The sequence below is a fragment of the Ursus maritimus genome, unplaced genomic scaffold (assembly GCF_017311325.1).
Source record: "Ursus maritimus isolate PB19 unplaced genomic scaffold, ASM1731132v1 scaffold_30, whole genome shotgun sequence".
NCBI classification, from domain to species: domain Eukaryota; kingdom Metazoa; phylum Chordata; class Mammalia; order Carnivora; family Ursidae; genus Ursus; species Ursus maritimus.
Genome location: NW_024425564.1, coordinates 21,913,012 through 21,978,122, shown reverse-complemented (window position 1 = coordinate 21,978,122; position 65,111 = coordinate 21,913,012). Strand labels below are relative to the sequence as shown.

General features: G+C 42.2%; 3 protein-coding genes across 5 annotated transcripts; 1 reads left to right on the top strand and 2 right to left on the bottom strand.

The window, feature by feature from the left end:
* Window positions 1-2,632: 2,632 nt before the first annotated feature.
* Window positions 2,633-10,396, bottom strand: LOC103664923 (transmembrane protein 14C). 3 transcript variants are annotated; one of them, XM_008692819.2, is made up of 6 exons: window positions 10,244-10,396; window positions 9,148-9,217; window positions 8,759-8,835; window positions 7,613-7,714; window positions 4,039-4,126; window positions 2,633-3,125 (listed from the first exon to the last, which is right to left on the bottom strand). In XM_008692819.2, the coding sequence occupies exons 2-6, from the start codon at window positions 9,168-9,170 to the stop codon at window positions 3,071-3,073; spliced, it is 345 nt and encodes a 114-aa protein (XP_008691041.1). In that variant the 5' UTR covers window positions 9,171-9,217; window positions 10,244-10,396; the 3' UTR covers window positions 2,633-3,070. The 3 variants fall into 3 exon arrangements, with proteins under 3 accessions (XP_008691041.1, XP_008691042.1, XP_040500974.1); XM_008692820.2 differs by having other exon boundaries at window positions 9,148-9,231; window positions 10,244-10,382; XM_040645040.1 differs by having other exon boundaries at window positions 10,249-10,372.
* Window positions 10,397-20,100: 9,704 nt separating this feature from the next.
* Window positions 20,101-33,559, bottom strand: PAK1IP1 (PAK1 interacting protein 1). Its single transcript, XM_008692821.2, has 10 exons — window positions 33,403-33,559; window positions 31,096-31,261; window positions 28,255-28,375; window positions 28,105-28,179; window positions 27,521-27,573; window positions 26,768-26,913; window positions 26,578-26,675; window positions 22,440-22,539; window positions 20,737-20,860; window positions 20,101-20,590 (listed from the first exon to the last, which is right to left on the bottom strand). Exons 1-10 carry the CDS (start codon window positions 33,487-33,489, stop codon window positions 20,391-20,393), a joined length of 1,170 nt encoding a protein of 389 aa, XP_008691043.1. The 5' UTR covers window positions 33,490-33,559; the 3' UTR covers window positions 20,101-20,390.
* A 5,612-nt stretch (window positions 33,560-39,171) lies between these two features.
* On the top strand, window positions 39,172-48,974 carry CUNH6orf52 (chromosome unknown C6orf52 homolog). The gene is made up of 7 exons (XM_008693046.1): window positions 39,172-39,273; window positions 39,597-39,684; window positions 40,323-40,405; window positions 41,817-41,902; window positions 42,154-42,191; window positions 43,264-43,309; window positions 48,654-48,974. The coding sequence occupies exons 1-7, from the start codon at window positions 39,203-39,205 to the stop codon at window positions 48,809-48,811; spliced, it is 570 nt and encodes a 189-aa protein (XP_008691268.1). The 5' UTR covers window positions 39,172-39,202; the 3' UTR covers window positions 48,812-48,974.
* Window positions 48,975-65,111: the final 16,137 nt, after the last annotated feature.

Genomic DNA, 65,111 nt, shown 5'->3' with positions numbered 1-65,111 from the left:
AAGAATTATATTGTTAAAATGTCCTTACTACCCAAAGCATCTTAGAGGTTCAATGCGATCCCCATCAAAATAAATGCATTTTTCACAGAACTCAAAGAATCCCAAAATAAGACCCCAAACAGCCAAAGCAATCTTGAGAATGAAGAACAAAGCTAGCAATCTTGAAAAAGAACAACAAAGCTGGAGGTATGCTCCCTGATTTCAAACTATACCACAAAGCTACAGTAACCCAAACAGTCTGGTACTAGCACAAAAACAAATACATAAATCAACGGAATAGAGGGCCCAGAAACAAACATGCATACATCATCAATCCATGACAAACGAGGCAAGAACAGACAATGGGTAAAGGATAGTCTCTTCAAAAAATTGTGCTGGGAAAACTGGATAGCTACACGCGAAAGGATAAAACTGGACTACTATCTTATACTATATACAAAAATAAGTTCAAGATAGATTAAAGATGAACATAAGACCTGAAATCATAAAACTCCTAGAAGAAAACCTAGGCAGTAAGCTCTTGGACATCAGTCTTAGCAATATTTTTTAGACCAGTTTCCTATTCAAGAGCAACAAAAGCTAACATAATAAATGGGATTACATCAAACAAAAAGCTTTTGCACAGAGAAGGAAACCAACAAAATGAAAAGGCAATCTAAAGATGGAGGAAGATATTTGCAGCAAATCATATAACTGATTAACACATTAATATCTAAAACATACAAAAAAACCTACACAACTTAGTAACAACAAATAATCTGATTAAAAGACAGGCAGAACTTGAACAGACATTTTTCCAAAGACATACAGATGACCAACGCACATGAAAAGATGCTCAATGTCAATAATCAGGGCAATGCAAATCAAAATCAAAATGAAATATCATATCAGTCAGCATGGCTAGTATCAAAAAGAAAAAAATAACAAGTGTTCGCAAGGATGTAGAAAAAGAGAACTCTTGAGCACTGTTGGTCAGAATGTAAATCGGTGCAGTCACTATGAAAAACAGTATGGTGTTTCTTCAAAAAATTAAAAATAGAACTACCATACAATCCTGCAATTCCACTTCTGGGTACTTACACAAAAAACCCCAATCTAAAGAGATATATGTACCCCTATGTTCACTGCACCATTATTTATAATAGCTAAGATATGGAAGCAACCTAAGCATCAAGACGAGCACAGAAAGGCCAGCTTAGAACCCCAAATGCATCTAATCAATTAACATACGACACGTATTGCTTTTTTGTTTAATCTTTTTCTGTGCCTCTGCTCTCATAGTTCATATGACTGAAACACCTGGGGAACAAGAAGTCAGAACTAATGTTCACTTTTACCTGGCCATCACATAACAGTGTTTTGGGAAAAAAACATAAAGGTTAGGTCTGTGGACAAAGATAATACACAGACTGCTCTTCACTGCTCAAGAGAACACCCAGGCCACCTGTGGCATTCTGACCTTTGTAACACTAACTATATAGCCAGTTGTTTTTCTCCAAACACATTTCCATAAAAATCAGTTTTTAAAATATCAAAAAGATAATACAATGTTCTGTCTACTTGATTTTCTTTGTCCATTTTCCTCTAGACTGTACAGGACTAATGTTTGAGAAGTTCACAATAATCTGATTCACCAGGGCATGAAGTCATCCCACATACCAATAAGCTATTTGTAAATGGATCTGTCCTTATAATTTAAACAACAAATTTGGTACATGATAAAAGGCAACTACTGGCTATATGAGGAACTGGAATATTTTTAATTTAGTCAAGTATTTGCAAGTATGTGACATCAAGCACCAACCCTTTCCCATCTAGGAGTAGTTTTTATTATTAATAGTGCGTGCAAGAAAAAGATCTGAAGTCCCAGTAGACCAAAAGTTTAATGAGTCATTGCTGTGACGAGGCTATTCAAAAATCTGATTTGATCCCAGTTGTATTAACAGAACTGCATGGTCTAGGATACACTACCCTGGTCACACCCAACTTGTGCAGAGGTCTGGGTATTATGGTTTAAGAATGGGCCCTGGCAGATTACATGTCAAAACCACATCACATAATAAAACAGGGATGGGAAAACCAGGACTCCTTTCAAAGAGTTTAAGAAAACATATAAACGTGATTAATAAGTGCCTGAATTGTACTATAAATCCAACCGATACCAGTTAGGGAGGAGGTAAGTAGCAAATATCCCTTTTCTTTTGAAATGGGAGAAAACTAAAGTAAGGAATACCAGAATGAGTTAATGCTCAGTGCTGAAAACAAAAGAAAGTGAGGTGGAAATGTGTCAGTGTCCAGTTAATGTGTGTAGAGACCAAACCCAGTAATTCAAGTTTCAGACAGGTCTTTAGTTTCACATTTTTAGATTAGCTAGTTAGCCACATTTTTTTTTTTTTTTTTTTGGTTACACAGTCCTAATCTTAGAAATCCTCACTAAAGGATCATTTCTAGGACAAGCGTCAATGCAATGTATAATCTCAAATCACAAGTAACTTTCCGTGGTCCTTACTGAAAATAGGTAATTACTAAATAAAATATTAACAGAACACTTTCACATTCCTATAGCTTCAAGCTATACACATCTCATTCTACGTTCTAGACAACTCTGGCAACGAAGACACCATAGAAAATATTACTTACGGTAAACTTTATTTTCATTGATATTTCATTTGACATAATCTCAACGTAGGTCTGTGCTCTAGGATGAGCCAAAGAACAGCAATCCTAAAGCTCTTGTTCTGAGTAGGGCATGGGGTTTTGAGGCCCCCAGTGTTGATACCTAACATTTTACCCCTTGAGACATTACCCAGAGATACAGAAAGAGGCGACAGCATCATGTATAAGAATCAAACTGTATGAGAACATACAAGAAGCAGCTCTTGGGTTACATACCACCCACCTCTTTAAGGTTGTAATGATAATGACTGATTTCTTCTGGAAAATTCAATGTTATTTTTGTTCTGTTAAGTAAAATGTCAGAATATGTGAAAATGCTGCACTTGTTTCTCTTAATACACTAAAAATAGTGGAAGTTTTTAAATTCTTCATGAGTCCAAGCGGGACATGACTACTACTGATGGGGTCTATTCAACACACTAATTCCAAGTTTGGCGACCATCAGCAAACTGTTCAAAAGAAACACATAAACAAAAAATATCAGGTAAAGGACAGAACAGGCACTCGACTATTTTTTCAAGAAACTAAAACTGCAGGTCCTTCACAACTACATGGTGAGGAAACGCCAAGGCAGAGCAGGCACAGGTGAACCTCCATTCCTGGAAGTACCAAAGAAATAACATGCCGAGGGGCAGTTTTGCACGCCACTTGCCTTAAAACTGTACATGTGAATCCGGAGTTCCCAATCTAACAGCCAATAATTCAAAGAGATGAGTAAACTGAAGGCTGGGAAGACCAAGGTCTCTCCAGGGTCACAGAGCTAGTTAATGGTACATTAACAGCCTCCTAGTTCACTGCTCTTGACCTTGGTCTACACGGACTATAAAGCATTATGCTTGACAGCATCATAACTAGGATCAAAGTCAGGTAAGGGATCTTCCTCCAGATGTTTAAAAATTCTGTCCTCAGAGTATCTGTATTATAATTAAGGAATATATTTTTTGTTTAAATAATCTGGTTTGAGTTTTATAACCAAAGGTAATTAGACAGCAGGATTTAATCAAAATTCCCTTTTAGGAAAATGTTCAATGATAAAGGATGCCCAGACAACTCAGAAATATGGAACTCATGCTGAAAGTCGCAGAAAGAGCTGCAGTCATGGCTTTGCATGAAGCTCCTTCCGCTGGAGGCAGGAGCCGGGATGGACCAGATCACAAATGTGAGAGCAAAATCATGAATGCACTTCATTTTGGTGTTAAATCAACTACTGTTTCTGCAGCCTTTCCTATTTGTGTGTAAATTACATCACTTCAGTGATGTCCACCATCAGGCATGTAAAGTAAAATTTTGAATGTACAAAGTCTTAGGGGGCATGAAACTAAACTCCATACTGGTGAAGAACAGCGAGAGAAAAGAAAATACCTGGCACCAGCAATTAAGCCCGCAGGCATAAATTTTCCAGAGTGGTAGAATCTCATTCCCATAATGCCAGCTAAGGTTCCAGATGTAGCTGATGGGAAAGAGAAAAAGAACCAAAGATCATTATATCTTATATGCAGGAGAACCAAAGTCCCACCCCTCTTTCAGGGGCCAGACCCCATCTCATACTATCACCTCCTTCCCCAGGGCTACCCTTGTTCTGTGGGGGTAAGAACAAGTATTGGAACGTACGGCCCTCACTGTATTGAGGGCCAAACGACCTTCCCGGCCTCACCTCCTACCAAAGCCATAGCTTCCTCCCAATTTGCTGCAGGTCTTTTTTTCCTATTCCTTACTGATGTATTTACACTGTAGGCTCTTCTATTCAACATCTGTTAAAATACCTATTATGTGCCATGCACTGCACTAGGGGCTGGAGGACAAAACTATCATTAAAAAAGGTCTTTAGGGGCGCCTGGGTGGCTCAGTCATTAAGCGTCTGCCTTAGGCTCAGGGCGTGATCCCGGAGTCCTGGGATTGAGCCCCACATCAGGATCCTCTGCTGGGAGCCTGCTTCTTCCTCTCCCACTCCCCCTGCTTGTGTTCCCTCTCTCGGCTGTCTCTCTCTCTGTCAAATAAATAAATAAAATCTTAAAAAAAAATAAAAATAATAAAAAAATAAAAAAGGTCTTTAAACAGGGGTGCCTGGGTGGCTCAGGGTCAAGATCCCAGAGTCCTGGGATCAAGCCCTGCATTGGGCTCCCTGCTCAGCGGAGTCTGCTTCTCCCTCTGACCCTCATCCCACTCATGCTTTCTCTCACTCTCAAATAAATAAGTCTTAATTTAAAAAAAAAAAAAAAAAGGTCTGTAAACAGCAGATCCAGCCTATTCTGGAAAATCGGGAAAGGATTTGCTGAGGAAGTGAAGATCAAGCCAAGATCTAAAAAGTAGGTGTGAATGAGCTAAAGGGGGAAGAAAGCACATTCCATGCAGAGGGAATAATACACCCAGGGCCTTGTGGTGAGAGGGAACTGAAGGCTAAAATATGGCTAATGAGGAAAAGGGGCCATACCACAGAGCCTTGACAGCCATACTAGGGATTGTGTTCTTCATCCTCAGAGCAATAAGAAGCCATTAAAAGACATCAGACAGAAGAATACATGAGCAGAATAGAACCGTTGAAACAAAATTCTAGCTGTTCCATGGAGAACAAAATGGAGCGAAACCAGAGCATGTAGGGATACCGAGAAACTTGCTCAGGAATGCAGGAAAAATACAGGGATACCTGGGAAGAGAACAGTGGCCATGGAGATACAGGAGGCAATCTAGGATATGTGCTGGAGGTAGTGTCAATAGGACTTACTGGTGAATGAGATATAAAGATGGAGGGGAGGAGAGCAAGACCCAAATGGATGGAGAACACCAGAAGACCAGTGTATGTGAGGACAAGAGGTCAGGTTTGGGCAGATGCCTTGAGACAACTAATAAAAGATTTCAAGCACGCAACTGTATATGTAAGAGTAAAGCTTGGAGAAGAAATCCGTTTGTGAATCAATGACCTGTTTCAATGGTAATTTAAGGCCTGCGCTCCAATGAGCCAAGCAAGAGGGTATAAAGAATAAAGAAAGAGCCAGGTCTTGAAGCGCCTGGGTGACTCAGTCAGCTAAGCAGCCAACTCTTGATTTCAGCTCAGGTCATGATCTCAGGGTCGTGAGATTGAGCCCCATATCAAGTTTCATGCTCGGCGGGGAGTCTGCTTGGGATTCTCTCCCTCTCCTGCCCTCCTGCCCTTCCCCCTGCTCACTCGAGCTCTTTAATAAATAAGTCTTTAAAAAAAAAAAAAAACAGGTCTTAAGAACTTCAACATTTAATGGCCAAAAAGGAAGATGGGTCAACAAAAGAGAACAAGAAAATAAAAAGGAAAACAAAAGAGTGGAAAATGGATTGGTCCGCTATGCTGAGAAAGCTAACAGGCCACTAGAATGAGGATTAAAAAATGTACATTGCAAGGGTGCCTGGGTGATTCAGTCGGTTAAGCATCCAACTCTTGATTTCGACTCAGGTCATGATCTCAGGGTCCTGGGATTGAGCCCTGAGTCAGGCTCCTCTGTGCTCAGCAGGAAGTCTGCTTGAGACTCTCTCTCCCTCTGCCCCACCCCGTTTGTGCACGCACTGGCGCTCGTGTATGTGTGTGTGCACTTTCTCTCACAGATAAACACAGATCTTCAAAAAAAAAACGAACACTGGATTCTGAAAAATCCAGGTCACTGGCACAATCAGGGAAAGCTATTTCCATGGACAAAGGAGACAAGTACAGAGACTGATGTGGTCGAGAATGTGAAGGGGAGGAAATAAAAACAAGCAGTATAACAGATTGTTTTAGAGAAGTTTCTGAAGGGGGAAGAAGGGCAACAACTGGAGAAGGAAGTGGGGTCACGAGAGGTCCTGTTTTCTTTACTGGGTGAGAGAGGACACATGTGAACACGAGCAGGAGGGATCCATCTACAGGGTGGAATCCAAGTAAGAGATGGCATCTTTGGCAGTGTAACACTCCAGAAGGTCAGGGAGCAGAGACTCAAAGCCTGGGTGGAGGGACAGGCCTTGGAGAGGAGAGAAACAGCACAGCAGAAGGCATGGACGCTGAAGCCCCTCGTGATGAATGCTGCTCTTCTTTAAGTAGGCAATGAACTCATTTGCTGAGAGTGGAGGAATGGAATCAGAAATGGGAAAAAAGAAGTCTGAAAGTCATTCAGGAGCTTGAGTGCGGGAGCTGAGAGGCAGAGCTGAGAGCTGGGCCCCTCCTCCTTCTGCAGCACACCCCATATCAGCCATTGCTGACCTCGCCTGCCTAGCCCATGGCAACTCGTGCAAACTGCTCTGTTAACATGCTTGTTCTCCCCACCACACTTACAATAACCAGAACTATAGGTTTTCCGACTCTGCAGATTTGTGGAGACAGTGAGATGGCCACACTCCTAGTGCAGCGTCTGATACACAGGTGGAGCTCAATAAAAATGCACCCAAAGCCACCCTGATAAGTAGTAATCTTCCCTTCTCAGCACTCCTCACTGTCTGTGCAGCTCACAGGGCACTTCAGCAGCCCCGCAGACTCACGTTTCACGTTAGTCAAGGTAAAGGTTCCTTGAGGCCAAGGCCTATGCCGTACATTTAGCTTAATGCTAAAGGGCTAATAAATGATTTCCAAATGTGAAAAATGCAATAGTGATGCAAACCTAAGCCTGACATGTGATCCTCTGGGAATGCTCAAGCATAGAGTCTTCAGTGGGCAATCAAAATGATTAAGAGACATGTAACTGCCTTGCACAAGTTTATTATTAATTTCATTGGCTAAATCTAAATTCATGAGGCATGAAAACCCTTCCATATTCTGTACACAGAAAATAAACAGACACCAGTACAACTCCCCCACCCCCAATTTTAAAAATTCCCTAGCACTTAGCAGAAGTAATAAAACGGTCTTCATGTGAAGAACCTGTCACATTCCACCAACCCAAAGCCTCTTGGTAAAGTATTCTGGATACATAATTGTATGGGGGAAACAGTGACGCTGACATACCTAGAAACACCCAAATGTTCCTCGGATCCTGAGACAGCTGATAAGCACCTAGGCCTGCTAAACTACCAAAAAGCAGCCCAGCAGCCAGTGACGGGACACTACCTGTAGGGAAGCAAACAGAGTTCTACATTATAATGTCAGACGCTCATTTCATTAACAGAAGTCACAAGATTTCCTCCCCCTACAGAGGAAAACCTCAGAGAGAATTTCTCTCAACACAGCTCATAACCAAGGAGCCCTCAAGCAGGAAAATGTTTTGGGGAATTTGCTACTTTACAGAGAAGACAGGGTAATATCACAGTAATCCTCTCTTTTTTAATAGACAGACACATCCATCTAGGGCAAAAAGAAGGGCTCCTAACCAGGCCTACCTTTCAAAGGCTGGAAGTGTCCCCAGGCAGGACCTCAGGCAAATCCCCAAAGGAGAGGGAAACAGGAGCAGTGAGTTTAAAATAAAAACAAAAACAAAAAACTGGAGAATAGGGGCGCCTGGGTAGCGCAGTCGTTAAAGCGTCTGCCTTCGGCTCAGGGCGTGATCCTGGCGTACCGGGATCGAGTCCCACATCAGGCTCCTCCGCTATGAGCCTGCTTCTTCCTCTCCCACTCCCTCTGCTGTGTTCCCTCTCTCGCTGGCTGTCTCTCTGTCACATAAATAAATAAAATCTAAAAAAAAAAAAAAAACAAAAAAAAAAACTGGAGAATAAAAATTCTGGTGTGTGTGTGTCGGGGTGGGGATGCAGGCTAGAAGGAGGTAGAAACAGCACCTTTACTGACAGACCTGTCTGAAGAGGGGACTTCAAAAAATGAGAATGTAAAGACAAGAGGTTTCTTCCTATTTAGCACAGAGATACTCTGGGGTCAAGCTAATGTGTGGTAGTCAAAGATAACAGCGACCTACTACCACCCCTGCCCAGCAGCTTTAGATAAAAAAGCCAGGAACAAGTGAATAGACAAGAAGCCTGCCTTAAGTCAACCAGATAATGGAAAAGCAAGTGCAGGAGCAGCTATGGGACTGACAATAACCCTGCACTCAAGCTAGTGGGTTTAAACAAGTCAAACAAGACTGCACTTTGGGGACCCTGGGGACTCACTCTTTACCAGCAACAATGTGAAAATCTTAGGAGGTTAAGTCGCTACAAGCCATACCTGCTTTTGCATAGCCAATGATCCCACCAGAAGCAACCAATGCTGCATAGCCAAAGCCAATCCAATGTAAAGGCACTCTGAAAAGGAAAGAGTAAGAAATCAGCGCCAACCATGGCTAAAAAATAAAAAAACAATCACAGGATGGGACTAAAACGTCATCATCCAGAACAGTCCTATCACTGTACAAATGAACATAAATCCCAGAGGTTAGATGACGTGCCCTAGTCAGTGAAAGAGCCGGGACTCAAACCCAGGTCCCTGGCCTACATGTCCATCCTCCCATACCCTATGCTGCCCAACAGTCTATTCCTATGGCCCTTTTCAGATAAGAAAAGAAGCTTTGGTTTTGAGAAGTTGCTGGCTATTCCTCTCCCATTCACTGTACTTACAGTGGGCCAGAGTCCTTTTGCATTGTTCTTTTTCACTGTGACCAGACACAAGAGTACACCAGGCCGGCACCTGTGAAGGAAGGGCTGAATGAGAGGTGGTTAACTGCATGGCTCTCTAGCAGTCAGAAGGAAGTGGACCCAAGTTCCAGCTCCACCCCTTACTTGCTAAGAAGTAACGAGCAAGCTACCAACCTGTCCTAGCCTCAGCTTCCCTCACTGTACCATGAGGATAAGAATGGTACAAATTTCCTAGGGCTCCTGTGAGCATTAAATGGGGTAATAAGTAAAAAGTGTTTAGCACGTAGTAAATGCTGAGAAGATACTAACCGTTTTGGTAATAACTTCCATTCTAACACAGGCCTACAGGAAACTGAACGCAATTCACTGATCAGGTCTGTACAGGTAATGAGTTTACCTTTATGTCAGCTAACCAACTTATTACTAAATCAGAAACTAAATATCCCCTTAATTTGACTATTTAATTGCCCCTTTCTGCCCTTGCTCAAAGAATTCAATTACAGTAATAGTCAATACCTTGCAAAACTTTGGCTATTTACTTTTGCATCAAATCATTGATCTTTAGACTAAGATCGGTGAGGGGGTAAAATACTGGAAAGCCCAAGTCATAATTAACGTAGGACACTTCGCTCTTTGCGAAGTAGGGTGTAACTCCTATTTTCTTAAAGAAATGCATTTGGTATCCAATAAGGTTTAGCTTGAAAGCAATTCATACCCGTTTTGTTTTAAATTTTTAATTGTCGGGCAGCGGGGTGCTTGGAATTGTGCCAGTCATTATTTCCAAGTAGCACCGAGTTACTGAGACTTTCAAGGAGCTGGAGCAATAAAATCCCCAGGAAACTGATCACCACTACGCTACATCTGTAAGCATTTGTCTCAAGAGCTCAGGGATCCTGCAAGATTCACAATCTATTTTAAGGTCTATTTTAAGGAAAGCACAAAAATGCGCGACTAGAAAGGCACTATGACGCAGCTTAACGCTCCTGACTGGATCTGGGGGAAGAAGAGTGGGCGGCAGCAAAGCCTCTTATGTAATCCCCAAAAGTAAAAAAGGTATAGAATAATAATTCCCAAGTACCGAACCGCTTTGCCGTAGGTCTGCACGGGTCGACAAGAGCACACAAGCCGTAAGGCGGACAGACGAAGTCCCGCCGGAAACGTCGTCGCACGCACTGCGTCCCGAGGACAAGGCGGAACGTGGGGCGGGGCGGAGCCTGCTGCCGGGCTTGAGGGGTGGAGTCGCGCCGTGCGCATGCGTCGCGGGGACTGGAAAGGCATGGGCGGGGTTTGAGGGGAGGAGTCACAGCGTGCGCATGCGTCCCGGAGGCGGGGCGCATGGGGCGGGGCATGGGGCGGGGCATGGGGCGGGGCATGGGGCGGGGCATGGGGCGGGGCATGGGGCGGGGCATGGGGCGGGGCATGGGGCGGGGCATGGGGCGGGGCATGGGGCGGGGAATCGCCCTGAGCCCCGTGAGGCCGTATGCAGCCGGTCCCACAGGGCTGTCCAGCTTTGAACGTCGGCTCTCCAAAAGCCTGCCAGAAACCCAGAATTTAAGTCGGGCCTTGCAAGAGGCATCGAGAGCACGGATCCCAGAGAAGAGCATCTGAGGATGGATTCTGAAAGACCCTATTAATGGAGGGATTTGTGGTTCACCTGGTGTAAACCAGAGGCATGCCATCTGGGAGGATTGTCACTCTAGCCCAGATCACGTTTTTTGCCTACAATGGTAACAACCACTTTCTTACTGCAGAGATGGTGGCCGCAAGCCAGGGTGTTTACTTTAGGGTGTTCACTTGAGCAGCATCTTAAAGGAGGAGAGAGGGTAAGTTAAATATAATTTCCTACAACCTCTCTGTCCCCCAGTGTCCACAAAATATTATCCCCATTCCCACTACAGATCTGCTTTTCTTCCTTGCGTTTCTTGCAGGACCACTCAGTTGCTGTACACCAAAATTTGTGTTTATCCTTGATGTCTCTCTCTCCTTAACCTCCTATAAGAATCAACATAGATAAATCTTATAAATACAATCTTGACTGAAAGAAGGAAATTGCAGTTCACACATACCCCCAAAGAAAAACTTTCCAGTTGCAGCAGTTCCTGCCTTTGAGATAACAAAACTGAATCTTGTGTTTACCATAACTGATTGTAACCAGGGAAAGCAGATAACAACCAAGAAGAATTTGAGTAATTCCAGTATGCCAGACCCTCACTGAATTACAGGAAGACGTTAAACAACCAACAATGGCACTTAAATCCAGCTCGGAATGGCTGTAGGGATGCGTTCCTCCCTATGCAGGGGTAAACTTAAACCTTAGTTACAACCACTGTGATCTTACCCCTGTCCTTTAGACAAAGAAATTGAACCACAGAGAATTAAGTAAATTTCCTACAATCCTAGTCCTTGCTGGAGCTGTTATTTGAAGTAAGGTCTGTCTTTCAAAACCTACATCCTTAACTTCACATTACGTTGCCTCTGTGTCATTCCTCAACCAAAACACACAGCATTTCTGTGTGTGCAGTTCCACAGTTTATCGTAAAGTAAGTTGGTCTCTGCTCTGTTTCAGTTACAGAGTAAATCAAATCAATGATTTGCATTCAGTAATGTTTCTAGTTGGCATTAACATATTTTAGGAAATAGCTCAGCTCTAAACTAGGAGCCCACTGAATTAATTACTGGAACCCTGAACCACAAATGTGTCAATGGAGTGTGACCAAGATTGTATAAGGGACAAGTTTTTAGTCTCTGGCACTGGGGTTTATCAGTAGGTTGTTTTGTTTTGTTTTTTTTTTTTCTAAAGATTTTATTTATTCGACAGAGAGAGAGACAGACAGTGAGAGGGAACACAAGGAGGGGGAGTGGGAGAGGAAGAAGCAGGCTCCCAGCGGAAGAGCCTGACGTGGGGCTCAATCCCAGAACGTTAGGATCACGCCCTGAGCTGAAGGCAGACGCTTAACGACTGAGCCACCCAGGCGCCCCGTTTGTTTGAGTTTTTGTTTGTTTCACAGAGGCCTAGAGTCAGGATTATGTTTGGTAGACACAAATGTATTCACACAAATAACCAGAGCGGTAAAGACCATCTGCCACAACAGATTGTGGAAAAGGAATTGTGCTTCAATTTCAGCATTATTCTATCATTTTTGGAACCTTGTGTATGTGACTTAACACATTAAGAAACCCCCAAACAAAAATGTCGAAAACAAATTCCTGGTTGCAGTGTTTCACCTAATGTCTATTGAGTATCCACAATACAATTTCTAGGTCTTTAGGATAGATTTTATAGCTTTGAAGAGCAGCTTCATCCATTCAAAAAACCTTTCGCCAAGTTCCATTAATAAATTTCTCCAGCTTAATTAATAAATGAGATTATGAAAAAATACTGCCTGTGTTCTCAACCAAACCTATCTACCACATGCTTCTGGGACCTCATATGTTAGAGCCATAATAGTAGCAGAAAAAACATGAAGTTTACTAATTATATGCCAGACACTATATGAAGTGCTTTACATAGATGCACTCATTTCATCTTCATACTAACCCTATGCACTAGAGACTATTATTATCTCTTGCTTTTACACACAGAGGAAATTAAAAGAGAAAGAGGTTATCTAACTGGGAGAAGGCCACACAGTTCATACACGACGGAGCTGCCCTAACTCCTTTAGTCTGTTCTCAATACAGTAACCAGAACACTCCTGTAACAAGTGAATGTTGTCATTCCTATGCTCAAAACTCTCCAGCGGCCCCCTTTCTCAGGCAACAGCCTGTAAAGTCCTACACATCTACCTCCCAGCCCTCAGCTCACTTTCATCTCCCCTTTGTTCATGCTGCTTTAGCCTCCTTGTTCCCACCTCTGAGCACCTGCACCTGCTGCTTCATCTGCCCAGAACTTCCCAGATAATCTCCCAGGTCACTACCTTGTCTCCTTTATGTCTTTATTCAAAGTCACCTTCTCAGTGAGGCCTTCCTGGATCATCTTGTTTAATATTGCAACGCATAGAGGCGCCTGGGTAGCTCAGTCAGTTAAGTCAAACCTTGGCTTAGGTTGTGATCTCAGGGTCCTGGGATGGAGCCCCAAGTCGGGCTCTGTGCTGAATGCAGAGTGTTCTTTTCCCTCTCCTTCTGCCCCTCCCCCTGCTCGTGCTGTCTCTCTCAAATAAATAAAATCTTCTAAAGTAAAATAAGATTGCAACACATGTGTACTTCCCACCACAGCTTTTTTTCTCCCTGGCACTTACCTGCATATTGAGTGCTGTATAACTTACTAATTGTAAAATCAACTCCCCACCCTGGCATGTAAGTTCCTAGAGAATGAGGGTGTTTATGCAGCACTTAGAATAGTGCTTGGCATGCAGTGGATTCTCAATAAGCACGTGTTGAATGAGCAGATGTGCAGTGAGAGTACAGGCTGGTCTGCAGAAAGAAGGATGAAGACAGCATGCAGAGAGGAGACGAGAGGGAGAGAGTGCCCTGACCACAACCGGTCCCTTTCTGAGCTCTGGTTCTCCTCCTACCCCAGCTTCTGTCAGACGCACCTGTGTCTGTTACAAATCCATCCCCATGCCGTCTGTTGAAGTTTGGAATAGCCAGAGTTGCTTTTTGTTTCTTGCAGTTTGAAGTCTCTCTTAGCTGAGATAGCACCCCATTTCTTCTGGCAAAAATGCCTTTTTATCTTTGTCTAAAAACTCAATCTCATTTTTTATTAAAGTCATCGGTCAAGCTGCCCCTGACTATCCTAGGCCATTACATGTGTTCTGTGAAAGGGAGGTGTATGCTAAACGACCACCAAAGGCCAAAGGAGTCATAAAACCAAAGAGGAAGGCTGACAAGTCTAGCTTGGCTTATTATTAGGCGGAGTGTTTTTTTGGCTGCCACAATACAAGTAGACTTGCGTGTGTCTCCTATCTCCTGCACAGATCAAGGATGTTATACCCTGAGGGTATACTTAAGGAAAGAATGGAGGGACCCGTGCTCAAGAAGGTTTCGGATCACAGAACTTCAGTCATCATGGCGGATTTGTCCAAGATAGAATTAGTGTGGTTCATGAAACCCGTCATTATTTACCAAAACTTTTGTCCTTTGGGGATCCTGTCCTTTTGTCCTTAGGGATCACACTTTTCCTTTCAGCCCCCAGATTCTAAGGTAGTGCCTGGCACATGGTGAACACTGAATACATGGCTACTGAATAACCAAAGAGGGGGGGTATCTAGGTAACATGGCACAGTCTAAATTAGGAAAGAATGAATTTGTGATGAGAATCTGCTCAGACACAAGTATCAAAGTAGATAATTCAACATTTGGACGGTGAAGACTATATGCAGACTATACATTTCTACGTGGAAAAAAGAAACAACATGAACATGAATTCCCCCAAATAAATTATATAGTTTTATATGACCTGTTGTCAATGTAATGGCTTCCAAGGATACTACCAGGTAAGTTCTGCCAGAGGTCACCGAGCAGAGAAGCTCTTAGACTAACCTAAAATGCTTGAATCACATGGTTTATTAAATCAATTTATAACATGAGGAGAGAGGTGGTTCAAGATGGTGGCATAGGAAGACTGCACTCACCTTGTCCCATGGACACACTGAATCTACACCTATACATAGAGAATTACTTCTGAAGAACAAATGTTGATTGAACAGCTTCTGCACAACAAACAGACCACATACAGAGAGTAGAAGAGACAAAGAGTGGTAACAATGGGACCCCACCATCAAAGCAACAATCTACAGCAGGGATTAATGACACTGAGGAACCCACATGTGGATTTCCTCATCCTTGGGGCACAGCAAAAAAATCCAGCAGTTTGGGCCCTTGGGTGGCTCAGTTGGTTTTGTCTGCCTTCAGCTCAACTCATGATCCCAGGGTCCCGGGATCGAGCCCCACATCAGGCTCCCCACTCTCTCCCTCTTCCTCTGCCCTTCCCCCACTTCTTGTACTTGCACTCTGTCCCACACTCTCTAATAAATAAAAATCTTAAAAAAAAAAACAGCAGTTTAAAGGCAACTAAATTATTAAGTAAAGGAAATCCATTTATTAACCCTAGAGTGTCTACCAAATAGTGAGAACTACTGGAACTCTCTGGGGTTGAAGGTGCCAGTGAGAGCCATGGTTTACATTTCCCCTCCACCTGGATAGCATGGAAGGGAGTGGGGGCCAGGTACTCTAGCTGGCCTGCTTGGGCTGCTCCAATGAGTCCTGGACTCCTAACACACCAACTCCAGCTGTCCACCAAGGTGGCCCCAGCACAGTGTGCTCTGGGACCCCACAGACCTGCACCTGACTCAGCATTTCACCAGAAATGACCTGATACCTCATGCACTGGGACACTCCCAACCAGCACCTGCTCCAACTCAGCCATCCCACCAGGGGTGTCAAGGCACAGAACATCCCAGGATTCCCAACCCTTGCCGGCTCCAGCTCCGGCCATCCAGCCACAGCAACCCCAGCACAGAACACTTTGGGATCCTCTGTTGCATACTGTTCCAGGTCCGGCAATCCTGCCAGTGCAATCTGCAATCACTACAGCTCCAACTGTCCTGCCAGGGTAGCAGTGACACAGAGTACCCCAGGATTCGCTGGCCTGCCACCTGCTCCAGCTGGCCAGCCAAAGCCACCAGGCACAGGCAGCCTACAGAGGGGACATTGCTACACACATAGCCATTCCTTCAGGACCAAGACAAGTAGTTTTGCCTAATTCATAGAAAGAAACACAGAAAGTCAAACAAAATGAGAACACAGAAGAAAATGTTCCAATAAAAGAAGATAAACCCCCAAGGGGAAAACCCTCATGAAATAGAGATAATTTACCTAATAAAGAGTTCAAAGTAATGGTCATAAAGATGCTCACCAAACTTGGGAGAAGAGTAGAAGAACACAGTGAGAACTTCAACAGAGTTAGAAAATATAGGAAAGAACCAAAGAGAAGTCACAGAACTGAAGGTTACAATAACAGAACTGAAAAATACACTATAGGGAATCAACAGCAGACTAAAAGATACAGAACAGAAATCTTTAAGACAGAATAGTGGAAATCACTACTCTGAATCAGAACTGCAAAAAGAAAAGAATTTTTAAAAATGAGAATAAGCGACCTCTGGGACAACATCACATGTACTAACATTCACATTATAGCGGTCCCAGAAAAAGGACAGAAAGGGGTAGAAACTTATTTGAAGAAATAATGGTTAAAAATTTCCCTAACACTTGGGGAACTGACACCAAGGTACAGGAATCCCAGAGAGTCCCAAACAAGATGAACCCAAAGAGATCCATGACAGGATATATTATAATTAAAATGGCAAAATGCTAAAGAGAAAATCTTAAAAGCAGCAAGAGAAAAACAAAGTCACATACAAAGAAAACCCGTAAGGCTATCAGCTAAGTTCTCAGCAGAAACTTTGCAGGCCAGAAGAATGTGGCATGATATATTCAAAGTGCTAAAAGGACAAAAAACAAACAAAAACAAAAACAAAAAAACCCTACAACCAAGAATACTCTATCCGGCAAATTATCATTCAGAATTGAAGGAGAGACAAAGAGCTTCCCAGACAAGCAAAAGCTAAAGGAGTTCATCACCACTAAACCAGCATTGCAAGAAATGTTAAAGGGTCTTCTTTAAGTGGAAAAGCAATGGTCATAACTAGAAATAAGAAAATACGTGGGTGAAAAAAGCCTCAGTGATAAAGGCAAATATACTGTAAAGGCAGTAAATCAGCCACTTAAAAAATAAGAAGGTTAAAAGAAAAAATAGTAAAATCAACTATAACCACAAGAGTTAAGGGATACACACACAAAATAAAAAGATGTAAAATAAGGCATCAAAAACATAAAACGGGGCTGAGGGGAGTACAAATGTTGTTACAATGTGTTAGAACTTAAGTGACTATCAGCTTAAAAAATGTGTGTGTGTGTGTGTGTGTGTGTGTGTGCTCGTGAATATATAGGAACCTCATAGTAACCACAAAACAAAATCCTATGACAAACAAAAAACAGAGAAGGAATCCAAGGATAACACTAAAGAAAACCATCAAACCACAAAAGCAACAAAATAACAAAGGAACAGAGAACGCAAAAAAAAAAAAAAAAAAAAAAAAAAAAAAAAGCACAAAACAGTTAACAAAATGGCACTCATATCAATATTTACTTTCATTAGTTACTTTAAATGTAAATGGTCTGAATGCTAAATACTGAAGCAGAACAGAACTGGAGAACTGATGCTATCCAACTTCAAGACTTCCTTTGCCACTGTAATCAAGACACTATAGTATTGGCAAAATACAAAACAAAAAACACACCCAAAACAGATCACTGGAACAGAATAGAGAGCCCAGAAACAGACCACCATCTAGACTCTTAAACAGCACATTAGGGATGCTGACCCTCCATATAGTTAAAAATCGGAGTATTAACTTTTGACTCCCCTCAAAGTTAGCTAAAAGTCTACTACTGATCAGAAGCCTTACTGATAACACAGTTGATCGACACATATTTTGTATATGTTATATACTGTCTTCCTACAATGAGCTAGCAAAAATGTTCAGAGAATCATAAGAGAAAAAACATTTACAATACTGTACTGTATTTATCAAAAAAATCTGTACGTGGACCCATACAGTTCAAACCCATGTCGTCCAAGGGTCAAATGTACAATCAACTGATCTTTGACAAAGGAACAGAGGCAATAAAACAAAGACAGTCTCTTCAACAAATGGTGCTGGAACAACTGAACAGCCACACGCAAAAAAAAAAAAAAAAAAAAAATATCTGGACACGGACCTAACACCTATCACAAAAATTAACTCCGGATGGATCACAGACCCAAATGTAAAATGCAAAACAAAAAACTGCTACAAAGAAACCTAAGAGAAAACTTAGATGACATTTGGATATAACAAAGCCTTTTAAGATACATCAACACATGACCCATGAAAGAAATAATTGATAAGCTAGACTTCATTAAAATTTAAAACTTCTGCAAAAGATATTATCAAGAGAATGAGAAGACAAGCCAGAGACAGGGAAAAAAATATTTGCAAAAGACATCTGACAAAGGACTGCTATCAAAAATACTCAAACAGTAAGAAAACAATTTTATGGCCAAATACCTTGACACCTTACCCAAGATATACAGATGGCACATAAGCATATGGAAAGATGCTCCACATATGTCCTCAGCGAGATGCAAATTAAAATGGGATACTGCTACACACAAGATTAGCCAAAATCCAGAACGCTGACAACACCTAGTGCTGGGCGACGGTGTGGAGCAACAGGGACACTCAGACATGGATGGTAGGAATGAAAAATTGTACAGCCACTTTGGATGACAGTGTGGTAGTTTCTTACAAAAGTACACATACTCTTACCGTACAGCCCATCAATCACACTACTTCGTATTTACCCAAAGGAGTTGAAAACATGTCCATCCAAAAACCTACACATGGATGTTTACAGCAACTTCCTAATTGCCAAAACTGGGAGGCAACCAGGATGTCCTCCAGTAGGTGAAGGGTAAACTGTGGTACATACAGACAATGGAATGCTATTGAGCATTAAAAAGAAATGAGCCATCAAGCCATGAAAAGACATAGAAAAAACTTAATGCAGATTACCAAGTGAAAGAAGTCAATCTGATGATATACACAACTAATGAATCATCGAGCCTTACATCGAAAACCGGGGATGTACTGTATGGTGACTAACATAATATAATAAAAAATCATTATAAAAAAAAAAAAAGAAGTCAATCTGAAAAGGCTACAATACTCTGATTCTAACTACATGACATTCTGGAAAAGGCAAAACTATGGAGGCAATAAAAAGATCAGTGATTATGGGAAGACCGGTAGGGTAGAGACAAATAGGCAGAACACAAGAGTCGTTTTGGGGCAGTGGAAATACTCTGTGGATTATACTAATATGTTCATTATACATTTGTCCCCTACAATGTACAACACCAAGAGTGATCCCTAAGGTAAATTATCAACTTTGGGTGATTATGATACACCTATGCAGGTTCATCCTTGGTAAAAAGGGTACCATTCTTAGGAGTGACATTGATCATAGGGGAGGCTGTGCATGTGTAGAGGCAGGGGGTATATGGGATATCTCTGCATTCCTCTCAATTTTGTTATAAACCTCAAACTGCTCTACACAGTATTAAAACAAAAACATAACAAAAACCCAAAACCATGATCATCTTTGCTTGTAGGCCTGAAGTTAACGAAGAGGTGGACTGACATGTCGGGACACAGAATTTGGCTCATTTCCTAGATGAGTTCCTTCCTGTGAAGGGAGTGGCAATTCCAGTATCCAAATGTTAGAGATCTCATTGTGCCTGAACAGGAGGGATTCCCTGTTGGCCTCAGGTATTTCTGGTCAGCTAATTCAAATCTACGAATCCTCTATTAATGTGTCTTTTCAAAATGCCCAGGAATCTACTGAGGAATAAAATAAGAGATGACAAGATTATAATCAACAGGCTGAATTTAAGACTATCTTTGTTAGATTAACTGAGTTTTTTTCTTGGCCTGAAACAGATGAAAAAAACCCTGAAAACGTAATTTTCTGACCCTTCACTTATCTTGTCATCCACAGCTAGGAAGCAGAATAGTTTAACAAGGTTTGGTAATCTAATAACTTTCTATGCACACAGCCCTAAGTTTAAGCATATGCTTTATACATACATGTATTATGTGTCCATGATTTTTAAGTGTGTCTTAATATGCCCATTGGTATGAGAATCTTTTTATACCTTTGTTATCAAAATGAAAAATCCTGCATTGAAATTACTAGAACCATTTGAAGAAGCCAAAGTAAGGCAATTTTATCATACTTTCCCCATTTAGGAGGAAAACCTGAAAAACAACTCTCACCCATCTCTGGTAAAGAATGTGTTCAAAACTGTGTGCACCTTAAACTACAACATTTTGAAAAGATCTTTATTTGCTTTATACAATGGTAAAAATTAATATATTACACATTAACATAGCATATATCACCATGATATATAATTAATAAAATGTTGCCTACCAAAAATAGTTTTACCACTGTTAAAAAAAAATAAACACATAAGTGTTTTTTTTTAAGCTGTACATTTTCTCCAAAAGAAGAAATTTCTAGCTTTTACTCAGGGGGCGGAAAAGGGTACATCTGAAGAGAATGATTCCATCTAAGAAGTTTTTCTTGTAGGAAAAATGTGTGACTCATTGTGTCATTCATATTTTCTTTTTTCTCTTCTTTTTTTCCAACATTTCTACCATCTTCCTCTTCTTGGTTGACACTGGGGTACGTCCTTTCATTGGCTTCTTACTGTCACCAGTTAAATTACATTTCCTTGAGTTAGGTAAGGACTGCCTTTCTTCTTCCTGCACATCACCAGCTTCCTTCTTGTTGACTTTGGACTGTTCTTTCCTAACTAAAACACAAGACAGCACATTTAAAGACCACTTTTCCCCCTCTTGAAATAAACAAGGCTGACAATAAAGTGAAGTTATCTGAATCTCCTCCACTTCAACAATTCAAGAGCTAACACATCTTTTTAAAATGATGACTTTCACTTACCAGGAGAAGGCTCTGCAGCCGAAGGCAGGCTTTCTTGTGTGTCTGTCACTCTGTCTAGCCACACTCCAAGACATGTCAGCCTGGCATTAGTTTTTACTTCACAGAGTAAAGATGGGGGAACTCTCTAAAACAGAAGAAAAATGCATGATAACATAGAGGAATTTTAAATAATTTCTTTTTCCTTAATCAAGTGAACTTATTATTTTTTTAAGATTTTATTTTTTTAAGTAATCTCCATACCCACCGTGGGGCTCGAACTTACTTACAACCCCGAGATCAAGAGTTACATACTTTTCTGACTGAGCCAGTCGGAATTTTAAGTTTCTAATTTAAAAGTTGGGGCGCCTGGGTGGCTCAGTCCTTAAGCGTCTGCCTTCAGCTCAGGGCGTGATCCTGGCGTTCTGGGATTGAGCCCCACATCAGGCTCCTCCGCTGGGAGCCTGCTTCTTCCTCTCCCACTCCCCCTGCTTGTGTTCCCTCTCTCGCTGGGTGTCTCTCTCTCTCAAATAAATAAATAAAATCTTTAAAATAAATAAATAAATAAATAAAAACAAAAAGTTATGTTATTTTCTTGAGACTAAAACATGCTGTTTAGAAGAATCCATTATCTTTTTTTAAAGGATTTTATTTATTTATTTATTTGACAGAGAGAGCACGTGCACACAAGCAGGTGAAGGGTCAGGGAGAGGGAGAAGGAGGAGGAGGCCCCATGTGGAGCAGGGAGTCCGATGTGGGGCCCAGTCCCAGGACCCCGGGATCATGACCTGAGCTGAAGGCAGACGCTTAACCAACTGAGCCACCCAGGTGCCCTGAAGAAATCTATTATCTTGACTCACGTTTGGTTTCACTATGTCCTTCACAGAGCATGTTTCTGAATATTCAGAAACTAAATTCATTAAGGAAAAGGACCATGTCTTGTTCATTTCTATGTTTTAACAGAGAACCTTGCACAGACACTCAACAAACCACATTCACAGAATGTGTTTGTAAGACAATCAAGAATAATAAACCAGGGGCGCCTGGGTGGCGCAGTTGTTAAGCGTCTGCCTTCAGCTTGGGGAGTGATCCTGGCGTTATGGAATCGAGCCCCATATCAGGCTCCTCCGCTATGAGCCTGCTTCTTCCTCTCCCACTCCCCCTGCCTGTGTTCCCTCTCTTGCTGGCTGTCTCTCTCTCTGTCAAATAAATAAAATAAAAATCTAAAAAAAAAAAAAAAAAAAAAAAAAAAAAAAAAAAACAGAAAAAAAAAAAAAAAAAAAAAAAAAAAAAAAAGAAGAAGAATAAACCAAGAGGGGCTGTAAGAGTGAGACCACTGAGGGGAACTTAATTTTCCAATTATCGGGTTCAAAACTATTGTTAGTTCCATTATCTATCAGTAAATTCCAAATTTTTAGTAATGGAGGCATTTTTATCTAACAAAATCTTACAGAGAACATCAATACACAAACAAAAGAGAAGTAGCGCTTCTTTGATTGAAAAAGCAGGAGTTCTGGTACCCTGCCACTCAGACTCACCAATACCAACCCCCAAGGTAGCTCTTAGAACCCTAACTTTAAAACTATGAGTATCAACCATGCATGGAAGAGACTTTAAGTTTATTTAAAGATTTCTGCCTTGAAAAATATTCCACCTCCCTTAACTCGAAGCAATACTGATAGTAACACTTGCATTAAAGTGCATTTATATTGTGTTAAGACACTGACCTTATCCTGCTTAAGCTTCCACATTTTGATGAAGCCATCACTCGATGCTGTAACAATAACATGATGCTCTGGGACTTCAAAACTGAACATGTCTTTTACCCTAGAACAGAAATACAAACACCATGAAGGTTCCTTTCTCCCTTTCTCCTTTATGATATTGTCATAAAGCTTCTATGCACACAGTCTCTTGATTTTTCAATGTCCAAGTGCTTCCAAACTACTTAAGGAACAGTGCTAAAATCTAACTATGCTTCACATTCCCATGGGTCAGTGAGTCCTTCTCAGGGTCTAACTTCCAAGATAAAATGGACTGTCAACCACTATCACCACTGCTGTTCAACACAGTACTAGAAGTCCTAGCCTTAGCAATCACATAACAAACAAAAAGGCATCCAAATCGGCAAAGAAATCAAAATCTCACTTTTGGCAGATGACATGATACTCTATGTGGAAAACCCAAAAGATTCCACCCCAAAACTGCCAGAACTCATAGAGGAATTCAGCAAAGTGGCAGGACATAAAGTCAATGCACAGAAATCAGTTGCATTCCTATACACTAACAATGAGACAGAAGAAAGAGAAATTAAGGAGCCGAATCCATTTACAATTGCACCCAAAGCCATTAGATACCTAGGAATAAACCTAACCAAAGAGGCAAATGATCTGTACTCAGAAAACTATAGAACACTCATGAAAGAAATTGAGAAAGACACAAAGAAATGTAAAAACGTTCCATCCTCATGGATTGGAAGAACAAATATTGTTAAAATGTCTACACCACCTAGAGCAGTCTATGCATTCAATGCAATCCCTATCAAAATACCATCAACCTTTTTCTACAGAGCTGGAACAAATAATCCTAAAACGTTATGCAACCAGAAAAGACCCCCAATAGCCAGAGGAATGTTGAAAAAGAAAACCAAAGCTGGTGGCATCACGACTTCGAGCTCTATTACAAAGCTGTAACCATCAAGACAGTATGGTACTGGCACAAAAACAGACACACAGATCAATGCAACAGAACAGAAAACCCAGAAATGGACCTTCAACTCTATGGTCAACTAATCTTCGACAAAGCAAGAAAGAAGAGCCAACGGAAAAAAGACAGTCTCTTCAACAAATGGTGTTGGGAAATTGGACAGCCACATGCAGAAGAATGAAACTGGACCATTTCCTTACACCATACATAAAAACAGACTCAAAATGTATGAAAGACCTAAATGTGAGACGGGAATCCATCAAAATCCTTGAAGAGAACACAGGCAGCAACCACTTCGACCTCAGCTGCAGCAACTTCCTGCTAGACACATCACCAAAGGCAAGGGAAACAAAGGCAAAAATAAACTACTGGGACTTCATCTAGATAAAAAAGCCTCTGCACAGCAGAGGAAACAGTCAACAAAACCCAAAAGACAACTGACAGAATGGGAGAAGACACTTGCAAATGACATATCAGATAAAGGGCTAGTATCCAAAATCCATAAAGAACTTCTCAAACTCAACACCCAAAGAACAAATAATCCAATCAAGAAATGGGCAGAAGACATGAACAGACATTTCTGCAAAGAAGACACAAAAATGGCCAACAGATACATGAAAAAATGCTCAACAATACAAATCAAAACCACAATGCAAAACCACCTCACACCAGTCAGAATTACTAAAATTAGCAAGTCAGGAAATGACAGCTATTGGCAAAGATGCAGAGAAAGGGGAATCCCTTTCTACCCTCCCCTGTGGGTGGGAATGCAAGCTGGTGTAGCCACTCTGGAAAACAGTATAGAGGTTCCTCAAGATGTTAAAAATTGAGCTACCCTATGACCCAGCAATTGCACGGCTGGGTATTTACCCCAAAGATACAAATGTAGTGATCCGGAGGGGCACCTGCACCCCAATGTTTATAGCAGCAATGTCCACAACAGCCAAACTATGGAAAGAGCCCAGATGTCTACCCACAGATGAATGGATAAAGATGTGTATGTATACACACACACACACACACGAATATTACACAGCCATCAAAAAAGAAAGAAAGAAAGAAAGAAAGAAAGAGAAAGAAAGAAAAAGAAATCTTGCCATTTGCAATGACATGGATGGAATTAGAGGGTATTTACACTAAGTGAAATAATTCAATCAGAGAAAGACAATTGTCATATGATCTCAATGGTATGTGGAATTTAAGAAACAAAACAGGATCATAGGGGAAGAGAGGAAAAAATAAAACAAGATGAAACCAGAGAGGGAGACAAACTATAAGAGAATCTTAATAGGAAACAAACAGGGTTGCTGGAAGGGAGGAGAGGGATGGGGCTACTGGGTGATGGACATTAAGGAGGGCATGTGATGTAATGAGCATTGGGTATTATATAAGACTGATGAATCACAGGCCTGTACCTCTGAAACCAATAATATATGTTAAATAATTGAATTTAAATTTAAAAATGTTAAAAAAAATGTCAAAAAGATGATCATGAGAGGTTATCATAAACAAAATAAAGACACTTAACTCCCTCACCTCAAGAGACACCAAGTTCGGGATGAAGAGACAACTAAGACAACAGAGATGAACCATGGCTTCCTCCCACACATCCACGTCTCTCACCTCCAGGGTCATCACCCTCGTCCAAGCTACTGCCATTGTTCTTCTGGATTACCGAGTAGCCTAAGTGGCTAAAATTATGACTCAAATCATGTTACTCCCAGGCTTAAAATCCTACAAAACTACATCTTTTTAAAAATAACACAGGACAGGAGGAAGGGGCTGGGGACGTATTTAAAGCAAGTCTGGCCATAAACTGACAACTGCTGAAGCTGGGTGGTGGGTCTATGGGGGTTGCTTCCTTAAACTGGTCTGCCTGCCTTTAAATTCTTCCACAGTAAGAAATAAAACAAAATCTACAAAGGCCCTTAGTATAAAACCTAACTCCTCACCAGTTTACAAGGCCATGCACCTTTTGGCTCACTCTGATCTAGTCACAAAGCTCTTTAATCTGTTGCTAAAATACATCCAGCTCTTGTCTCCCTCAGGCGCACTGTGCCTGCAGTTCAGTTCTCTCCTTTCTTTAGAAACAGCTCTCTTCATCTGTGAAGTCCTACCCTCTCCCTTCCCCGATCATACTAAGTTGCCGCTGTTATTCTTAAGGCACACCTTTCTGCTTCCTTCCTGTTATAATTATCTGCTTACTGGTTTATCATCTGTCTCCTGCTCCACTACAAGAAACACAAATGCAAGCCCTTGTCTTTTTTGAAATACTGAGTGCAGTTCTTAATGGATACTCATGAATACCCATTAAATGAATGAATGAATGGCCAAATATCTTACGTGTTATCTTAAGTGTTCTGATGTTATTCATACATTTGAAATGACCTTGAATGAACACTTCCCACTGAAGGGAAAAACCAGGGCCTGTACACTGGCTGTAGTATTTGGAGTATTCAAAGAGCATCACTTAGAAAATAAAAACTCGGACTTATTTAATACATGGAAGAACACACAAACGAAGCATATTAAAATATAACTGTACATTATCACCTTTTCCAAAATAGTATAAAAAGCAGAGGCAGATAGAACCGGGTTGAATCCCAGTTCCCTCACCCAACAATGGAGTAATCTTGGCCAAGTCACTTGGCCGTCTACTCTCAGAATCAGTGTCTACCCCTAGAGATACAGTGAGCAATAACAGGTAAGAAAAGACTGGCATGAAACAGAAGTCAATAATGTCACATATTTCTCCAGTAGGAAAAACAAACAGTGTACAAAAGGGGAAGAAGTGGACAAGGGGAATAGAGTAAAAGGACAAGAAAGGTCCTGGCAAAGCTTGATTGTTTAATTTCTTTGTTCCTCTTCAAATTTGGTTGTTTTCAGGCCCCAAGTTTAATAATATTACTGGAAAAATATCTTGTGCAAATCACTAGTCCTGATGCCAACTTCCCCACTTTTGCATTACTTAAGGCCAAGACAACGACATTTCTGCCATCCTCTCACATTCCAGAAATCATATATATGTGGAAATGCCTAGCTCTGCAGTTGTTCATGAGAAAACACGTACCTTGCTTTATGAAGCTAATACATATGTAACAGTTATTGAAGACTCTACACACACATACACATACAGACTGGCAAAAAAAAAAAAAATACCTGTTTTCATGAGCTTTAAATTCACAGAGGCACATTAGTGAATCACAGTCAAAAACCCTTACGACTTCTTCATCTCCAGCCACTGCGAGGACAGACTCCTAGGAGAGACAAAGAATATCCAGAATGTCATCAACAATTCCAACCATCACCACAGACGCTAAGATTCCACCACTGATTTCTGGTCACTTACTGAAAGAAATGTAACAGAAGATATTCTCTTTTCATTTGTGATGGTGCCACTAACAGATGCAGTGTCAAGTTGATAGACATCTATTTTATTCAGTATGACAACTACGTATTTCTCTCCCCTTGGGGACCATTCCACTATGTGAGCATCTGTAAGTTAAAAACACAAAGCTTTTTTATTTCATAAACAAAAAATGAAATGACCAGAGTAACAGTAAAAAGAGCAAATAGTTGCACGGTGCATTTTCACATCCACTATCCTATTTAACCTTCACCACAAACTTTTGGTACGTATTTTGCAAGTTAAGTTTTAGAAAATGAACTGGAGTCAAAAGAATCATTAAGTCATAGAGCTGGTAGATGACAGAGTCATGACAAGAATTCTAATCTAAAATGGGAAAGGAAAGGGAGCGCCTGGGTGGCTCAGTCGGTTAAGTGTCCGCCTTCAGCTCAGGTCATGACCCTGGAGTCCTGGGATCAAGTCCCACATTGGGGTCCCTGCTCAGTGGGGAGCCTCCTTTTCCCTCTCCCTGCCACTTCCCCTGCTTGTGCTCTCTCAAATAAATAAATAATCTTTAAAAATAGATAGATAGATAGATAGATAGATAGATAGATAGATAGATAGAGAAAAGAAAAGAACCTAAATCATTGCCCTAAGAGGTAACCACCATCATGGAGGGAAATAAAGGTGTATGTGTGTGTATATATATTCATGTTCCATCAAGTTCTAAAGAACATTCCAAATAAAAGTACTTACTTTGTTTTATATTTTTTATGAATGCTGATCTTCCTTCCACAAGATTCCATGTTCTGCAAAACAGGAAACTCACTTATGGCATGATCACTAACTTTTATCAGGTATAAAGGGAAGCATAAAGAAGACCTACTCAAACAATAATTTACTTCATAGGCAGCTAGTTAGAACTATCATATTTCTTAAACAACACTGGAAATATTTACTAACAAGCAAGATTAACTCATCCATTCCTAGACTCCTTTCATATATTTAAAATGTTTAATATATTTTCAAAATATTTCACCTCCTAAAACGTTTGTTTTTAGGACCACCGGCCTCTTCACTTCACAGCTTACGATGACTGGGATGTGCAGTGTACACGTGAACATGGAGCTTGTCATTGTTTTTTCTACCACTGTGAGAAGGTTCACTAGCTTTCCACCTTTTCTTATATTGCAATACCTTTAAATAGCTGATGGCCATGAGATGAGACACAAAATGAATCTAATTACTGTACTAAAATATACCCTGATGGTAGCTTCCTGTTGTCCCTGAAGAACAAAGACCACAACTTGGAAAAGATGCTCTCGGCATTAACGACTCACCTTAACGTCTTATCCGTACCCACGGACAGGGCCAACTTGCCAGTTGGGTGAATAGAAAGGAAGGTCACATGTCCTCTAAAAGGAAACCAACAGTTAGCCCCCAACTTGAATGGCACCTAGAAACCACCAAGGGGAAAGGGCTAGACTCACTTGTGAGCTTTAATGGACTTCAGGCACTCCCATTTCTTTGCATCCCACACACAAATGAGTCCATCTTCTGCCCCACTGATTAAGTGCCTGTTGCCATAGAATTTCAGACAAGTTATTGTGCCTGTGGAAAAACCAAGATAGGCAAACTTAATATTCATTTTGAAGGCAAACTCCATTTCTGGTTTAAAGGCTATGCTGTGGTAAGTAAAACATCTAACATCTTAGTATTACTGAAACATACCTTAAAGTCTTAGGTGAAGACGTTTATTTATTTTTTTCATATTAGAACATACAGTTTCAAAGCTATGCAAATATTTTCAGCAGAATTTCTCTAGTTGTAGACTCAGACTTGAGCTATTCAGTTCACTTTCTGGTTCTATGTCTCCACAATCATAAATTTAGGAGATGGCTGGCTAGGAGGGTTTGAGCAGAAGTCAAACAAAACCAACCAGTAAATCAGCTCATCTGGGAAACAAACCAAGATGACAGCCACATGACTTCTACTTTCAAAACAGTGAGTTAGTGACCCATTCATCCACAATCCAATTATTATCACTCTAGACCTGCTTTTGATTTCTACACAGTTCTCATTCACTGTCATAAGAATTTATTAGAGGGGCACCTGGCTGGCTCAGTTGGTAGACCATATGACTCTTGACCTCGGGGTTGTGAGTCGAGCCCCACATTGGGTGTAGAGATTACTTAAAAATAAAATTTATTAAAAAAATTTAATTTAGAAAAAATTTTACATCTTTAAAAAAGAATTTATTAGAACAATTTTCTAAATTGTTCCACTATTCAATTATGCCCTCTGTAATCTCTCTTCCATGGTTCACAAATTTTCTTCTATCTTTTCAACTTCACAAAACACTCCACTCTCCTCTGCCCAAACTAAAGCCTGAGTCTCCCATGAATTTCTCCTGCAGCTCTTGGGACTAGGAGACATACATATTTACTGTCCTCAAATACTAACCTCATTGGAAGGAGGTAAGGTGATAGAAGAACCCAGCATTCTTCTAACTCCCAAAAGCAGTCCACGCCCTTATACATTTACCAAGTAAAATTCCCTATCCTCTGAAGCTTGTCACCCAACTTAACTGCCCTATATCTCAGTGGTCAACAAACTACTGTCTGTAAGCCACACCTGGCTGGTGGCCTGTTTTCATAAGTGCAGTTTTACTGGAACACAGACTCGCCTGCTCAGTTCTAAAATGTCTATGGCTGCTTTTACACTGCAAAAGCAGTGCCAACTAATCAAAACCAAGAACATACAGCCACAAAGCCTAAATATTTACTATTTTGTCCTTTTCAGAATAAGGGTATGAAGCCTGGGGTCACTGCTGTTCACTTGCCATGTCCTACTCAATCCTTGACATTGTCCTTTATATTGAGAGAGTCAAAGATCTCTAATGAATAATTTTGCACCTCCCACTTCAAAAAGCACTAATAATATATGGGGTGACATACGTCTTTATCAAAGTGGGAGTCTTTAGCCATCTTTGCCCTTGTTTTCCTCTTTCCTATTATTCTATTTCCTACTTTGGGAAAGAGCTTATCTATTACCGAACTGTCAGCAAAATAGGAATTAGGGGCACCTGGGTGGTTCAGTCGGTTAAGCTTCTGCCTTCAGCTCTGGTCATGATCTCAGGGGCCTGGGACTGAGCCCCGCTTCGGGCTCCCCACTCAGTGAGGAGTCTGCTTCTCCCTCTGCCTCTGCCCTTCCCCCTCCTCTCTGGTTTAGTCCCTCACACCTACACCCTAGACAGAGTTCCCACCTACAGCTGCTCCACATTACAACTCTTGAACTCTGAAGAGCCTCATCCCTGCCCACAACCTCACCTCTCACCAGCCCTTTCATGGCCCCCTTCATTCACAGTGCACCTGTTTTTTTATTTCAGAGATCTGAAGACTCTTCACACCCCATTTTTTCTAGGCCAACACCATCTTCTTTCACCAAAATCCTGAATTCCTCTGTAAATCAACCCGCCTATTGCACACACCAAGTAGCTTTCTGCTCCCTACAAAAATGTCTGTAGCTTACTGCAAACGGATGTTACTCAATTCAGAGACTCCAACTTCAATCAGGCAGACTCTCATCAGTCTTTTGCTTGTTCTTGGTCACCATCTCTCTCATATCCCGGGTGCCAGCGCTTTCCTCAAGCCCACACGGCCCCTCCCTCCCATTCAATCCCTATCCTCTTCTTCTCAAGGACCACCCAGGACCTGGCCTGTCTACTTCTCCAGTCACCCCAACCTCCGTTTTAACCTTCTCATAATACTAACTTGCTTACAGTTCCCCATGCACACAGCGGTTAGAAACATGGGCTCTAGACCTAGGTTTGAGTTCTAGTTCCACTGTTTTGTAACCATGGGCAAGTCAACATCTTTGAATCTCGGTTTTCTCTTCTATGAACTGAAGGTACAACTGTAGCTTCTTGGCACACTGCTGGGCACATGGTACTCCCTCAATAAAGGTTGCTATCAACATGAGGCTGCTCCTGTGCTCCTCACGCTTCCTGCTCTGCCTAAAATGCCCTTTCTCCTGCCTGGCTAACAAATGGTACTTCTCTTTTAAGACAATTCAGTCAGATGTCATTTTGGGAAGTTTTCAGTGAAAAGTCACTTCCTCCCACTCCCCCCAGAGTGAGTGAAGTGCCTCCCTTCTGTCTCCCAATATGGACTGTGAAGAACTTAAGAATAAAAAAAATCACACTTTTCTCATTTCTGTATTTTCTAGCACAGAACCTGCTACATAATAGACACCTAATGAATTGTTCAACTGAAGTCAAATGCTAAAGTAATGATACGTCAACATTATCTTAAAGGATATAATTTTCTCACCATTGTGATGCACTAGAGCCCCATGGTCTATCTTCTTTTTCATGTCATATATGTGAATTGTTTCATCTTTGCTCCCAGTGACTACAAAACGACTATTTACAGCCACCGCTGACAAGGAGGCAGTGTGGGCATGGTGAGTGAAGTCAGCCACAGGAGTCCATTTTTGCTGAAGAGTAAAACACACAATCAATGTCACAATCATATCATAGCTCTCTAGAAACAAATAAGTGGTTCCATAATCTATGAAAACTACCAGTAGATACTTACAAATGGAGAAAAAATTATGCAATGATAGCAGATTAAGAAAAACAAAGAACCTGAGAAATAAGGCAGGCAGCAAGGACATGGGGAGGCAACGCTGGGTATCAAGACTCCAAAACAATTACGGAGACCAAACTACCTTAAGGTCCTATCCAAATCCTTAACTGCTTAATATATTTACTTCTATGTGAGACCTGCATACCATTCATTCCTTCAAACGTTCAGATTTTGATTTGAATTTATTCGTTCACATATTAAATGACTACTGTGCGCTTGGCACCATTTTAGACAGTTGATACACAGCAGTAAAGAAAAGAAAGTCCTTATTCTAATAGAAATGTTATCCCTGTGCGAGAGACAAACAGTAAACAAACATGATGCCACATACAGATGAGTATAATGACAAGTCTTACAAAGAAAAATAAACAGGATAAAGAGTATGTTTCCTTCCATTAGTACCAATATAAGCCCTAGAGAATGACCAATGATGAGGTCTCAGGAATTCTATGCTTATTGATATGCAACTTTTGGACTGAATAAGTGAGACTGGTTGAGTGCAAAGAATGACTGACAGCTGAATGCATATACACACCTCAAATTGAAGGAGATGCATCAAGAAGTATTAGCAAAACAAACAAACCAAGGGGAAAAAAAAAAAAACCCTTAAGATCCCTCTGAACACACTTAAGATGTGTTACTGAAAAGCAATTTCTAAATAACTACAGCAACAGACATTGCTTCCATCAACCAGGACCAAGGGAGTCTATTCTGAGTAAGGGCACAATATTCCTGTGGGGCTGTTATGGCCATAAATCAAAAATAACCTCTGCTTGTGCATATTATAGAACGAATGTTGATTATCTGAGCTATTGTCTGTCTAGGTTTAGCAGCTGTAGTGGATAGTTTAAGAGCTTCATGTTTCAGAGACACCTGGGAACTTGAGTCCCAGGTCTCCTGATTATTAGCTGTGTGGCCTTGAGCAGGTCACTTAAACCAATCTCAATTTCAGGCTCCTCATCTGTAAAATAGGGGTAACTGTATCTGCCTCAGGGGGTTGCTGTGAGGATTACTACGTGTCTGGAACAACGTAGCAACTTTTTTTTACAATGAGTAACACAATCAGTAGCATCATCTTTAAGCATTCAAGAGATGTCACCTTTCAGCCAAAAGCAAATTAATAACCAGGTAGAAACAAAATTAACAAAAGTAATTAGTCAAGTTATATACTTCCCAGTTTTCTGGTTCATTCAAGATTGACACCTTGACTTCATAAAGTACTGAAAAAAACAGGTTTCTAAGAGATACTTAGATTTGTTTAGGGAAAAATATTATTGGGTTAAAAGTTAAGAGATCTTATTTCTAGTCCTGGATATGTCCTAACTACCTGTTTCACTAATGGCAATTTACTTAACCTTTTTGCTCACACATCTAGTAAAAATACTTATATTTTGTTGTAATTTTCTCCATGCATTTGTCTCCTCTGCTCTTCTCCTTATGTTGGTAAGCTATCTAGCACTGGATCCATTCCTTTGGCTTCTTTGTACCTCCAATGCCAGTTAACGGCCCCATGGTAAAGGGTCCAAAAATACTGAATGACTCGAAACACTTTTTTCCTTCTTTTTATCAATGAGGGGTTTATCCTGACCCATCTCTAATATTTTGTAAAATTCCAAGACAAAACTCAGTAAAAGGGCAAACTGTTCTTTCATTAAATCCTGAACACGTAAAACTGGCTGTCAACTTACAGGAGCGAGGCTTAAATCCATAACCTATGACTCATTTGCCTGTTGGCAGGAATGCCAGCTTCCTTTCTGTACCGTGGTCAGAATGTCTACTAAAACCAACAGACATGATCGTGTTCCATGAAACGCCTACTCTAGACGTTAAAAAAAATTAAACTATACGTTTGAGTCTGATTCATAAATTAATCCCTAAGAGATCAATGTGTTTACTTACCTCTGATGATGTGCCTACCTCCGCCGTCTGGGAATCCGACTAGACAACCGCGCACCTCCTCCCGCGGTCCCTCAGGGCGCGCCCTCTTACCTCTTCGTGGTCGCCGCCTGCATCCGGCTCCGGGTGTATAGCGAACCCAAAAAGGACCTGTTCGTAGCAACCAGCTACCAGCTCCATTCAGCAGCGCACGTGCCCCTTCAACGAGCCCCGGTCAGCTGACAGGGAGTGACGAAAGCGGATGCCAGGGGCAGTAGGGTCCTTCCTGCGTCGGCGCTCAAATTACGTCACGAGCGCGGGCTGCCTTTTGGGCGCCTGCCTCTATGGAAACGGTTTCAGCGCTCGAAGATCACACGGAGCTTCCAAGAGGAGAATAAAGAAGGACGCCACATGAAGAAGTTCCCACGGCGAGGAGAAAAAAATTAGGGGCAAGCAGGCATATCCTAGGTGGCTGCGAACTAGGCGCGTCTAAGGGGAGTAGGGCGGGACATCCTCTGCGGAAGCCCCTCATTTCCGTGACGCTACGGGGGGCGGGGTCTCTTCCAGCCTGGGCGGGGCTTTTGGCGGTACCGTGCGGTTAGCGTGGAGGCGCCTTGCCTGTGGGTTGTGAGACGGGGAACAGGAATTGGGTTTCCTTTTTGCGCAGGAAGTACAAACGAGCCTTTCTCTCTCACGTTCTCTCGTAATAGGGCAAAAAGGGGGTGGCGTTCAGGGTTAGCAGTTTCTAGAGCAGACCGCGAAGTCCGGACCCTGGTGCTCCGCTTCCCGCGCTTTTATCTGCCCGCCGGGATGATCCCGCCTGTGCACCTTTCCTTCCAGCTGGATTCGCTTGTCTGATTTTGGGGTCACGTTAGCCAGCGTTGCCGCGTACCCCGGGGAGGGAGGAGGACGCTTTACTTGAAAGATGTAAAGACGGACTGATTGAGGAGGAAGGGCGCAGTCATCCTACGTGAACGTTCCAGAAGGAAATCTCATATTTCACTTTTCACCACCTCCCCGGTTCCGGTGCAAAATGAAACACTCATGAAAGAAAAAATTGCCTTGATTAACATTTAGATTTTCATAAGGTGTGGAGATTCAGAGGTCTGTTAGAAATGACAGCTTTGCACAAACCTAATGGAATACATCCCGGAGCGTCATAATTTGTCTCATAAATGCCACAGCAGGTGGATTTGACAAACAGGAGGTAGATGGCATCCGTCGGTGTCAGTTCTTCAACCCCCTTTTAGTGCTGATCCTGTAGCTGTTTGACCCTTTTGTTTTGAAGAATATTTGTTCTCTGGGATCGTGAGTTGTCGCTACGTATCTAACTCGGGTTTATTTTCATTGACGCTGGTTTGAGTTTTGTAGAAATGATTGTGCATGCTTTGGTTGTCCTTGAAGCACAAGGAAGGCCTTGTCTTCTGCACACTTTGGTGACTCCACCTGAAAGCCCTCTTCAGGCAACTGAAAATGCTGTAGTCTAACACCCGGCCTTGGAAACGCGTTGTAGTCGTTCTCTGTTTATCCTAATTCCTTCACGTTGTGCTGGTTACCTTCATTATGTTACAAAAAGTCAGGTTATTTCATTTATTTTCTGTTGACTGCTTCTTGACTGTTTCCACTGGAGAACCACTCAAGTGAGAAGAGTGTGAATTGCTGCAGTGGGTGTCCCCTGGGCATTGGACAAAGCATGAGTAAGCCGGACATTTCTTTGAAGTCTCATATTTTATCTTGAAAAATATGACTTACTGCATTTTACTTCATGACATATCCATTTATTTTAATGTAAAAGTGATATTCTCTCATCCAAAAAGAAAAAAAAAAGGAAATATTTGAACAAACCCGTTTCAAGGGACGCCTGGGTGACTTAGTCAGTTAAGCATCTACCTTGGGCTCAGGTCATGATCCCAGAGTCCTGGATGGAGCCCCCACATGGAGCTCCTTGCTCAGCAGGGAGCCTGCTTCTCCCTCTGCCTGCCTCTCCCCTGCTTGTGTGCGCTCACGCGCTCTCTCTGACAAATAAAATCTTTTTTGAAAAAAATCTTTTCTATGTTCTTCTGTCTCTGGAAAGCCCCTGGTGCTCTCTTTACCTCCAGGGAAATCTCAACTGTTTGATAAGAATTAGTACTCATTCAGTATGTTTTCTTGAAATTAAATTTTAGCACTATGACAGGATAATTACTATATTCAGCACTATTACCAGATTGTCACACTTTTACCTGCTTAAGTGTCATGTTTTAAAGAAGAACGCTATGGCTTGAAAGAGCCTTTTTCTCCAACCAGGAATCTTTTAGAATATAGCTGGTTCTAGAACGAAAGCCATGGTATAAACAACATAAACATAACTCAAACTGGTGTACTTTTTTTTTTAACTGTTAGAAATTACTGGAACCAATTACGGAGCTCGGAACACCTTAGAGAGACTTTATCCAGGTGATCCCAATCTAAGGGAGGTTATGGGTAAGTTTTGGAGGCTTTGAATCCCCTGAAATTATATGTGAAATTGTGAATGTACATTTTTGGAGGAGAGCACTGAATAAAGTTCATTACATTTTCAAAAGGATTAGTGCCTCTACAGTTAAAATGCCCTCATCCAATATGAGGTTGTAGATGTGAAATTGGTCTAGAAAAGTAACTTTCAAAACCACACAGCTACGTAACAGGCCTCGCGCTGCTGCTTTTTACATTTCCTTGGGCTCAAACTTTCTCTTTAACAAAGAAAAAAGTTTTTCACTGTCTAAAGAAAAACAATACAAAATTACATACTTGTTCAACTGGATTCAAACTGAGCATACTTCCTGCAAACCTCCTGTTCTCTTTCTAAACGCAGGGTGCAAAAGCCATTTAATCTCCTTGTGAAAACTACAGTTGCCAAGAAACAACCAATTGTTAAGAGTTCATTAACGCGAAAGCACTACAGGATTTTTTTGTTGTTGTTTTGCTTTTAAATTATTAATCGAAAAGCTTTCTACACTTGAGCCATGCATTGATTTATTCACTCATTCAACAAATATTTATTGAGTGCCTGGCTTCGTTTGGTTGGCTAAAGAAAAAACAGCCAGTTTGTTTTGGGAAGGGGGGGCAGCGGTTGGTAAGCTGGATATACTGGGCTAAACGCAGGATATAGCAGAGAAAACTCAGCTTTGTCAGAAATATGAGAGTCTAATATTCCTGCTTAATTACCCTCCTTTCTCACTCTGGCAGGTAGCAAGTTTCAACTTTTAGGACGATAGAGGTGCATGTGCATATCCCAGAGGATCTTGGTCTCCTTTGCACATAGAGCTATGGGAAGCTGAGAATGGGTTACCTCTCCTGGATACTGGCCAATTGTCTGCCCTGGGATAAATTTGCTTCACCTGCTTCATGGGAATAATGCCGGTGAAATATGAGAAGTTGGCATTCGGGGCTTTTAAGAGAGCAAAACAGTATTTATGAACCCTTCCTTGTCCCTGTCATCAACAAAGCCCTTGAATGTCCATCTTCTCTGGAGCTTTGCTCAGGGTCCTCTGTTCCCAGCTCCCACCATCATGCTGGGCGATTTCAACATGCAACATCGACCTCCCTTCCTCAGTCTCCTTACCACCTTCTTACCAATGTCTAGCTTCTGCTTTCCTAACTACAGCTTGATCTCTCACCCATTCAGAGCAAAAATTCTGATTTTCCTTTTCTAAAATACAGCTCGAAAATAAAAGAAGGAACACAAAACTCATTAAAGTTTTAAGAAAAGGATCCTTAACTGGTATGTTTTATTTGATGGCTAAGCTGCTGTAGTGGTTAGGAATTGTGTTTAACTTCATACAGTAACTGAAAACAGCTGTGGCTTCAACAAGACCTTTATCTCTTAACTAAGAGAAATCCGGAGGTAGCCAGGCTCGTGCTGGTACAAGGAATCCACAGTCATCAGGGACCCAGACCCGCTTTCTCTTTCAGATCCTATATTCTTGTGCATGACTTCCTCCATGATGTCACCTCATAGGCCACGACAGGTGCGGGGTTTGGGCGCCAGCCATCATATCTATGATCTCAGCACTCTGCCTAGGGAAAGGGTGGAGGACAATAGCTCTCCTTCCAGCTAAACAAACTCCCTTGGCCCACACAGCTTTCCTCAATCCCCTTATAATAGTTCTATTTACATCTTACCAGCCAGACTTTGGCCAGTTGGGCACATCTACCCGTTCAGGGAGAGCTAGGAAATGTCTTTTAGTGAAGCCTATCTCTGCCCCCCAGATAAAGTCAAGGTTCTGTTATTAAGGAAGAAAAAGACACTGAACGGTGGGTGGCCCCTAGCAATGTGTTCCACAGCGGCTTGTCAATAACATCTCCCAGGAAGCGTGGGGAGATCCAGAGTAGAGACTCCGCTTCACCCTGCTTTGCGTCAGGAGGCGTTCAGTAAATCATGGGTGAATGAATGGTTTGAATTCATGATGATTATTTTTTACCTTCCAGGTAAATATAGGCTACCTCAAGCACTTATTAATAAACTGCAGGGAAATGGCCAGCCCCGAAGTGCCCTTATTTGGACTCAAAAGTTACCTTCTTACATTTTGACACTTTGTGTAGGCTTGCTACTTAGAAAAGCAGAATCTGAGCGAGGTCTAAACCAAATCTACTGAATCGGGACCTACATTTTAAACAACGTGCCAAAGTAATTCTTACGCACATTGAAATTTGGAAGGCATGCCTTACTGTGTTTTTAAAAATACTAAATCAGAAATTTAAAAAAAAACATTTTTTTATTATGTTAGTCACCATATAGTACTTCATTCGTTTTTGAGGTAGTGTTGCAGGATTCATTGTTTGCGTAAAACACCCAGTGCTCATTGCAACACGTGCCCTCCTTAGTACCCGTCACCGGCTAACACACCCACCCTGCTTCCCGGGCTCTCAAACCCTCAGTTTGTTTCCCGGAGTCCATAGTCTCTCATGGTTCGCCTCCCTCTCTGATTTCTCCCCCCTTTGGTTTTTCCCTTCCTTCTCCCAATGTCCTCCATTATATTCCTTATGTTCCACATATGAGTGAAACCATATGATAATTGTCTTTCTCTGCTTGACTTACTTCACTTGGCATAATCCCTTCCAGTTCCGTCTATGTTGATGCAAATAGTGGCTATTCATCCTTTCTGATGGCTGAGTTATATTCCATTGTATATATGGACGACATCTTCTTTATCCATTCTTCTGTTGAAGGGCATCTCGACTCCTTCCAGTTTGGCTATTGTGAACATTGCTGCTATGAACTACTGGATATTTACCCCAAAGAAATATTTCTTTCAAATGTTTTCTTGCACTGGCTTTAAGGGAGTGGGTGGGACGGTCCTGTGTGTGTGTGTGTGTGTGTGTGTATGTGTGTGTGTGTTTCCCTTCTACAACTTCTTTCCACCAATTGGTCAACGTAATGATTTCAACCTGTAGTGGCTATTAAAAAAATTCACTAATTGCTGGTTTGAATAGTTAGCAGATAACTCAGCTGAGGAAGGAAACATCAATTTGTGGTTTTTGTCTTAAGGTTTTAGTTATTACAAGTGACTCAATTATTGTAGGGAGTGGGATGGAAACTTCAGTCAGCCCCTCAAAAACACACTCTTCTCTGTCCCTGCTGGCTTCTGGCTGTCTTCCCAGGGCCGGCAGTTGGGAGAGGGTGGCTAACAAGCTTAAAGCCAGCTCCTTAGTTTGCAGAAGCTCCCCAGGTGACCCCTATGGACTCCTGCCCCAGCCACACCTTAACCCCATTGTAACCAAAGTCAAGCAACTCATTGCCTAGCAGGAATTTTCACTAAGTGTAATTACTATTCTCAGGCACTTGTGAGAGGCATTTGCTGGGTTGAGAGGTGTTAGCCCCCAGACCTGGAATTACAGACACAGGAATAAAAACTGCGGAGACCTGGTCTCATTCTGTCAAGTTTCTGGATAAATGGCAGGACAGGAGAGTTTTGCAGGTTTTGGCATAGCTCAACAAAATCACTACTACTGGTACTGGCAAAGGTAAGCTGTTTTTTTCCTACTCTGAATGAAAACGAAGGCCATCCACGCTCTATTTCTTACGTGATTTTTGGCAAATTTTACCAACTATTGCTTTGGAAATAAGTGTTCTAAAAGAGTTAATGCAGAAATCATCCTTGCTTGAGCCTCCCAGGAAAGAAGAAAGAGTCCTGGGCTTTTGAATGATTCTGCCTTGGTGGGTGATGTCATTCCTGTTGTCTCCGCTCCACTCTTGGGGGGAAGCCAGTGTTCCAACCCTGCCAGGGTTACCACTCCGACAACTGGTTTGAGCAACAGCACAGCGGTTCCTCCCTTTCTGTCTACAGCTGTGGCTGTGCAGCAGATGGAAATGGACTCGACCTTTCTGTGCAGGACACCTCTGGACGCCCAGCTGAAACTCTGGTCACACCTAAGGTATCCTTCCCTGAAGTGATTCCTGGATCATCCTTGTGCCCAACATGGAAGCCTCTTTTTCCTGTCTTCACGCCTCCAGATGCTCCCATTCAAATTCCCACAGCAAAATGGCTTTTGCTCCCTATTTTAATACCAGAGAGTAAAAGCTGATGACTGAAGAAATCGGGCAAACAATTTAAGCCATTACTATCTTCCAAAAACAAAATCCTCGGCTAATGAAGTTTATGCCTAAATTCTTACTACTAAAGTTTGGAGTATCATTCAATTGATTTTACTCCTAAAATAGGACTGGAGGTAGTTTTGTTTTGCAATAGCAGAAAACATTGACATGCTTTTAAAAGATATTCTAGTATTTGAGTTACTAAAGTAAGCTATTTCTGAAATCACACAGAGGGACTAGAATAAGGAAGGGAAAGCTTCCCCTAGCGTTTTCCCCATCCCTTCCCTCTTCCCCATCTCCTCCCCACTTAGAAGAAAGTCCTGTTCAAATGCATCTACAACCTCTAGATTTTTCCCTTCTACTCTTCCTAAACCAGCGTGATTGGGCTTTAATTCATTTTAGGGAGTCAGGGGAGACTTGAGCAACAACAGACCGAGTAGTACATACTGTTTTACTCTTTGCTTGCTTCTGCTTATAGGTTGTGTTAGATGTCCCTCTCCGCCCCAAAGTTCGCCCTTTTAATAAAGAGCTTTCTGTGAAAGTTGCGCATCTGGATGTATTGTGATATTAGCTCGTCCCTTATCGACCAGCATTTTGAATGTTCTCAGTGCATTAACAAATTTTAACCTATCTCCAAGTATTTGAGTGGTTTTTTTTGGCTAAGAATAAACTTCTAGAGGGGCGGCTGGGTGGCTCAGTCCATTAAGCATCCAAGCTCTTGATTTCGGCTCAGGTCATGATCTCAGGGTCGCGAAACCGAGCCCCCTGTTGGGTTCTGGGCTCAGCGAGGAGTCTGCTTGAGATTCCCTCTCCTTCTCCCTCTGCCCTCCCCCTGCTTGTGCACTCGTCATGCACACTCTCTCTTTCAAATAAATCTTTAAAAAATACTGGAAGTGGAAGGTCTGGATCAAAGGATATAACATTTAAATTTCAGACAGCAAATTACTCACCAAGAAGCTTGCCTAAATTTACACATTTCGTGGCTGCTGTAGGCATGCTTGCCTCTACGTGTCTGTGTGATTAACCAACGTGACAGGCGAGGAAGCCATTTGTCTATTATCATGGGCAAATGCCTTTTAAACTGCTTCTTAGTATCTGTGTTCTGTGACCTCATTGATGTCCTTTGTCCACCTTTTTTTCTGTTGGTTGCGCCCCTTTCTTCTGACTGTGTAGATACTTACCTATTATGGAAATTAGCCCTTAGCCGTCAAAGTGTTAGTTTTCTCTCTGATCTGTTTGGTAATGTCCTCCTTATGGGATGGCCTGTGCCTTAAACCCAGAGTTAGATTTAATATTTAAACTCTCAGTTTTTAAAACTTGCATTTGTTTTTTGGGTTTTTTGTTTTTTTGTTTTTTTGGGTTTTTTTTTTTTTTTTTTTTTTTTTTTTTTGCCCAAAATTTTCATTTTCAGTTTTTCAGGTCTGTTTTAGGTGTGCCTTCTGCTATATAAAAGATCTTGTTAGATTTCTTGGCTTTTCTTTTTAAACCCAAATCGGGTTTTACCTTTTTAGCGGATGTTTGATATTGTATCACTTACCAAAAAACCCCGATATTTTGCTACATTGCGTGAGGTTTTAGCGCATTTTTTCTTCTTCCACCCCTTCCCTTTTTTGACCTGTTGGGAAATGATCTATGTGTCTTCTGGTGGTTACCTTTATCTTAAATAGAGAAGTGTAGGTTTGAGTATATTGGTGACTTTGGAAACAAAAGTATTTCCTGATTTCTGTGTACTCGTGAGAATGAAGAAATTTACACCAAAGAAATAAAGGACAGTAAGAAACAACAACAAAAGAACAAAGAAACATAAGTAACATTGTAAAAAGAAATTAACACCCCTTTTTCTCTTCTTGTCCCTTCTCCCCCACTGTCTTCTCTCCATTTTTGTTGACACCTTCTGGGATTTTCATCCCACTCTCCAGGCAAATTATTGCTATAACGTGCAATTTCAAGAATTATAAATATATTCTCTTAGGTGGCACAAGTGTGCTCAGCACAGCCACCAATCTGTTTTCCTGGTGGGAGTTTTGGTTATAAAGCTGATCATCAGAATTCCAGAAGGTAAGGTTGTGCCGTCGGCGTCTTTTGCTCACATGCCTTTGCTGTAGTCTTGCTTTAAGGAAGCATGACCTCTGCCAGATGTCACAGTCCATTGCCTGTTTCCCCTTCCGTAACACACCATGTTCTTAGCTCTTCTTTCTCCAAGTGAAGAGCTTAGCCTCTCGAGACCCTTCTGCATTTTGACATCGTGTCTTAAGATCAGAGGAAGTGGATATCTTCAAAATGATTCTCAGGTCTTTGGGCTCTATCAGCGTATCTGTCCCGAACTCCTGATAGCAGAGGAAAACAGGTAAAAGAAGGGCCCTTCTTCAGGAACAACAGGCACTGCCGAGGTGCCCCTCACTCAGAGAGAAAGCTCTGTCTCCAGAGAGCATCTGTTTCCTGCACCCTGGTAATGTAGGATCCACATTAACCAGAACACGCATTGAAAAGGAGGAACTGCAACGTTATTTGGACACTGTATTACAAGAAAGGCCTCATTCAAGCACAGATTCTGGCTGTCTTAGCCATTTCTAAATAGGAAAAATATGCCACTGGTGGAGATTAAACTTATGATAACCATATAATTTATTTTCCAAACTAGGATCTATTTCTGAGGGGAAAGGGTGGCATACTTTCAGATAGATTGAAAGAAGAGCTCGGGGGGGGGGGGTCTTTGGCTTTCAATATAATCTCATCTTTCTTAGCAAGGGAGGCTTAATTGAGTTCATTGGTGCCAGGAGCTACCAGGGCTCTTCCTGGATGGGTTGGTTCCTTGGAACAGCTGTACATCCTTAACAAAGACAGTTCCCAACGAATACCTATGGAGAGGAGTCTTAAAAACTTATACTGTCCCAGGAGAGCCAATAGGGTCTGTGTTAACCAACCAAGATTTATTTGGCGAGTGCTTCTGGAATTTACTTCTCTGATTGACTGGTTTGCTTTTCTATAGTCTCTGCATCTGCATAAGCACCTACTGTCCTAGCCCTTAGCTGAGCCATGGCCTTGGGGTGTGATTAGAAGGCTACAGGGAGAATATGCTTATGAAGATTTTGCAGATTGTCATGTGGAAGGAAGGGCAGAGCTCCAGGTAGAAAGCTGGGCATTTAGTGCAGGGACTGTGGAGTCTGGATGCCTGGGTCCCTGGTGTCCAGTTCATATTTGAGGCCCTGGGATGCCAGTCAGTTCCCAGAAACTTCAGAGAGCCCCGAGGTCTTTGTCAGGCATGCTCCTCCGTTATGATTTTTCTTCTGTTGACTTCATTCACCTATTTCATGATTTTAGTCCTTTATCATTTTGACAGCCAATGTTTTCTTTAAAAGCATGCATTGATAGTAAACCGTTAGGAAAAAAAATTTCTTAATATCCTGATTTCCTTTTAGGAAAGCACGGCTCTGGCAGAGAAGCAAGATGAAGAGCCACTGGAAGGTAACAGAAACCCTGCGTGGCCACGGTCAGAAACAAAACGAACCCCTTTCCAGGTTACTCATCACTCAGCTGGCTAGAAGCTGAGAGATTCTATGGGAAAATTCCTACATAGGTCGCATAAGCCATTTTCTTCAGCAATTTGTCTGATCTTGGGAAATTGCTTCTGTGGGAAGCTTGAGTAAAGCCACCTGTTTGGGTCTTTCTGAAGGACTAGGAAATGAGGAAATTTCCAAACAATAAGAAGACAATAAGTTGTTTTTAAGATCTCTTTCCTCCATAAGTGTAAACTTTGGGAATAATTCTGCTTTATTTTTTAAAAGATATTTTCTATTTATTTATTTGACAGAAAGAGAGAGAGAGTGAGCACGCACAAGCAGGGGGAGAGGGAGAAGCTGGTTCCACACTGAGCAGGGAGCCTGACATGGGTCTTGATCCCAGGATCCTGAGCTCATGACCCGAGCTGAAGGCAGACACTTAACCAACTGAGCCACCCAGGCACCCCTTAATTCTGCTTTAATTTTGATTGTTAAGGGGAAAAGTCTGAGGTGGTGGCTATGGCCTGGCTTCCTAGCTTCCCTCGGGGTTATTGGTTCCTGGAGGACCTCACAGGCCCTGTCTGTGGTGTCAGGCAGTGCTCCTTGTAGTTCTTGATCTGTTTTGAAAAGAACAAAGTGCAACTGCCCAGAGGAGGACCTGCTTCTGTGTCTTCTTCAAGGAAGGGAAGAAAATGTCTGGCTTGTTTTACTTAAGTTATGGGAAAGAGAAGTGGAAGAGATAGGCAGAGAGAAGACCATTGCCTACTTCCTATCACTTCCCCCACCCCCAGGGCACCCCCACCAGACCAAACCCACCCACTGCTTTGTGACTTTGTAGTCCTAGTGACTAAGTCAGCAGGATAGCAGGTGCTCAATGTTCAAATGAAATGCAACTACTGTTTAAAAGAAATCTTTCAATGCTATGGGGCAGTTCGTTTTACTGAAATAGGTTTGATTGACACATGAATAAAAGGTGCCTGTTCCAGCTCTCAGCGGGATTTCATTCTGGTTAAAGCATGAGTCAAATCTCCCTCCTTTCATCAGTCCCACAGACAGTATAAAGATTAGAGGAAAACCTACAGAGAGTGTGTTTTCTGGATGCAGACTGCCAGGGTTCAAATCTCACTTATGAGCTCTGTAATTCCAGACAAATTCGTCTCCAGGGCATCAGCGCCCCCATCTGTAAAATGGTATGTTAAAACTGACCTGGTATAAAAAAAAAAAAAGAAAAAGAAAAACTTAAACTGTCTTTAGTAAGTATACTGTTACAAAATGAACATCAACATGCAACATGTAATGATATAACCACCTATGATAAAATACGGATCACTTAAAACTACTGATTTTAATAATAGTTTAATACTACATATCAGTAAGAAATAAAAGGCCCCTCAAGAGACACCTGTGAGCAGAAACACAAAGCTGGGAGGTGGTCCCTGGGAGGTGGCGCACCCGGAACCAGAGAGTGCGGACTACGGAGTCAGCGTCAGTTAGACGGATCGTCCATCTGCTCCGGCCCACGACGGGCTCAGTCCCACCTCCCGGCTTCTACAGGTCTGTAGTATGTTAGCAGTGGGAAGGGCGATGACAGGTGTGCTCATCGTTGCAGAGGATGCAAGCCAACAGCTGTTGGCGGGGTGGAGGATGACGCTCCCTGTACCTGACCTGCTAACTCCTGAACGGCCATGGCACCTGGGGGCAAGGGAGCTGGGTGTGGCCAGCAACACCAGCCAGACGGGTTCTCCAAGAAGCAAGGCAGCCCTTCTCTGTTTCTGGGGGCACTCCTCACAGCCCGGCATCGGACCGCCAACAAGAGGGCGAAGAGGCAGGGGCGGGCTGCCCTGTGACATGGCCCGCCCACGCAGGTTCACTAGCTGGACCGCCCCTCTGAGCCTCCCACAAGGCAAGAAGGCGAGTCCCCCACTCTGGGCTTGACCATCCTCCTGGAGGATTTGAGATGGGAAGCAACCACTGAGAGCAGTGTCTGAACCATACGCTACAAGCTCCCCAGAGGGAGCAGGGCCGCCCCTGCTGCAGATGTAGTGCGGTTCTCCGCGGCCACGGACACCAGAGCGAAGCCCAGGACACACACTCTCCAGGAGCTCCTCGTTTGGGGACCAGTCCGCTCATGGCCTACTACATCTCGTTGACATTAAATACCTTGCTATAGCCTGTATGTTGGAAACAACTTGGAAAGCTCATTAAATATTATAAAGGGGACTTAATTTGGCACTTAAAGTAATTCTTTTCTTTTCTTTTTTTTTTTTTTAAAGATTTTATTTATTTATTTGACAGAGATAGAGACAGCCAGCGAGAGAGGGAACACAAGCAGGGGGAGCGGGAGAGGAAGAAGCAGGCTCATAGCGGAGGAGCCTGATGTGGGGCTCGATCCCATAACGCCGGGATCATGCCCTGAGCCGAAGGCAGACGCTTAACTGCTGTGCCACCCAGGTGCCCCAAAGTAATTCTTTTCAATATTTATTTTCTACATTTCCCAACTGCAGACCTATTTTATATCCTACTGGGGACACAGGATGTGGGCTGCACAGGACCACCCTGCACATTTTTTGCAACTTCCTGTGAATCTATAACTACTTCAAAATAAACTGGAAAAAAAAAAAAAAACAAACAACTGACCTGGTATAAAGTGTGAAGACAATAGCTCTAAAGTGCTTTTAAGTGTTTTAACAGCATCTGGCAGGTAACAGCCGCTTCAGTAGTTAGTGTAAACTCCTCGTAGAGCCGGTGCAGCTCTATCCAGGGGAAATGTGATTTGAAACACAAATCCACCCACGTAGACAGTTTTAAATTTTCTAGTAGCCAAATTAAAAAAAAAAAACCTAAAACAGATAGATGAAATTAATTGCAATACTTGTAACCTAATATACCCAAAATATTTCATTTAAACATGTAATGAATATAAAAATGAATGAGTTTTTTAACATCGTAATACCAAGTTTTCGAAATACAGTGTATGTTTATTTACATCACATCTCCATGAGGACTAGCCTCATTTCAAGCGCTCAGTAACCACATATGGCGAGTGCCTACTGTGGTGGACAGCTTGGTCTCGAGGGCCCACAGGTTTAGGGAAGATGGAATTAGTTTGTCTTTCATAGGTTTCTTTACCACCAGGCCCAACGTCACTGGAAAGGCCTAGATCATTAATCTGGGGTTCATAGCTGACCACACTGTGTCTGTTTCCTAGGCCACAGACTACAGGACAGACCATGGTCTGCTCCTAAGCACGGTTATGCTGACACCTTTCCAGCCACCAGGAAACTTTTAGCAAACGACTGCTCATAACAGCGAAGGAAAGGATCCTGGGGCTTGACCTTAAGAAAGAATTTCATGGGGCACCTGGGTAGCTCAGTTAGTTAAGCATTGGACTCTCGATTTGGCTCAGGTCATGATCTCAGGGTTGTGAGATCGAGCCCTGCCCTCAGCTCCATGCTCCAGGGGGAGTCTGCTTCTCCCTCCTCCGGCTCAAGCACTCTCTGCCTCTCTCTCAAAATAAATAATCTTAAAAAAAATTTTAGAAAGCTCAGGAAAAAAAAAACAATAGAAGCATCTAATTTTATGATCAGAAGCTCTCAAAGGAAAGGTAGTTCAAAAGGGGTGGGAAGCTTGAAAGAATAAGAATCAGACAGCATAGTCGTGAATGACTCCAGGGAAGAAAGTAGGAAGCAGCTCCTGAAACATATATGATGCCTTGGGGCTACTTGACGATCTTGGTTCTAAACTAAGTATACAAGGACATTAGTCAGCTCAGGCTGCTGTAACAAAATGCCACAGACTGCGTGGCTTGAATAAAGAAGTTATTTCTCATAGTTCCGGAAACTGAGGAGTCTAAGATCAAGGTGCCAGCACGTCAGTGCCTGGTGAGAACTCTCTTCCTGGCTTGCAGATGGCCATCTTCTCATTATATCCTCAGCGGGTAGGGGAGAGAGAGCACACCAGCACTGGTGTCCTTCTCTGTAAGGGCACTAATCCCATCAGTCTGCGGCCCAACCCTCATGAGCTCGACCAACCCCAATTATCTCCCAAAGGCCCCATCTCCAAATACCATCACACTGATGTATGTGTTTCAACATATGAATTTGGGGGGTTCACAAACATTTAGTCCGTAGCAGGCATAATAATAGAAGTGAATAGCATGATCCTAGGTGAGTGTTAGGAAGTAAAAAAATTACAGTTCTGAATGAGCTAAGGCTTGCAAACTTACAAAGGAACACAGAAAGGGCTTCTTCGGTTATATTCAGGACGAGAAGAGAAAACAAGGGATGGCATTAAAAACCTTGGAAGCCCAGCAACTTGGAAGGAATATCTAGGTATGATGCTTTCATGATAACTTAACACCACCTCATCCTAGAGTTCCAGGTTTTAAAGAAGGAAGGCTTGGGGCGCCTGGGTGGCACAGCGGTTAAGCGTCTGCCTTCGGCTCAGGGCGTGATCCCGGTGTTATGGGATCAAGCCCCACATCAGGCTCCTCTGCTATGAGCCTGCTTCTTCCTCTCCCACTCCCCCTGCTTGTGTTCCCTCTCTCGCTGGCTGTCTCTATCTCTGTCGAATAAATAAATACAATCTTTAAAAAAAAAGAAAAATAAAGAAGGCCAGGCCTCCCTCTCTTTCTGAATTAGTTGCTCTATACGGTTTGCATTACTTACATCAACCAGTTAATTAAGCAAATAAAGCAGCATGTTTATTGTTTCAAAGCCCCTTCCTATGGATTTGGTCTGGGCTCACCCAGGTGTTCATGCCAGAAACTCTGGGCTTGTCCTTGACCCTCCCTTTCTCTTTGGCCCCAAAGTAAGTCCATTTCCAATACTGTCCATTCATCTCCCAAACCTCTCTTAATTACATCCATCTCTTCCATCTCTTCTACCATGGAGATGCTCGTTGAGTCTGCTAGTGGTGCTTTTACAGCTTTAATTTCTATTTTCAAATCTTATTGAAAGGAAATGCGAAATTTAAAAATTCTAACATGAGGGGCACCTGGGTGGCCTGGCGGTTAAGCGTCTGCCTTCGGCTCAGGGTGTGATCCCGGCGTTATGAGATCGAGCCCCACATCAGGCTCCTCCGCTATGAGCCTGCTTCTTCCTCTCCCACTCCCCCTGCTTGTGTTCCCTCTCTCGCTGGCTGTCTCTATCTCTGTCAAATAAATAAATAAAATCTTTAAAAATTCTAACATGAAATGTCTGCAGTATTTTCCTGCTCATGTGTTTTTGAAACTCTGATTTTAAACCTTTGCTAATATGTGTCCTGTAAAAACTTATTTTTTTTCCCACATGCATTATGGGCTCCTGCAGATCCAAACCTTCGTGTGAATATTGAGGAATTAAACAAGGAGTTTATGGTGAAAAGTGAGGAACTCTACGACTCTCTCATGAATTGCCACTGGCAGCCTTTGGATACAGTTCACTCTGAAATCCCAGATGAGCCCCTGGAGAAGCATGAAGTTGATTAAGCTACCCCATTGTCCTATTGATTGCTCCTGTTTTGTTTTTGTTTTTGCAAAAAAAAAAAAATTCTCCCAGGAATGTACTGGATGTTGTATGTAAATACAGATCTCCAGGACTTGAATGTGACTGACATGATAAAATTTGATGTAAATAAACTTTCCCAGCATACCCATTTCTGAAAGTGTGTTGTATTAAGTAAGTGCCAGAAGCAATCATATAATTATCATGACAGACCAAGCTGAACTATAAGACATTTGAAAATAGGTCTAATAGGAAAATGGGCCTGACCTGAGCTGGTTGGGCCATTAATGTATAGACGTGTAAATATATAAAGAGTATGGTAGCACATAATCTGGCTTGATGGGAATTAATAGCCAGAAGTTAACAGGGGAATGATGATGCTTTAAAGTTGGGGGCAGCTTTGTAACTGAAACTCAGTTTGGTGGGGCAATATATATCCTAACATGCAAAAATTGATAACATTTGCTTGAGAAGTTCTAGATTTAGAATAATGGAAGAATTGAGTGAAAGATAAAATGAAAGCATCAGCATAAATGTATATGTTGGGAAGGCTCCTGCCCTTTTGCTGGAATAGCCCACACTGCCTCTGATCTCCTTCTGCTAATCATTATTAGTCCTATGAAAGGATAAACAGTTAGCTTAGGCATGAGGATGTCTTTACATCCTCTATTACCAAATGGGGCAAGGGTAATGTGGGAGGTAGCAAATGCTGGGTTGTGGATCAGAGAAAGCAAGAATGACCAGATAGCTTTTTTGGAGAATCTTCAGATTAGTGATGATGGGGACGAAGTCTAGTATGAGCAGAGAGGCTTCCTTTCATGATAGTAACCAGATCGTGGCAAACACAGTATGAAAAGCAATGATTACTGCCAATTGGAAAGAATGATAGCTGCTGAAAGGGCAGGAGCTCTCAATTCTAAACCAGAGAAAAATGAACAAAAACACAGATGTTTACACTGTTTATTTATAAATATCAGGGATTGGTGGTGTTAGATGCCTCCAGGAAAGTTCTGGGTAACAGTGGTCATCAGTCACTGGTTGGTGTGGCCCTATGAAGTTCTCAGAGCTATTCAAGTCCTTCTGTTGAGAGTTAACAGTGACCTAGTTGGTTGTGATAATCCCCATTGGGCCTAAGTTGTGGATCAATGTGGGTCACAGATAATCAACAGTGACCTTGCAGGTCTGTTTGTGGTTCTTCTGTCTGTGCAGGTGAGTACCTGAGAGCAAGGGCAGGCAGTATTTCTGTGCTGCAAGCAGACAGCTAGGAAAACCAAAGATGGAACCTTGTGCTCACCACTTACTGATGACCACTGCTCAGAAAAACATTTTAATTTCTGGTACTGTGATGTTTTGCTGAAGACCAAGAAAACCATTGGACCAATGGGATGGAATCTCCAGTGTCTGATGAGGCACAGATGGGGGCTGGGAGGATTACGCTCTTCCTTGTGATGGAAGAGGGAGGAAATACTTCGCGCTGACCGCGGGGTTGGCCTGTGGTAGTACACATTGACTGTTTTAGGGCGCTTTGAGACCTAATGGTGTGTGTCAGTTTTCCCTGAGTGAACTCCATTGGGCTTTCAGCAGGAGTCCACAGGCCAGCAGGAGTCCTAGAGTTACTGAGATGTGACCCGTCTTAAAAACAAGAGGGAGAGGGGATGTGGCTGCCATCATTGCTTCCTTTATCCTCTGCACCTGCAGTAAACAGGCCTCTGCCGTCTGCATGTTGTATAGCTTGCACTGGGTTTTGTCTATCAGCCTACCTTTTCTGGGAAATGCTTTTCTGACTCAAATCTTGGGATTTTTTTTTAATTAAGATTTATTTATTTGAGAGAGCACACATGAGAGAGAACGCATGAGAGAGAATGCGCACGAGCGGGAGGGGCAGAGAGAGAAGGAGAGAGAATCTCAAGCGGACTCCATGCTGAGAGCAGAGCCCAACGCAGGGCTTAGTCCCACGACCCTGAGATCATGACCTGAGCTGAAACCATGAGTTAGACACTTAACCGACTGTGCCACTCAGGTGCCCCTCAAATCTTGGGGGATTCTGGTGAGGCCTTTCCTATCCTCAATGACCCTTCTTCTTCTTCTTCTTTTTTTTTTTTTAAAGATTTATTTATTTGACGGAGAGACACAGTGAGAGAGGAACACAAGCAGAAGGAGTGGGAGAGGGAGAAGCAGGCTTCCTGCTGAGCAGGGAGCCCAATGCGGGGCTCGATCCTGGGATCATGACCTGAGCCGAAGGCAGACGCTTAACGACTGAGCCACCCAGGTGCCCCGAGTGACCCTTCTTCTTAATCACAGCTGATAACTGTTCTATCCCTGGGCTCCAACACAGCCTAAGCCACAGTACCTGCCTCAGTAGAACGGCCAGAGTGATCTCATGACCTCCTTGAACCCATCAAATCCTCCCTCAAATTTTTGAGGACACTCAGTCCTCTGGTGGTGAAGCTAGGAGAGATGGGGTCCAGGAGCTGCTGTAGCAATGTCTCCTATTCTGGGATAAAGTCAATTTACAGAGAGAAGCAAATAGTCATGCTAGCGGGAAAGAGTCAGGTGGTGTGTACTCTCTAGTTTTTTATTTTTGTACCCTATCATTTTCAGGAATCATTAAGTTTCCAATACAATTCCCTTGTTGGTTCAGTTTCCCTCATTGCAACCCAAAGTGTTCAAATTTAATCCAGTTCTTAATTTGGCCATCCTATGTGGGCAGGTTAGAAAGACCTGGGTGGTGGTCTCCATTTTCATTCTGCATGCCCTGTCTCTACATTTTTCTCAGGGTGAGCTCATCCACTCCCGTTCCGCTCTATGCATTCTGGGCAAGAAGCCCACATTTATGTTTGCAGCACAGACCTTTCTTTTGAGCTCCGCATTCCGTGTATCATACTGGTTACTTGATTACTCTCCTTGCGTGCCAAGTAGGTGTTCCAAAATTACCAAATTTGTAACGGACTGTTCTTAGTTTTATCTATATTAATAAATGCCATACTCAATCAAGCAATGCTTGAGCCCCATGCACTTCACCTGGAGGGATTTAGAGGTGGGAGAGGGGAGGCGGACAACTTTATGAATCACTGCTATTATGGGAGGGTAAGTTTTGGGCTCTCAACACCAGAGAACGGTAGAGATTGGGGTTGCAGGGTGGCAAAGCACCCACCCACTTGAGCGAAGATCTGGCCCAGGTGGGGTGGGGGGAACTGACCTCCCCACAGTGGCTGTCCTCACAGGTGCTGGAACAGAATACTTTTGCAGCAGAGTTAATTTTTTTTTCTGGTAAAATACACATAACGGAACATTTACTATCATAACCATTTTAAAGCATACAGTTCAGTGATATTAAATATATTCATATTGATGTGCCGCCTTCACCACCATCTATCTCCAGAACTCTTTTCACCCTGCAAAACTGACATTCTGTTCCCAACGAACAGTACCTCCACATTTCCGACTCCTCCCAGCGCCCAGCAACCACCGCTCTACTTCCTGTCACTACGGATTTGCATCTTCTGGGTATTTCATATAAACAGAATCATATAATATGTGATCTTTTGTGTCTGGTTTATTTCCCTTAGCATAAGGCCCTCAAGGTCCATCCATGTTGTTGCAAATGGCAAGATCTCATTCTTTTTTATGGCTGAGAAATATTCCATTGTTATGTATACACCAGAGTTTGTTGACCCCTTCATCTCTCAATGGACATTCGGGTTGCTTCCATGTTTCGGCAATTGCACGTAATTCTGATAGGAATGCATCAGGTTCTGAAGGCAAAGTAGTGTCTGGGGGTTACATTCTGTTACCAGGGTGCCTTGTACAAGGAGGCCTGAGCTGCAAGTAATAGGGCTTTTGGTCATCAGTGTTCTCAGCTCATTAGCACATTCCCCAAGGTGCCATGTGGCCATGGAGGACATAGACCACTGCCACCTCAGAGGCCAGTGCCACTGTCTTTCTTCTGGGTGACCAGTGCTTCCGCTAAGAAGTGAGACTGATCTTCACAAGCTCTCAAAATTCAAGGGGTTTGGTTGCACCTTTGTCCTGGGATAGCAATGCTCTTGGCCTATACTTCCATGCATATTTAACCCTTTAATGATTTTTTAAAAAGATTTTATTTATTTATTTGACAGAGAGACAGCCAGTGAGAGAGGGAACACAAGCAGGGGGAGTGGGAGAGGAAGATGCGGGCTCCCAGAAGAGGAGCACCGGGATCACGCCCTGAGCCGAAGGCAGAAGCTTAACGACTGAGCGACCCAGGTGCCCCTAATCCTTTAATGATTTTCGACACAACAAGAAGGATCTGCTTTGCTTTACAGTGACTTTCTATGTGTGAAATAGTTGGACCCTCCTCTTAGAAAGATGGGGAAAGTCACCTGTTTTATCTCCTTCACTGGGGCAACCCACAAAATACGTAAGGACTTTGATTAAATCGGTTAGATTGGTCGTTAAGCACTAGGAAATAGCCACTTGTGATGAGGTGCCAAGCGCAGAAGATTGAACTTTGTCCCAATGTCATCTGCCTTCAGAGTGACCTGAGGATATTCTTACTGCAAGTTCACAAACTGGCCACAGGTCTGCAATGTGTTCTAGGCAAGATCTATGATGAAAATAGAGCACGTATTCCAAAATAAGAGTTATTGGTTTTCTTATTGAGTATATTCATATTTGCAGTATATTCTTATTGTAGGATATTCTTTAGCTCAAAATTTAGGAGCAAATACCAATCTGGTTCCACTGGGACTTCAATATGATTTAGGGCTCTCCCAGGAATCCTCACTTCCCGGCATTCCCATGGATATGACTCCAGTTCAAGCTTGTTAGCAAACATGCTGGAAGATTTATAGATCCTTTAAGTCACTGGGTCCATAGACACTCATATCTTAACAGTGACCACAAATGAACAAGACATCAAGAGACGTAAGGGATGCCTGGGTGGTTCAGTCGGTTAAGCATCTGTTTTTGGCTCAGGTCATGATCCCAGGACCAGGGTCCTGGGATCGAGTTCCGCGTCGTGCTCCTTGCTCAGCAGGGAGCCTGCTTCTCCCTCTATCTGCGGCTCCCCTTGCTTGTGCGATTACTTGCGCTTTCTCTCTGACAAATAAATAAATAAAATATTTTTAAAAAACACAAAGGAAAACAATAACCCAGAGGAAACCATCTTACATTCCTGAGAAGGAAACCATTTTAGATTCTTTGGACTCTCTAAAATGAGTGCTTATGATGTAAGTTACGCTTTTTCTTCACTTTTCAATGAACAGGTTGTTGCAAGGGAATCTCTCAACTGCATTCGTTTGCGTGAACAGCAGGGGTGAATCTGAAACAATTTTGTGGGAAAATGCAAGTTTCAAACTGAGACATTACAGAAACATATAGCACTAATTTATTCAATAAACAAATATTATGCATCCCACTTCGGATTTGCAAGATGAATCAGGCATCTGGTCATACCTGGAGAGGCTCATAAGCTTGAAGAAACTTCCCAAACTGCTAAAACACAAGATAAAATATAATGCATACCCCAGAGATGTACAGAGTACTGTGGAAGCTATAATGAGACCAAGAGGTAGAAATAAATCTCTATATGAGGCAGTAGGTTTTATTTTATTTTCTATCGTCTCAAATTGCACCTTAGTCTCGCCTAAGGTGTAGTCAAGAAGCAAGGGTCTGGATGACTCAGTTCATTGTGAGGGGATTTCCTTAAAGTCATCCGTGGCTTCATGGCCGCTGTGACCATGCTTCACGATCACACTACAGTCATGCTATGTGTATCATTGGAAGTTCTGGAAATGAAGGGTTTCCCTTCTCCCAGTGTATCTCTGGTCATTACATCCTGTCCAAGGAAGCCATTTCTCTTCCTCTCATCCCTTCTTGTTGAGTACGTCCTCTGTCCAAGCTGGAACTTTAGAAGCCAAGCCACACATGCCTTTCTTCCTCCCCCCAACTGTCCACCCTGACAGAAACCTGGGGTACCCCACGGGTCATGCTGCCAGGCCCTTGAGAAGCCTGATCTCACAATGTCGTGTTCTCCTCTAGCCTTTTCTCTCTCATTCCTTTAGCTGCCACCTTACCTAGTGGGGAAACATGCCTGAAGGGTTCCCGGGTTCTGAGCATACAATGGCTGTGGGGGCTGGTTCAGGGCTGGGAGGCACAGGGCTAGGATGTTCTCGTCCCTTGTCACAGGACTCTACTGAGAAGGTAGGGAAGAGTTGTAAGCAGAGGTGCGGCGTGCCTGGATTTGTGGCTTTAAAAGAAGGCTCTGACAACAGCGTAAAGCAAGAATTTAAAGGATAAAGATGGCTTTCCCTGACAGCTAAGTGGTGAATTCATGGGCATAACAGGAAAGGATGAGGGAAAATCGCTATAGGAAGGAGCTGGTTGAGCTAATTAGAGGAAGGCGAAAGGTATCAAGGCTCAGGAGTTTCACTGGAACAGCAGGTGGAGGTAAGAGAAATGAGGCAAGGTTCAGAAGTGATAGCAATTGGCACAGGGAGAGGAAAACACTGGATTAATTTTGCTTCTTAATGAAGTGCAGTCATGGGAAGAAGTGTGGGCACACCAACACATCCACACATTTCCAGTATGGCTCATTTCGGAGTTCCAAATGGAAAGTTAGCACGAGGAGGGTGACATCAGTGGTCTCTTCCAAGTCATAGGCATATGCTGTGTTTCAGAGCACTGTTTCCCAAACTGTGATCTACGGAACACTAGAGTTAAGAGAAAGACATTAAAAAGGTACTTGGGGCACCCGGCTGGCTCAGTCGGTAGAGCTTGAGGCTCTTTGATCTCAGGGGTAGTGAGTTGGAGCTCCGCATAAGATGTAGAGATTGCTTAAAAATAAAATCCTTAGGGGTGCCTGGCTGGCTCAATCAGAAGAGCATGCGACTCTTAATCTTGAGATTGTGAGTTCAAGCCCCATGTTGGAGGCGAGAATGTACAATGGTACAGTCCCTTTGGAAAACTGTTTGGCAGTTTCTTTAAAAATCAAATATAATTTTAAAAACAATAAAAATAAAATCTTAAAAAAAGATAAACTACCAAAAAAGGGAGTGGTGGTTCTAGAGTCCAATAAGTTCAAAAATACTGGGATGCCTGGGCAGCTCAGTCAGTTAAGCATCTGCCTTAGGCTCGGGTCATGATCCCGGGGTCCTGGGTTCGAGTCCCACATGGCACTTCCTGCTCAGCGGGGAACCTGTTCCTCCCTCTGGCCGCTGCCCCCCTAACTTGTGCGCTCTCTCTCTCTGAAAAAGAAATACAATCTCAAAAAAAAAGAGAGAGAAAAAAAGAAATACTGCTGCAATATTATTCCCCATATAAATAGATGAATGACGCTGAACATTTCCTGAATGGATTGGGCTATAGAACCCCTTGGCCCGTCACACCTTTGGCCCGTCACACCTTTGCCGGGCCTGGTGTTGGAAAGAGTGTGATGTTGTAAATGAAACATCTAGCGTACTGAAAGTGTGCTCTGCAGCCTGGAGCTGGTCTGCCGACGCTTCATCAGTCTGCAGCAAGGTTAACGCAGAAACTGAGCAGCTGTGGAAACTTGTATAGCAATCTGACATCACTGAGGCATCCAAGCAGCATTTTATTTTTCTACTAATTTATGTCATTGTCTTTTACAAAAACATCACTCCACAAATGGTTGGAGAGAAAAAAGCTGGCTTTTCATCACAGATGGTTAACAAGCACTTTTTAAAAAAAGATAGATTATTTATTTATTTAGAGTGCGAAAATGGGGGCGTGGGGTGGGGGGCAGAGGGCAGGGGAGAGAGAGTACCAAGTAGACTCCACACAGAGCACGGAACCTAAAGCAGGGCTCACAACCCTGAGGTCACGACCTGAACCACAACCCAAGAGTCCGACGCCTGACCGAGTTTGCCACCCACGTTCCCCAGTGAGCAGTTTTAAAAAGAGCAATGGCCTGAAAATGTTGTTCTCACAGATATTTTGATTTCACGGATTAAAAAAAAAAGTTGTTTTTTTGTTTGTTTGTTTGTTTTTTAAAGATTTTATTTATTTATTTGACAGAGAGAGAGATAGCCAGCGAGAGAGGGCACACAAGCAGGGGGAGTAGGAGAGGAAGAAGCAGGCTCCTAGCAGAGAAGCCTGATGTGGGGCTCGATCCCAGACCGCTGGGATCACGCCCTGAGCCGAAGGCAGGCGCTTAACGACTGCGCCACCCAGGCGCCCCCCCCCCAAAAAAGTTTTTAAAGTGAAATCTATATATAATGGCCAACTTTTTGTTGTATTATTTATTTGTTTGCTTGTTTTATTATTTTTGGATTTCCATCAACCGTTCCCATCATTTTGTTTTTAAATAGGGCATCTTAATATAAAAAAGGATGAACTTAATTTCAAAGGAAGGATAGTACTTCTTAGCGAAAAAAATCCAGCTTTATAAAAAACTTGCTACACTTTTTTTTTTCTTCTCATGTTCTCAAGGATCAGTGAAACCTAGTCACACAGTGACATTCTCCAAAGACTAAGCTGTGAAAACCACCGACAGAGATGGTTCCGGCACAGAGAGGAAGGGGGAGGTACGAGGGGGGAGGGAGGAGGGAGGAAGGGCTTTCCACAGACTGTTCCCTTGAAGGTGACTGCGAACAAAACCAGCGTGAACCTCTGTTGTGGTTCACAAAGAGGAGGTCGTTTTCATACCTCCATGTACATGAAGGATGACCCATGAGCCAAGAAGACGAAACATGCCAAAGAGTTTTGTAAATGGTCCCGCACCAAACAGATATGCATGTGAGTGGGAAGGCTGGTCAAATGTTAACACTTAGAGTGATCTCCTAGAACTTCCAGGAATTTCTAAGTTCTGTGTAGTTATTACTACAAAAAAACTAGATTTAAGGGGAAACAGGTGATAGGGACAAAATTCTAGACTCAATTAGGATGGCCACATTCTGTTCCCCATTCTGCCTCTCACAATGCAATGAGGGAGATTAGAGGATGTCCAAAGCTTCTTAGAGTCCTAAAACTCTAAATCTCTAAGACGAAATAATTACTGCAGATGTGCTGGTGTGTTTTCAGAGCTATTAATTCTTGACCACTCGCTTTGTGACCCAGACGCAATTATTCTAGCTAGACACTCTCTTTCTAAATGCCATTCCACCCCCTCCTTTTATTCTAATGATGAAAATGTAGTTCCAATGAGGGACAAAAAAAGTGAGAAACTGTTCCCATGGCAACATTTATGAATATTTTCCTGGAAAATCCACTTTGCTGCTCTAAGACTCATATCTGAGATTCCTTGGGCCATGGGTCCAGTGACACCTGGAGAGTCAGCAAGGAGAAAGATGGAGGGACTGAAAAAAGTCACTGGAACTTATGGAGTTTCCCTGAACAAACCACGTTTTGGGGGACCATTTATGAATTTGCATGTTTTCTCGCTTTGCTGTTTGTCCTTTCATGGGCTCTTTTTCTTTAAAAAAACAGACCAACTAATCTAGAACTACTCTCTCCTTGATCACCTCTGTTCATCTTTTATTTAATGAGATACTGAAATTTAGTACGTTATTCATTTTGGAGATGTAATATGTTATTAGCATTTTAATAAATATGACTTAACATGTACAATATGGATTGGAACACATAGCTATTTATTTGAATTTCTCATGAAACAATAAAGGAAAATGTTAGCAATGTCAGCAGTTCTCAAAGGTTAGCATGCATCAGAATATCACCTGGCTGGCTAGGTAAACATACATGGCTCTCCTCACTCCCCTCGGGTTTCTGATTCTATAAATCTAGGCTGGAACCTGAGAATTTGCATTTCCAGCAAGTTCCCAGGTGGTGGTGATGCTTCTCCAGGGAACATACATACTCTGAGAATTGCTGGGGTACAAAAAACCCTACATCTCAATGAATTATTATAATACGTGTTGTACACACTTATTTTGTAGAGGAAGAGAGATGATCCCAACAATACCGCCCTCCCCCCCACCCCCGCACTTGAGACACACCGTCTTTCTAAGGCAAAGAAAGTTTGAGGAGTTGGGGAGATTGGGTCCTGTCAGGTTCCCTTTTAACTAGGGAGTTTCACACATAAATATTAAATCTAACACTTCACCATCTTCTTCCTCTAGCCTGGTATTCCTATGGCAGCAACCATGAAGTGGTATGTCCTCAACTCCAGTTCCCCTACCCATCCTCCTCTTCCTCTTTGGTAAACTGCCTCTCATTGATTTATAATTGGCCTCTTCGTATAAAAAGAGAATATTAAATCTTTGTCAGTCACATGGGCTAAAACTATTTTTCCCACCTTGCCTTTTATCGTGAATATTTCTCATTCAGATTATTATGTGTATTTCATGTTAGCGGGATTTTTCCCCATTATATTTCTTAGAGATATTCTGAAAAAGCAATTGCATTTCTCATGTTTTAGTTTGTTAATTTGGCCAAGTTCGCAAACTCTCTTTTTATTTCTAAGACGGTTAACTTAGCCCAGTAAGATGTACTAATATCCATCTTTACAGGAAGTCACATAAGGATGGGCTGGGGCTCCAGGTAACTCAGAGATCGCCCAGCCTTCTGACCAGTTCTAAGAACCATTTGGCCAGCCTCTGCTCTGCTAAAGAAATGAGTATTCAGTGGATGATGTGCAAAGGAGTCCAAGGCCTTGAAGAAGAGGGAATTTGTATCATAATAGTCAGTTGCGTTGTGATAGCTTACTAATGTCCAGCCAGAAGGAAGGCTACGGACAGCATTTCTATATTTATTCCCCGCATGTTACCACAATCTGTGAATGAATTACTGGTCTTTCTAAAAGCTCCCTAGACTACACTGTCCCCCAGGTTTAGGAAAGTTGTAATTAGTGTGTCTCTTATTAGCTTCTCCATTTGTGGTCACTGTGTCTGAACAACATTATCAGAATGGAAGGACTTAGATCCTTTATCTGGCGTTCGTAGCCGACCACACTGCCTGTTTTCTAGGTCACAGTTTACAGGAAAGAGAGTGTTTCTCAGCATGTGGTCCTCACACCTTTCTTGCAACCAGGAGCACACAGAGTCTGAGGCCTTATAGCAGACAGCTACCCACGACTGTGAAGGGAAGGACCCCGGGGCATGACTTTAGGACAGAAAATTTCAAAAAGTTCAAGAAAAAAAAAATATAAACATCTAATTTTATCACCAGAAGGTCTCAAAGGAAATATGATTCAAAAGGGGGTGGGGAGTGCTAAAGAGCAAGAATCAGACAACATGGTCATGAATGATTCCAGTGAAGAAGAGTGGGAAGTGGCTCATGAAACGTGGATAAGTTCCATTTGATGATCCCGGTTCTAAAATGATAGGTATAGGTGGGCATACAAATAAAAATGAACTGTGTGAGCCCATGCAAGCATCAGGAAAGCAAATTTTGATCCTGAATGAGCTAAGGCTTGTAGAATTTTGGAGAAAAACAGAAAGGGTTTGTTTAATTTCGTTTAGTTCAAGGAGTGAAAGAAAGGAATAGATTTAGTTTAAAAAGCCAATGATTCCAGAATAGCCAAAACAATCTTTAAAAAGAAGAACAATAAAATCAGAGGACTTACACTTCCTAATTTCAAAATTTACTACAAAATGACAGTAATCAAGATGATGTCAGGCTGGCACAGAGTAGACACATAGATCAATGGAAAAGAATCACCAGCCCAGAGATAAACCCTTATAATTACAGTCAATTAATTTTCAGTAAGGTTGCCATGACAATTGATGGGAAAGAATAATCGTTTTTACAAATGACACTAGAATTGGGGCCCCTGGGTGACTCAGTTGGATAAGACTCTTGATTTCAGCTCAGGTCATGATATCAGGGTCATGAGATCGAGCCCCTCATCTGGGCTCTGCACTGTGTGTGGAGCCTGCTTAAGATTCTCTCTCTACCTCTGCCCCTCCCCCCTCTAAAAAAAGATACTAGAATAACCTAATATCTACATGTAAAAGGATGAATTCAAGGGGCGCCTGGGTAGCTCAGTCGTTAAGCGACTGCCTTCGGCTCAGGGCGTGATCCCGGAATTCTGGGATCGAGCCCCACATTAGGCTCCTCTGCTGGGAGCCTTCCTCTCCCACTCCCCCTGCTTGTGTTCCCTCTCTTGCTGGCTCTCTCTGTCAAATAAATAAATAAAATCTTAAAAAAAAAAAAAGAATGAATTCAGACTCCTATCTCACATCATTAATCACAAATTAAGTCACTTCTTCATGAAATTTTATATCTTCACAGTCAAAGGCAAAATCCTAAAATTCTATGTAGAGAAAGAGAGAGAATAGATTACCTATAAAGGTAAAGTTTTCATTGGTAACAGATTCCTCATTAGTGACACTTGATGCTATAAGCTATCAAAGCAAAGCTCCAAGGGAAATCATTTTAAATTCAAAATTATCTATCCAACTAATCTATCATTCAAGAGTGAAATCAGTGCAGTAACTCAAATAGTACTACTACTATACTACTTTCAGAACATTTATTAAAAAATCGCCCAAGGATATATTCCAATGCAATAAAATATTAATCTAAGAGAAAGGGAGGGCCCCTGGCTGGCTCAGTTGGAGAAGCCTGGGACGGCTGCTGCTGCTGCTTCTTCTTCTTCTTCTTCTTCTTCTTCTTCTTCTTCTTCTTCTTCTTCTTCTTCTTCTTCTTCTTCTTCTTCTTCTTCGACTTATTTATTAATTTGAGAGAGAGAGACCCAGTGCATGGGGAAGGGTGGAGGGAGAGGGAGAAGCAGACTCAGCTAATTGCGGAGCCCTATGCAGGGCTGAGATCACAACCCGAGCTGAAATCGAGAGTCAGTCGCTCAGCCATTCAACTGACTGAGTCACCTAGGTGCCCCAGAGTGTGGGACTCTTGATCTCAGGGTCATGAGTTTAAGCCCCACGTTGGGTGTAGAGATTACTAAAAATGAATTAATTAATTAACATAAAAAAGTGAGAGAGAAATGGCATATAAGAAAAAAATAGCAGAGACATTAAACTCATAGTTAAGTCTAAGTAGTTGTTAATGACATTGCTTTGATGCTCAGGGCAATTCTGAAGAAACTTTTCTTAGAAAGTAGTAGAGATTGGATAAACATTGTGGATCCTCCCCTCCTGCCCTAAATCCTACCCATGACAGAAAAGACTTCTCTTTCTTAGAAAAGATATATATTTTTAGATATAATTAGTTTTTGACAGCACTGGAAAATAATAAGAGTACCATCAGGATGTCCTTTGGAAGAGAGCAGTAAATCAAGTTCAAAGCTTCTAGAAGGGATGTGTTCTAGTCAGAGTAGGAAGGGTCCAGGGATGGCATCAAGCACAGGAACAAAAGGGTGCTCACGGGGAAGAAGGTAGGGCTCTGGGGAAAGTTGGAGTAATTGCTTGGAAAACTAAATCAGGAGATACCTGGTAAGTAAGACCTCTCTTCGATCGCCACTTATGGTAAGCAACAGGAAAGAGGCATTTGTCTCAGGTGAGGGGAACGAGGGTAGAATTAGAGCAAAGGCCACCAAAAACCATGGTCCACAAGCCACATCCACCTGTGGCCTATTTTGTATAGCTATGGTTTTTCCATTTTCCATTTTTACATTTAAAACATTAAACAAAAGGCGAAGAATACACAACAGAGACCATGGGTGGCCTGCAAAGCCTAAAATATTTACTATTGAGAATTTTACAGTTTGCTGGCCCTTGGTGTAGATGTCTGGGAAAAAGGCGTTGTGTTATTATCTGAAGGCCTGGTGACGCTCAGGAGAAGTAAGAGCAAAGATGTAAGTGAAAGGGTACAGCGTCGTCTGGCTGCAAGCTCATCCTTCTGGTTCCCCGTGATCACAGGCCAGGATGAATATAGCCAATGTGCATAGACAGGAGAAAAGAATCTTAAAAATAAGGAAGAAGACATACCAACAAATACCAAAAACAATTGAAGAAAATGGAAACATACAGAATCCCCAAGTTCAAAAAACAGAAACACGAACACCTAAAAAAAAAAAAAAACAGTTAATAAAGAAAAGACAACTGAAATAAAACTAGAGAGACATTCTGTTTGGGGTTCTTTTACTTGAAAATTAGTAGAATCGCTTATAAGATTCTGTTACAAATCCTGTTGTGATTTTTACTGGAACCGCATGGAATTTGGAAATTAATTTGGGGGAATTGTCATCCTTAAAATATTGAGTCAATCCATGAAAATTGTATATCACTCCTTTTCAAGTTTTTAATAAAATTTATAAATTCATCTGTTAAGGTCTTGTACATATTTTGTTAGATTTATGCTTGATGATTAATGGTCTTATCATCGCTCTGAATATTCTTTGCTGGTATATATGAACACCATTCACTTACGTATAACGATCTTATATGTAGCAAACTACTGACCTTGCTTATAGATTCTAAAAGCTTTTTTGTAGATTCTTTTTTTTTTTTTAAAGATTTTATTTATTTATTCGACAGAGATAGAGACAGCCAGCGAGAGAGGGAACACAAGCAGGGGGGGTGGGAGAGGAAGAAGCAGGCTCATAGCGGAAGAGCCTGATGTGGGGCTCGATCCCATAACACCGGGATCACGCCCTGAGCCGAAGTCAGACGCTTAACTGCTGTGCCACCCAGGCGCCCCTTTTTTGTAGATTCTTAGGATCTATATATTACATTTTCTTTATTCATCGATCAGTGGACACTTGGGTTGTTTCCATATCTTAGCTATTGTGAATAATGCTACAATAAACGTGGGAGTGCAGGAATCTCTTTGATACTCTGTTTTCATTTCCTCTGAGTATATACACAGACGTGGAATTCCTGGGTCATATGGTAGATCTATTTTTAAATTTTTGAAGAACCTCCATATTGTTTTCCGTAGTGGTTGAACAAATTTACATTCCCATCACCAGTGTAACAGGGTTTCCTTTTCTCCACATCCTCACTAGCACTGATCTCATCTTCTTTGGGATAGTCATTTTAATAGGTGTGAAGTGACATCTGTTGTGGTTTTGATTTGCATTGCCCTGATGATCAGCGATGTTGAGTGTCTTTTCATGTACCTGCTGGCCGTTATATCCAGCTGATCTAGGGTAACTCTTGTTTCTCTCTGAATATGACCATGAACTTTGTGGAGTCCACTGTAGTGTAAGAGGCTGACATGAGCTTTTTGATTGCCAAGTAAGTGCTTGAAATTAAGCATTTGGTTGCTCAGGCATCCATTTCAAATGCATCCATATTGAATATTGTCGTATATTGCCAGTTGCATGACGCAGCTACTGACAAAACGATCAAGTAAGGAATTAGGCTGTCCCCATTCATGAAGTTTCTTCTTTCAGAAAGCCCTGAATAACCTAGATAACCTCTTGAGTGACCCTACTTCTCCCTTCCTATACCCTAATTCCTGCTTTTATACTTTAAATTAGCTAATGAAGAGCGAACTCACAAAACCCTAGCTACCCCCACCCTTGGATTTTAATAAAGGCAGCACCCCAGGGCCTCAGTGTATGTCTCTCTCTCTCTCTCTCTCTCTCTCGCTCTCTCTCTCTCCCCGTGACCTTGCTGTGTGCCCCTCGGATGTACCATGTGCCACGAACCTATGAATAATAAATCTCGTTCCTCACCCTTGGCAACGGCATGGATGGAACTAGAGAGTATAATGTTTAGAGAAGTCAGTCAGAGAAAGGCAAATACCAGATGGTTTCACTCATACGTGGAATTTAAGAAACAGAACAGATGAGCATAAGGAAAAAGAGAGAGAGAGAAGCAAACCAAGAAACAGACTCTTCGTTATGGAGAACAAACTGGTCACCAGAGGGGAGGGGTGGGGGATGGGCTAAATAGGTGATGGGGATTGAGGAGGGCATTTACCAGATGAGCACCCCGTCAGGTACAGAAGTGTCAGATGACTATGTTGTACACCTGAAAATAATATAACACTGTGTGTTACTAACTGGAATGAAAATGAAAACTAAAAAAAAATCTTGTTCCTCAAAGTTCCCTGATGGTTTTTGCTGAAGTGCATCCTGATAAGAATCACAAGGGCCAGTGGGGCACCTGGGTGGCATCTGGCTGGCACCTGGGCTGCTCAGCATCTGCCTTCAGCTCAGGTCATGATCCCAGGGTCCTGGGATTGGGCCCTCAGCAGGGAGCCTGCTTGTCCCTCTCCCTCGGCTGCTCTCCCTGCTTGTGGTCTCTCTCTCTCTCTCTGTCAAATAAATAAATAAAATCTTAGGAAAAAAAGAAAAAAAGAATCACAAGGGCTGGTCCAGGCACAACGTTGGCTCTGTGAGTAATACAGCTGCGAGAGCGGCTCAGGCGCTCATTGCTAGGCGACAGCATCGTTATCCGTAGACTGGGCCCCCCCCCC

What these genes read in the sequence shown, in the direction of transcription:
- CUNH6orf52 (XM_008693046.1), top strand. Translation starts at nt 39,203, where the DNA reads ATGGCAGGACAGGAGAGTTTTGCAGGTTTTGGCATAGCTCAACAAAAT. An exon ending in GATCATCAGAATTCCAGAAG is followed by an intron (nt 41,903 to 42,153) that starts GTAAGGTTGTGC and finishes GGGCTCTATCAG; the next exon opens with CGTATCTGTCCCGAACTCCT. An exon ending in AGATGAAGAGCCACTGGAAG is followed by an intron (nt 43,310 to 48,653) that starts GTAACAGAAACC and finishes GGGCTCCTGCAG; the next exon opens with ATCCAAACCTTCGTGTGAAT.
- LOC103664923 (XM_008692819.2), bottom strand. Translation starts at nt 9,170, where the DNA reads ATGCAAAAGGACTCTGGCCCACT. An exon ending in CATTGGCTATGCAAAAGCAG is followed by an intron (nt 7,715 to 8,758) that starts GTATGGCTTGTA and finishes GCTTCCCTACAG; the next exon opens with GTAGTGTCCCGTCACTGGCT. An exon ending in GGCTTAATTGCTGGTGCCAG is followed by an intron (nt 3,126 to 4,038) that starts GTATTTTCTTTT and finishes TCTTTTGAACAG; the next exon opens with TTTGCTGATGGTCGCCAAAC.
- PAK1IP1 (XM_008692821.2), bottom strand. Translation starts at nt 33,489, where the DNA reads ATGGAGCTGGTAGCTGGTTGCTACGAACAGGTCCTTTTTGGGTTCGCT. An exon ending in CAGGCGGCGACCACGAAGAG is followed by an intron (nt 31,262 to 33,402) that starts GTAAGAGGGCGC and finishes TTTACTCTTCAG; the next exon opens with CAAAAATGGACTCCTGTGGC. An exon ending in GGTACGGATAAGACGTTAAG is followed by an intron (nt 27,574 to 28,104) that starts GTGAGTCGTTAA and finishes CCTGTTTTGCAG; the next exon opens with AACATGGAATCTTGTGGAAG.